Source organism: Thamnophis sirtalis, unplaced genomic scaffold (assembly GCF_051295495.1).
Source record: "Thamnophis sirtalis isolate CommonGarterSnake01/CBP01778 unplaced genomic scaffold, rThaSir2_p1.2 scaffold_5, whole genome shotgun sequence".
NCBI lineage: Eukaryota > Metazoa > Chordata > Lepidosauria > Squamata > Natricidae > Thamnophis > Thamnophis sirtalis.
In genome coordinates this window covers 38,298,892-38,370,980 of record NW_028261385.1, presented here as the reverse complement: position 1 = coordinate 38,370,980, position 72,089 = coordinate 38,298,892, and the positions used below count along the sequence as shown (strand labels likewise).

General features: G+C 37.8%; 3 protein-coding genes across 3 annotated transcripts; 1 reads left to right on the top strand and 2 right to left on the bottom strand.

The window, feature by feature from the left end:
* Positions 1-30,954: 30,954 nt before the first annotated feature.
* LOC106552797 (V-type proton ATPase subunit S1-like protein) lies at positions 30,955-57,127 on the bottom strand. The gene is given in 8 exon segments (XM_087715689.1): positions 30,955-32,150; positions 33,947-34,190; positions 35,149-35,199; positions 36,543-36,775; positions 39,367-39,428; positions 41,043-41,083; positions 56,990-57,111; positions 57,113-57,127. Coding segments are annotated over 8 exon segments (1,071 nt in total). The 3' UTR covers positions 30,955-31,847.
* Positions 57,128-64,781: 7,654 nt separating this feature from the next.
* On the bottom strand, positions 64,782-67,760 carry LOC106538770 (small ribosomal subunit protein uS12). The gene is made up of 4 exons (XM_014053384.2): positions 67,604-67,760; positions 66,372-66,531; positions 65,131-65,251; positions 64,782-64,976 (listed from the first exon to the last, which is right to left on the bottom strand). Exons 1-4 carry the CDS (start codon positions 67,605-67,607, stop codon positions 64,830-64,832), a joined length of 432 nt encoding a protein of 143 aa, XP_013908859.1. The 5' UTR covers positions 67,608-67,760; the 3' UTR covers positions 64,782-64,829.
* Positions 67,761-68,176: 416 nt separating this feature from the next.
* LOC106538769 (small ribosomal subunit protein uS12) lies at positions 68,177-71,617 on the top strand. The gene is made up of 4 exons (XM_014053383.2): positions 68,177-68,318; positions 69,661-69,820; positions 70,739-70,859; positions 71,430-71,617. The coding sequence occupies exons 1-4, from the start codon at positions 68,315-68,317 to the stop codon at positions 71,574-71,576; spliced, it is 432 nt and encodes a 143-aa protein (XP_013908858.1). The 5' UTR covers positions 68,177-68,314; the 3' UTR covers positions 71,577-71,617.
* The last annotated feature ends 472 nt before the right edge of the window (positions 71,618-72,089 follow it).

The following is a 72,089-nucleotide window of genomic DNA, read 5'->3' as shown; positions in this document are numbered from 1 at the left end:
GAACATAGCAGCATATGGAAGATAAATCTTAAAAATGGTTCTGGACACTCCCTAATGACAAATAATGAGAGCAACTTTGAAGTTGTGATTCCTAGATCAGTAGTGCTAATTGAACAAGCAATGAAATTTCTGAAGAATTTTATATTGTGCCAAATTAATTAAAATGAGATAAGAAAAATGCTTAATCATATTTAACTTATGCTTATTTCAAAAATTTCCACTACATCAGAAATTATAGGAGAAGTGTGAACTACATAGCCAAAAATCAGGAGTCATCTGGTAGGACCTTTTCAGGCTAACAAAGTTTATTAAAATACTACTAACCATCATTCTGATTTAAGAAAAAAAAATAACTATTAGGTTAGTTAAATAGACTTTTCTTTATCAGAATCTTTAGATTCATCCTTATCAATTTTTGATGATCGTCTACCAATCTGAATATAACATACCTGCAACAGATAATCAGACCAAAATGAAAATAGAGAGAAATCAGGGTGTGCATTTTTGTTCCATTTCTTGATACAAATGTTTATGTCCAGCCCTTCTGCTTCAGGACCCAAAACATCAACCTAGTTGAGGAGATTCCTATCTAGGCAGACTAAACCAAAAAAAGAAAGAAAGATAGGGAATTGATTATGAGGATGAAATTTATGCCAGTTTGATTATAATTGCACTTCCGTGGAAATAGATGCCATGACCCAAAGGGCTCTACAACAACTTGGCATGGCAACAGTGTCATAGGCAACTTGCCATGGCTATCTTGCCACAGGCAATTGCTGTGGCAACTCACTGCAGGACAAAAGTTACAATAATATTGAAGAAATAGTAAAATAGAATCATTATAGAAAGGATGCCAGAGGAGGAACAAAATGACATGTGAATGAAAAAAATTGAAATATTTTTTAATTATTTTAAATAATTAAATTGAATTGTTGAATTGGCCCATAGTGAATTGTCCCACTGCAAGTTGGCTATGTTGAGTTGCCCCACAATGAGTTGGAAGTGGTGAGTTGACCGTGGCAAGTTGGCCATGATAAGTTGGCTGTGGTGAGTTGTCCCATTCTGGAGTCAAAGAGGTGTCACATGAAAATTGCCCTTCAAAATGTGATAGGATCACATCGTGACCACTGGCTATATTCACATTCACTGTGTTGTGAGCTGTTCCTCCAGTTGCCACGATCTTAATAAGACACACTGCACAAGTTAAACATCTCCTTTGTACTAGATGCTATCCTTTGGGGCAGAGGTTTTACATAAAATTACTGAATCATTGACTTGAGAAATACATTCCAAAATACCTCCCACATCAAAGAGATGGTATAATTTGTATCTCTTAAGAAAATCTTAACTAATGGAAGAGCTCTCCAAGATTAAAATAAATTGTTTTAAAAATAAAATGTAAAATGCAGTCCATTATATCTTCAAATTTGAAGCTCCAGATATTATTGCGTACAATATTTGACCATTCATACCTGCCTCAAGCCATATCACACAATCAGCAAATGTTGCGTGCTATAAATAACTTCCTACATCAAAGAGTAACAAATTACTCTGAGGCTTTCTAAAAGTTACTTGTTTCTGCTGTCTACTTTTTTGCCTTGATCATATGATAGTAAGTCATTTTACAGTAGGGAACACCTTGTTTCCATTTCCATTTGTTATTTATATGAGAAGACATTAACCTCTGACTTTCCATATATCTGTATCAGTAGCCTTCAGATCAAGAAGGTTCCAGGCCAATTTGGGATGTCAGAAATAAGAGGCTGGTTCAACACTGCTCTCTTTATGGTTTATTCAATTGTATTTTTCACAGAGACAAGACTATCAATGAATTCTGTTTCCCTGGCAATAAACAAAACATGAAGTGTCAAAAAGAAACCAATGGACTATTAATCACACCTCCTTGATAACCCTGACCCTACTAAAGCATAACATCTGTCTTGTGTTTTATGTGGCTGAAAGCCAGAATTGGGAGAAGGGAAGCAGCAGTTTCACTGGTCAAATATTAACATTGCACAGCATGTTGATTTTGTAAGAACCCTGCAAACTCAGAAACTTTAATGGAATTGTCTTTGATTTGGCTCCTGTCCCATCCATTAATATTCCAAGAGTGAGTCACCCATGTGAACAGACAAACACTAACAAAGTCATGTCCAGACAGCCAGAATGAGCCACTCCCTTTTGAAGGGAGAAGAAAGAACCGAGATCAACAAACGTGTGTGTGTGTGTGTGTGTGTGTGTGTGTGTGTGTGTGTGTGTGTGTGTGAAAGAGAGAGAGGGAGGGAGGGAGGGAAGGAGGGAAGGAGGGAAGGAGGGAAGGAGGGAGGGAGGGAGAACATAGATATATTGACGGTATTATATAATGACTATAATTTCTATCATAATCAACCCAGAGCATAATGAGTTTCCTCAGGAATCATATTGCTAAGATATTTCTCATTCTGTATTTGACCCAGGCAGAACTAAGAATATATCCCCCTGATCATGATATTATCAAGATATTTATCCATGTTTGTGTACTTTTATAGATCATCACTATTTAAAATCGGCTTTTGAGGGGCTTTTATAGAGAGCCTCATAGCCAAATCTTGCTTTTGTCTAATATAAAGTGGTAATAATTAACCAAGCCATCTAGCTGGACAAAAAAAAAAGTTTGTTTTATGACAATGAACAGTATTTATCGATAGATAAGCAGAATGCAGTTACATTTCAGAAAAATGTCTTCCTGAATTTGGTTTTGTCCAGTTGCAGACTGATTCCTGCCGTTCTAAAACGTTTATCATCTGGAAAGGATTTCCAACGTAAGAGAATTTATGAAGAAAAAGAGACAAGAAATCAATGCCAAAGCTTTAATTAGCATGATCCAGGAAAATGGTGAAGTATTCCTTAGGCATGCATTAGTGTTCCCTTTGTTTTTCATAGCCTTTCATAGGGTATGAAAGATTAATTAAATTAATCTTAATTTCAGATTAAGTTCTGAAATGTTCGTCTTCAATTCCACCCTAAGAAAAAATAAAGCAAACATAACCAAGAAAAACAAAAAGAATTGTGTTTTATGAATACATTACAATTTTTGATAAAATGAAAGGTTCCGTCTTTTTAGATAAAGTTAAACATTTTTATGGTTAGTAATATTGTTGTATGATGAAAGTGCTTGTTTTTGTTCAATCTAGGACTTAGCTAGCCAGAAACTCCCACCAATTAAATAAATAGACCTTACCAGCCACAGCAGTCACACATACACTTCAGATCATCTACGTGATGTCAACCAAACATGATCAGGTAACTGACAAAATTATGGGTGAAGTAATAGGACTTCTGATGGGATTCAGAAGAAACTCTAGGTAGCAAAGTGATAAATAAGGTAGACACGTTTGGCATAGATTAAATAAGAATAGATAGACATTGTGCAATACATCACTGCTTGACAAGCCAGGAATCTAGAATGAAGTTATGGTATAATGAAATTCTAATAAAAAATCAGGGGAAGTAAAGGAACATTAAAAGTATTCTCAACATCTAGCAAGTCATTTTAGTCAATGGATTTATTAAGAAATAAATTAGTAGATATAAAATTTTAATTATATTTGTCATGACTTTATTATCATAAAACTGCAGGTAAAACCTGGACAGTAATAATTATTCAAATGGTTTATCAATTTAATTAATTTAAAAGTTTTTATATTGATTGATTTTTAAGTTATGTTTTACTTAAAAGTAAGGAAGTTTCATTTTCAATCTACATTTTTCAATGTAGTCATACATAACAAATTCAAGTGGCAAATATCCCCTTAGAAGAGACAGCCCTTATTTTTTATCAGCAAAATGCATCTTAGACCTGAAAACAAAATGCAAAATCATAATAACTGTGTTGGAAAATGCCACTTAAGCTCATTTATGCTCAATGCACAAGTCCAAATTGAAAGATCCCAGATCAATGAATGTCTGATCTCTATTGGAGGAGGCCCACCGCTCTCTAAGTAATTGGTCAATCAAGATAAAAAGTTAATCTGGCAAGCAAGTTAAGCACCTAAGTAAAGATCTAATGAATGCAACATATTAATCATCCACTGAAGTGAGAAAGCAAATCCAAGATTGGATTGCAGTTCTATTTTATTTACACTGGTACACACCCTTCAGAAAACTCAGTCAGCAACCATTTCAAGCAAGGTGTTACAACATACTGTAGCTATTAAATCAACATTCCATATTAAGTAATGTGAGTGGGACATATATGTTGAATTATATCTTTTCAGTCCCACCTACAAACACAAATATCTGGAGGAGTAGTTTGCCAAGGTTATTAGAATACAACACATAACCTATTTAAACATGGACACAAATGCACCAAGTCAGGAAAATATTTGGATCAAATTATTTTAAATACTTTACTGGCTTTAATGTCAGATTAAATGCATGAAAAGAAAAAAAATGTGGTCAAAAATAATTAAATTGTTCTAATATTAATGTACTACTTATTTTCACCGTGAATTAAAAATGGATTTGCCATTGTTATACAGATTACTTGGATTAATAAAGGAATGCTATTATCAAGATGCACATACCTAGAATTCTTCATAGACAACCTTATCAAATGTAGATTTAATTCTTAGGAGAAGAAAAGCGGCAATGATGGATGTATTCAGCAAACAAATTCCAACTAATGGATTTCAGGTTGTTGACAAGCCTATAAAAATTCTGAACACCAGCAAAGAAAGGATGATACTGAAACCAAATAATTTTGGATTGTAAAATCTAAACCATATTGTGAAATATTTCTCCAAATAGATTAAAGAATGCCAGAATAGCATATTAGTTATGTGAGTAAAGATAATTAAACCTTGGAGGAGGTCTTTTCTCCTGGCATATCCATTCAATTTTCTTCACAGTGGTATGGAAGTGATTTGCCATGCCTCCTTCTGGAATATTTTTCAACCTCCAGGCTCACCAACAGTTCTGGGATTTCCTGATCATCATTTCCCATCTAAATGCTAATTGTGTAAGATCCTGCGGTGCTGCAATGAAGGGTTTTTTAGGTCAACACTTTGCTGGAGGAAGGTCCTTTAGGAAACTCATAAACTAACTAACTTTAAATTAATACAATATTTTTATTTCAGATAGTGACTTTCCATGATCGTCCATATAAAGCTTCTGATCGTCCATGTAAAGGAAGTGATTTGGCAGATTTTTGTTTCACGTTTGATAGCAAAGGCCTGATTTGTTCAGAGGAATCAATACAATGACAAACAGGGCTGAGAGTGAGTGTCAGACCTGCCCCAGTCTGATTTCTTAACAAAGAAAAACCCTCGACTCCATTTAATTGAAGTGAAAAGTATTTTTTATTAAAAGATGCTGGTTGCAGTAAAGTCAGGCGGAATCTACGTTTCCCACAAAGCAACACAAAATTATTACCTTCATTCCCCCTCCCCCCCCCCCGACCAGTCTAAATCTAGACAATGCAATGCCACTGATATTTTTTGGGAACGCTGAGGTGTTGGCGCTGGTAACTTTCCACATTCAGGGTAAATGAACATGAAGATGCCTGGAATGAACCGGTTACATGTAGGTCTGCTCTTCTTCAGCTGTCATAACCCCCTCCTTAATTCCCACAATAAATGCATTCAGGTTTATTGCCCATTTGTTCCGTATCCTCCTCCCTAGCGCTTTGATGGGAGGATGCCAGCGAGCTGCCAAAGCAAGATGGTGGATCTGACAGTGAGTTTCTTTGAAATAATCCTCTCTCGAGATTAGCCTCCCCCAATCTATCACCACTGACCAGCAACTATGTCTTCTACATTGTGCCTTTCATCTTTGCACAAAGCTTCTGATATTTTGATTACTCCTGTAGTTTCTAGCCACTTGATTATTCAAATCATGTGGCAGGGAGTTGAATGTCTTCTTGTAATCAATGCAAACTACATTCAAGTAGATCTTCCTTTTCTTGCAATTTTACTAAATCATCTTGTCAATTAGAAATACCTTTCTTGTTTGGCAGTTTCCTTTCTGCTCAGGTGGAAGGAGCTTGTTTTCAACTAGATGCTATTGGACTACTACTACATCAACTACTATACCAGTTAGCAATTTTAAAATTGTAGTTTGACCTGTAGTTGCTTGGCTCTTATCTTAACCACTGGGACCACAGAGCAAGCTTGTTTCATAATCTTTCAATTTTAAATTTCAAAATCTTGATGTTTAATATCATTATGATTTGTTGCACAGTCATACATCTCGATCTTCCTGCAGAATGACAAGCCAATTGGTCTTGTTCATTTGTCAGCTATTGGGCTCTCTTATATAAATTACAAATCACTTCATGCCCTCTTTGTAGCTTTATGATTACGGTTCCCTCAAACTTAACCTTACATGCTCAAGATTAAAAAAAGAAAAATTAACTTCATCTGATTCACTCAACACTTAAAGCAGAGTCAGACTCATTCTTCCCACATAAGAAAAGCTATGATTATTTTCCATGGGGAATAGTTAGGCCTGGCTGCCTTTTCCAGTTGTGTGTTTAGTTTCCATGTAATAAAAATGTACTTGAAGAAAGCACTTAGTTTGCTTGCTAGCCACTTTTTTATATTCAAGATCTCATCCAAGTTCCTCACTTTGGTGCCTGCCTGCCTGCCTTTTTTCTTTTTCCTTTTTTCTTTGTCGGTATGTCTTTACCTTCTCCCAGGATGTTTAGCAATAGCAATAGCAATAGCAATAGCAATAGCAGTTAGACTTATATACCGCTTCATAGCTTATATACTGCTTTCAGCCCTCTCTAAGTGGTTTAGAGTCAGCATATTGCCCCCAACAACAATCCGGGTCCTCAATTTACCCACCTCGGAAGGATGGAAGGCTGACTCAACCCTGAACCAGTGAGATTTGAACAGCCGAACTGCAGAACTGCAGTCAGCTGAAGTAGCCTGCAGTGCTGCATTTAACCACTGCACCACCTCGGCTGTTTCTCCACTTCCCAGTTTAGGGTAGAACAAGACTAACTGGTCCAAACTGATTCAGTTTGATTCAGTTTTTACAACTAAGGGAGGGTAGTTGTAGGGCTATTGTCATATAATCTATTTTCAGCAACAAATGAATCTTCTGCCACTTTAAATACTATTGTAATGTATCTATGAAATGCAGTTATATAGCTTGTCCATAAAACTTTATGTAGCATTCTATAATACAGTAGCTCTAGACATGTATGATTCTTAATGGTCTCCCTGGCTATATTGACTGGAAACTCTCAATGCTGTAATCCCAAGACATCTGAAGGCATCAAACTGGGGAAAGCTGCCAGAGTGAACATGTGCTCAGACTCAGAAAAAGGCAAAAGCATTTGGAACTGTTTAGCTTAAAGAGGAAATGTGTAAAGGGAAATATGATAGAAAAGGCTGGTGTGGGAGAGCATGTGATTTTACATGACATGGAAAAGATTTTTTCTCTCACACATAAAACAGAATAAAATGAAGAAAGATTCAGGACTTAGCAAGATACATAACTAAAAAAATTCATTGCCATTAGATTGCCAACAATTTAAATAGCTTAGTGGTGGGTTCCGGATCCTGCCACAACCAGTACACTGCAATGGGGCCAGACATACACCTCGGGCATGTGCGCTGTGCATGCCACTGTTCCCTCAAAGCTGCGCGGCTGCACGGCCGCACACGTAACAAAAAAAACACCGCACAGAAGTTTCAAACTGCAGCACAGTGTTTTTTAGTGTCTTAAAATATGACAGAAAATATCCCCCCTCCCTCCCTTCTCTTTCTGCAGCCAACTCTCTCCTCCATCTCCTTTCTCCTTTCCTTTCTCTTTTCCTTTCCTTTCCTTATTTCCTTTTCCTTTCTTTGTTCTTTTCCCTTCCCTTTCCCTGCCTTCTTCATCCTTTCCTTCTTTTCTATTTCCTTTCCTTTTTCCTTTCCTTTTTCCATTCCTTTTCCTTTCCTTTTTCTTTCCTTTTTCCTCTCCTTTTTCCTTTCCTTTCTCTTTTCCTTTCCCTTTCTTCTTTCCCATTTCCTTTCCCTCCCCCTTCCTTCCCTTTCTTCCTTCCTGAGGGTCTGAAGGAGAGGGAGGGGACCCTTTTCCTCCTTGCCCCCCTCCCCAACATCTGTTCTGATGGCAATTATGGCTAAAAACAATTTCAGGTGCTCAGGCATGAAAATGTGCTGCTCAAACACTAGACTTTTCTGCACACACTGAAAAAAAATTAGAGGGAACATTGGTGCGCGCATGTGCAGGCGACTGCCCTGCAATGCCCCAACTGCTCCACGAAGTCGCACAGGTGCCATATGCTATGTGCATGTGCACAATTGGCCAGTTTCCCTCAAAAAGAGGTAAGGAACGCGGGTGGGCGGGTGGGCCCACCGAAACACCATTCCAGTACAGTGGTCTCTGCTCCCAGCTGCCACTGGTATGCCCGTACCGGGCAGTACCGCCCAGAAACCTCCACTGAAATAGTTCTAAAAGGGAGCTTAGAAAAGTACCGTATATGAAGAGAGATGTCATCAAATCACTTTATTTCAGCTATATAGAATTTAAAGGTAATAAACAATATTTCATATTTTATCCTAGAGTTTGGGGACCATATATTCTCTCCAGAATCTCAAGTAGCAGTGTTTTTTTGCATATTAGAGAAGGCTATTTCCCTTAAATCTTGTCTATAAGGGTTGCAGGTACATCTGATTGGTCACTGTAACTTGGAAGGCTGGATTAGAAACACCTTGGTCTGAGTTAGGAAGATTCTTCTTATGCTCTATGTCCCACTGTATGTTTCACTCAGAAGGGAAGAGAAAGGGATCTGCAACCTCATATGCTTTAGTGAACATGCAATGCTATATGAAAGCTAAATTCTCCAGGCTTGGAAAAGGCATATTCTCAAGCATTTATCCAATATAGTCGAAGGCCCATCCTAAATGGAGGCACATTGTAACGGCTAATCAGAAGGTGATTCCAGAAAAAATACATCTGATCTCCAACAATGAACTAGTTCTACAAAATATATATATACACATACACACTGTGGAACTCAAAATCCTTTGCAAAGCATGCAATGGCATAGTGAACACACTGTAATACTGGAGGTTTTTAAGAAGAGATTGGACAATCATTTGTCTGAAATAGTATAGGGCAGTGATGGTGTACCTTTTCGTCACCGAGACATGCCGAGTGCCAGAAACCCAAAGACCAGGTGGCTAGCATACGTACCAGCCAGTTGGTCTTTGGGTTTCTGGTGTTCCGGCACATAAAATGAGCAGCTGGCCGGCATGCATGAGTGCACTGGAAACCAAAAGAGCAGCTGGCAATGGTGCACGTGGGTTCTGCATGTCACCTTTGGCACGAGTGCCATAGGTTCGCCATCACAGATATAGGGTTTCCTGACTAAGCAAGGGGTTTGACTAGAAGACTCCAAGGTCCCTTCCAACTCTGTTATTCTATCCCTATTGCTATTCTTTTCTGTTCTATTCTATACATTATATTTTGCTTCTTGCGCCGTAAGTCTGCTACTTTTTCCTTCCCTTTCCCTACCCTAGAGCTGCTATCCACAGTTCCTGCAGAAAGTTGTCTAAATATTTGTTAGCTACCACTAGATTGTGTGAGCAAAATGTATACAACAATCCAGATAAAACTATGATTGTATTATTATTATTATTATTATTATTATTATTATTATTATTATTATTATTATTATTGCCCCACAATTGCTTCCCAAATGCCCAAATGTGAACTTTGTGATATTATTCTTTTCTGGTTGAGGGGAGGGGGCGGCAAAAAGACATTTGAAAATTTGAACACATCATAATGTTATCTCCCTAATTCATTCTCAGTTACATGGATTGGTCTGGCCATCAGCAAGCTTGATTACTTACTCCCTTTTTCTTCTCATAAGTAGTAATAGCTTCTCCAACGTTTTTATTCAGCTGTCAGTCCTAATTTTAAGTGTGTCAAAGGAAGAAGGCAACACATTCCTCTTTGTTAAACATGTATTTTCCTGTAGATTTATCTTGATATTCTATCAAAAAAATTCTTTTTAATGCATTTTTAATGTATACTGTCATACCCAAGGCAGCCCACTTCAGCACCCAGAATAGGAGGCTTTTAAAATACAACTATCTTCAAAACATAATATTGGTTAATTAAAAGAAAAAGATTAACCAGCCAATATCAGCATGTTGTTGGCAGAGATGTCCTATTTTTATATCTCTTTGGTTTATCTCAGCAGTAATTCTGAAGTTCTCTTAAGAAAAGATAGCCACCCTCCATCCTTTAAAAGTACTTCTTGCTTCAGCATTAAAGGCAACCCCAAAAGTATATATACTTAATCCTCTTATTTCAAGGAACCAGCTTAATATACTTTTCCACTGCCACAGTAAGTACATTCCAATCTTGCTATTAAAAATATATTCTTTTGTCATTAATATGTGGTCAACAGCAACAACAAATACCCTTGGCATATTTGAATTAATGAGCAACCTAACTGGCTATTATTTTTAGATGTATGGAATCCTGTTATAAAGAAATGATCACATATTAACATGTGGTCTAATTCTACCTTTTAAATGATCAGAGCAACACATACTGCAATCACATTCATGCATAACAGATGGACTTAGCATGTGCTTTGTGTATGAATCTGGAGAAGAGAATAAGAAGAGGGAAATTAGTTTTATGAACACCTCTAAATAAACAGGCTAAAGCTGAAGCTTAGTATGGTTTGTATTAAATAACCTACACTTAATTAGATTAGTTTTTTCAAGAATAGTAAGCAAAAGGATTTTAAAATAAAAAGTTGAAAGCAGGAAAGCTAAGCAATATGGTTGGGTTACATTTTTAAGTACAAAGAAATGCCATATTTGGCACTTGACTCTCAGCATCACTGTGAGTTGGGTGGCATATAAATTTAATAAATTACTATTATTATATACACAACAATGTGAAATCATAGCTGCCAGTTCTTTAGCTGGCATAAAGTTTTCCCAAGAATCTAGAATATCATAATATATTAGAAGATGATTAGGGAACTGGAGGCTAAAACACATAAAAAATGGTTGCAGAAATTGGGTATGTCTAGTCTGTGAAAAGAAGGACTAGTGGTGGCATGATAGCAGTGTTCCAATATCTCAGGGGCTGCCACAAAGAAAAGGGAATTAAAGAGAATTCTCCAAAGCACCTAAAGGCAGGGCAAGAAGCAATGGGTGGAAACTAATCAAGGAGAGAAGCAACCTAAAACTAAGGAGAAATGTCCTGACAGAACAATTTATCGGTGGAACAACTTGCCTCCAGAAGTTGTAAATGCTCCAACACTGAAAGTTTTTAAGAAGAGATTGGATAACCATTCGTTTGAAATGCTATAGGTTTTCCTGCCTAAGCAGGGGGTTGGACTAGAAGATCTCCAAGGTTCCTTCCAACTCTGTTATTCTAGAATAATATATATGTGAATACAGGCTTTATGGCCATTTATAACTGATAGAGGAATATTTTATCAGAGTTCATATTTTCTAAAAGCAATTAATTAATTTTTTTTCTATAGCAGTATGCCAATAACCATTATGGGTTTTTTTTAGTAGAGCATTATGCACAGATCACATGAGAAATACACTAGTATCTCAGATTTTTGACAGTCACAGCATTCCATGATCATGCAATAGCCATTTGCAATCTTCCAGTTAGCCTTCTGATGAGCAAAGTCAGTGCGGAAGGTGGCAAGAAATTGTAAGCTGTATTATTACTTAACAACTGCTTCACTAACCAAAGGAGTTGCTCCAATTAAAATTCTTAAGCTAGAACTATCTGTAAATGGTTCTTATCTACTCCACAATAATCCCTAAAAGGCTCCAATGAGATAATATAAGCATAGCTAAGCGTGGCACAGGATTTTAGACATTTAAGTTACTGTGAGATTTCATATTCTTGATCCATCTTTTTCAATACTAGTTGAATTTTATAGAAATAGTCATGTATATTGTTTCCAAGCTTTCGTGAGAATATTAAGAACATTGATTTAAAAAAGTACTATTTTGACCCTAATATTAGACTTGACAAGAACTTCATTCTGAGTCTTAGAATTTTGTCCGTTCTGCTCAGGGCAACTAGTAACAGCAGCTGCATAAAGCAGCTTACAACAGCAAATCCTTTCAATTTATATGATTTAGACTCCCAGCTAATCAAGAGTCTCTGTGCTGTACTTTTGGCCTGGTGTGCACACAGGGAAGTCCATGACATGAGGCTAGATGATTGCTTCAGTGCTTCTATTTCAGGAAAAAGACCATACTGTCTCACAGTTCTCACCATTATTCACATAATCTACAAATTGATTCCATTCAAATTCCCAGACATTGTTTAAAAACTGGAGAGGTCTCACACTGACCCTCTAAACTTTGATCCATGTGCTAGTTAGAAGTATTCCTGCTTCATGTTGTAAATTAAAACGAAAGGCAGGCAATGCCCTCTACTGATTCCCTGTGTTCTCTGCAGCGGTAAGCTACAGACAGACTGGCCCAAGGATCCTTTTTGCTTCTAATAAGCATATGTGCCTTGTCAACAAGCTACTGTAAATAGCCCAGAAGAAGGGATGTGTCATAAACATGTAAGGAACAGGGGAAATTGCTCCTTAGTGATAATCTTTCCTAACTTAAATGACAGTCTCTTTGTCTTTTTATGGATGTTTTCACTGCCCCACGCTCTGCAGGTTTACATAACATCATCCTAAGAAGACAGCAGGAAATTGCAATAAAAGTGATATATAGATACATGATCCCTTCACCCCATCACAGTTTACATAAACTTTATACATGTATACTATGTATATATAGGCAGGATGGTTTGTGTAAATAAACATGCATTTGACAGAAGAAATTATTGAAAACTGACAGCTGTTAATATCTAGCTCTCAATTCAAGTCAGGTTTCCATTTTAATTAAATCAATGGGGATTATCATAGAACAACCAATTTGTCCCATTGAGTGAAATGGGTTTAGACAGACATATTCTATATAACAACTACCACATGTCGCAGAGAGCTCTGTTCTTTTTGCGTTGCTTGCTTGCTTGGTTTGGTTTACTTATTGTGGCGGTGGTATTTCTGTTGTTGTTTTACTTCACTCAGATGTTGTGACAAGATAAATCTTTGCAGCCTACAGCACAAATTCTGCAAACAATTGCAGAACTCATCTTTGGGTGGTCCATCAACATAGTATCTACAATTAAGAGCAAGTAGTATTATGCTCTTTTAGTTAGATGCATTCAGGCTGGATAAACAGTGAAAGATTAATTAGTATATATTATACATTGGCAATAGAACCCAAAATATATAATTACCTTGATGGTGGAAATTGCATACATTGTCTGCTTGATTAATTTCACGGCCATATTATGCTTTCATTATTCAGAATTATTAGGGAAACTTATATTTAATTTAATTATACTATAGGGCCACTTCATCTACAAAAATCTTAGCTGTAAATAGAATCATGGAATCAATTGAAATACATTGTAAATTCAATTTATGCCACAATTCACAATTCAAGTATATTAAAAACTGTGGCTTAGTAAATCCTAAAAAAAAAAACATTTTATTTAAGCATGTGAGCTACAGAAGGGTTTGTTTGAATGCAATATTCACTCTCAGCCTAATACACTACAATTATTACATCTGAATGACACCTTATAATCTGCCTCATATATTAAATGCTTCTTTGAGTGCAACCAATTTCATAAAAGAATTGTATTTTTATAATACATAGCAAAGCAGATTTTCTGTACAACTTTACTTATCTAACTTATTTGCCTTTACCTTTTTCTAGGTATAGATGGAAAAGTTTATGAGCAACTTAAAAGCCAATTCTAATGCTGTTAAGTATGTAAGGATTTACTCATAAAAGCATACAGTTGAAATGCCAATGTTACATTTCTAAAACAGTCTATCAGCCTCAAATTATTTATTGATAGCTCAACAAAAGTCAATAGGAGCAATTCAGCATTACATGGGAACATATTTATAGACAAAAACGGTAATGGAGTCTCTTAAGAAGATTTTCCCATCATAGTTGAGCTATTAAAAGAGATGATGGATACAGCTTATCTAAGGTGAAAATAACCCTGAGAATATAAATGAAAGAAGGGAGTTTTACCATAGCATGACAAGAACTAAAATGTGAAGAGTATACTCTTACTCTAAGTGGCAACCACTTGAGAAAGGGACAAGCAGGCTTCCCTCGAGATTAAATGTCACGAAAGAAGGAATTCAGGAGCTATAGTCTTACCATTTTAGAAAAAGGACACGATAAGCAAAAGGAAATATTATCAGTGTAAATAAAACCTTTTGATCTGGACAACTCCAACATGTGTCAGCTGAGGAAAAAATTGTATTAGTTAGCTGCCAGATTTTGGAGGAGATGGTCAAGGTCTTATCTATCGATGTAGAAAAGATGTGGAGACTCTAGAAAGAGTGTAGAGAAGAGCAACAAAGCTGATTAGGGGACTGGAAGCTAAAACATATGAAGACTAGTTACTGGAATTGCGTATGTCTAGTTTAATGAAAAGAAGGACTAGGGGAGACATGATAGTAGTGCTCCAATATCTCAGGAACTGCCACAAAGAGGAGGAAGTCAAACTATTTGCCAAAGCACCTGAGGGCAGAACAAGAAGCAATGAGTGAAAACTAATCAAGGAGAGAAGCAACTTAGAATTGAGGAGAAATTTCCTGACAGAACAATTAATCAGTGGAACAACTTGCCTCCAGAAGTTGTGAATACTCCAACACTGTGGAGTATTTTATCACTGAGTTGTGATAAAAGGGAAATGTTTTTTACAGATATGGGGTATAGTTGATTTGTGTGTAATTTACTAAACTTATAGGCAATTATATTTGCATTTCAGCTAAGATGAAACTCAATGTTTTGTCTAATCCTATCCACTTTGAAAGGTAGGCTATTAAAAAGTCCATATCTTTCCTGATTCCCTGTATGGTGCCTCTAGCTAGTCTATTGGAAGACAGATGAAGAAAAATATACCAGGCAAACCACTTTTAGTATGATATTAACCCTTTCATCTGTTACACATCTATTCTAAGGAAATGCCCATTCCTATAAGCTTCATGTTACACTATTTTCCTAACTGAAAAGACTTTCTATGATTGATCAGCCTAAAATTATTTTTGTAGAGAAAAGAGCAGGAACGGATGGCTACTTCCTAACAATCAAGATTGCAATAGCTAGATGCCACCAATCAAAGTAACACATAGTAATACTTCAGAATAGTTTAACTGGTATTTCTTAGACAAATAAAGTATGCATTAAATAGGCAGTAGTTGAAAAAAAATGTAGGTTTGCAGGCAGGGGGAATGGACGGATTCCAAATTCTTCAGCCAAGAAAGTTAAAATATTCCATTTTAAGCGGAAGCATGCCTGTGAAAGGAAACAGGTTCAGGCAAAAGATGATGCCTCAGGTATTGGATCTGACATAGACTTCCTGAAAAGCAAGCCTGGACCTTCTCTGCGTAAGCTCTGCCTTTTAGCTTTTGATAGTGAATAAATGGAATGATATAGATTTCAAGGAGTGCAAGGTTTTCTGATGAGGCTTTGGATATAATCAAATTATCTTCTCATGGAACTATTCTTTTTTTTTTTTTTTTGCATCATAAGTCAACATTTTTCAGTTGTGTCTTGAGTTATGTCCCTTTGGTTTTCTTATTCTACTAAAAACAAAATCTATGTTCATAATGTTAGATGTGACATAAAGGACCAAGGCCTTGTGCTGTTAACATTCCCACTACATTTTTAACTACTAAAAAGTGTAAAGCTAGGCACTGGGAATAAAATTTAACTTTTTGAATTAAAATGATTCTTACTACATCCCTTTCTTTAAAAATAGGTATTTTTTTGTATGTGATAGGAGATGCAAAGCGGGGGGGGGGGAGGACTGAAACAAGTAAGAAGTGCAACTAAAATCAAAAGTGGATGAAGGGATACATTTTTCTTTTTCTGATATCCTCTATTTGCTTTCTCTCAAATAACAGGATTCACTGAAAGGATACTCACTAGAGGACCATCATGAGATGTTGAGAGGATGACTTTGTATCAGAGTTTGTGTTACATCATCAAAAAGCGTGGGCTATCATTTCTTTCTTCTTATTTCTCCCCAGATTGCTCATGAGTTAATGTAGCTTGGTGATTCTCCCCACTCTGGGAAAGGGTCAGTTTGGTCATAGTGACTCCCCCAACATTAACCTCAAAGTTAGATTATTGCAATTCATTCTTCATAAGATTGCCTTTGACACAAGTGGACATTTGAAAGGATAAACCACTACCCCTATTTTGAATGCATGGCACTGGCTACCAGATGGAATTCAAGACAGAGGTGGTATTCAGCCAGTTCTGACAGATTCTGGAGAACCAGTAGTGGAAACTTTGAGTAGTTCGGAGAACCGGCAAATAGGCTGACCCCGCCCCACTGCCTCTCTGACTCCCAGGTGATCTTTTGTTGCCTTGAACAGGAGAACGGAGCCGGAAAGCAGGTTAGTGGGGTGGGGAGGGAATGGGGATTTTGAAGTATCCTTCCTCTGCCACGCCCACAAAGCCACACCCACAGAACTGGTAGTAAAAATTTTTGAGTCCCACCACTGATTCAAGGTATTTATAATACTATAGAAAGTTCTGGTTTATTTCACTGCCTGTTAGATCATTTTACCCCTCATATACCTGCTCAGCAATTAACATCAAGCCAGTTGCCTGTTCGGTTTAATCCACTTGCTAGAAATTCACTATGGAACAACCCAAAACAAGACATTCCCAATACAAGCGCCTTCTCGGTTCAATGTTAGTCTTATTAACTTTTAATATCGATTAAAGAACTTACTTTAATTACTTAAGATGCTGTCATTTAATCTGTTGTTTTTATATTCTGTCTTATGGTTTCAATAGTTGTTAAATGAACATGGGTATAATGATTCACACAACATCCGTGTGAACTGGGACAATATAGCTTCATTTTACAATATTCGTATTTCATTACTGGCTTGCTTTTTTCCAATTCAGAAGCCCAGAAGAATTCCACAGACATTTGTCTTGTAAAATTTTACAAGGTTTTTCTTGTTATTTGGCCCTTCTAACTGCTGGGTTCAGTTTAACATGCAGCATTTTCTCTAATGCACTTACAGCAGAAACAGAAATTAAAACCCTAATTATAGTTAGGATTCAGCATTTAACTCCTTTCCACCTCCTGATGTCCCAGAAAAATACAGGAAGAATCTAAATGCAGCTGAATTGCTTAGTGGAAGTAGGTTTTTATTCATTCTGTCTGCCTTAAATAATTATGGTAATACTTCAGTTACAAAAAACAGATGCATATATGTGCTTGGAAAAATGTAACATGGCCTTCAGCCAAGGAAACTATTATTTTTACCTGAAGTGGTACACTGTCTTTGTGTTTGTAGATTTCTGTGAGGAGTCACATCCTCCTGACCTCAAAAGCATGTGTGTGGGCAGATCATTTAAGCACCTGCAGGAACAGAAAATAGCTATCTATTGTTAGCTGGCTCTATCTCCAGGCTGATCAGTTATTCCTCGAAAGTCTTGTCTGTGGTGAACAGGAATGCACAAGCACGAGGCCTATGCTGCACAGATAAAGGCATACTGCTTTCAGATCGCATCTGGTTTTTGATCAGAATATCTGCGGATTTTCTTCATTCATGCAGGTGGCAACATATTCAGGCAGTGCATCTTAACATGCATTGGCATGACATTACCTATTGTTCTGCAAAGTTTCACAGGATTTTAGATTGGAGGAAATGAAGCCAATGCAGTTTACAAAGATCAACAAACCAAAAATTTAAATACAAAACAATTTAGATGACAGTTAAAATTATGAACTGAAAATTCATGAAATAAGCCCTCAGAAATATCTTTAAACAAGGAAATGCGAAACATTACTTTTTCTTCTTTTTTTTAACACCTCCCTCCCCCAAAATAAGCTTGCTTTCAAAATCCTTGAAGATTTCTTTCTAATTTCTCGTAATTTGTCTGAGCTTAGTTTCTTACTGAAGGTACCATCACAGATTGCATTTGATTATTCTCTAAAGAGTCTTTTTCAAACTTGACAATTTTAAGATGTGTGGACTCCCAGAATACTGGCGTCTGGACTGACTACATGTTCCAATCTTGAAGACCCCTATGGGAGAGATTCCCTCATGATATTTTCTTTGGAGATTTAATGGAAGAAATGGGACTACAAACTGCTGAAGAGATGATTCTACAGTGAAAGGACAACATTCATAAAGATTTCTTTTTCATCTTACACCTAAATAAATGGAACAACACTATTTATGAAATTTTGCTGACTTGAAATAATTTTAAAGCCATTTTCCTTCATATACCAAATCTGGCATCTCCAGGAACAGCGATATCAATAAACTGTACACTTAGGCCCTCTACAACTGTGATATCTGGTGTGTTGTGCTCCAAATGACGATCTGTTTGTATTCAAAAGTCCCACAAGATCTTCACCTTTTCATTTTTGATAACTTTTTCCACTTTATGTTTCCATGACTCTCTGGATATATTTTTTACATAATGACCAGTGGATTAATTTAGCAACTCGGTCATGTCTAGCTTTGTAATCTGTGCAATTTTGTTGCATTCACATATTAAATGTAAAACAGTTTCGACTTTGTTATTTCAAAGTCGGCAGTTTGGGTTGTCAGTGGAGTTTTGTATCTTCGCTTTCATGGCATTAGTTTGTAGTGCTTGTTATAGAGCAGTCAGTATTAAACCTTCCATTTCTTTCTTGATAGTTCTCATCTTAAGCCATGTCCATGTCAAGTTGTCATCACATTTTCATTCAGAATTATTATTATTATTATTAACAACAACAATAGAGAATGAGAATGAAATAATAGAGAATGAAAAAGTCAAGATCTTGTGGGATTCAGAATTCAGGCTGACATGCACTGGAATTACATTTAAAACAGTTAAAAATTGACAAAATCACCATCAGTCAAATGCAAAAAGCTGCACTGCTTGGATCGGCACGCATATTACGAAAATACGTTACGACGTCCTAAGCCCCTGGGTGGGGCCCGACTAGTAACCAATGCCAAATCCAGCGAAACAACTGGCCACTGTGATACAATTGTATAATAATAATAATAGTAATAATAATGATAATGATAAAAAGACCTGCAAATAAAAGTAGAACAACTGTGGCAATAGTAAGCAAGAAAAAAATGAGAAAGTGCTGTTGCTTCTTGAAAAAGCATCTTTGGCATAACTATGACCTGGATGACTGAGAATCATAAGACATCTGGAACACCAGTTGAATACCATCAGCATTGACAAAATCACCACCAGTCAATTACAAAAGGTAGCTTTACTTGGAACGGCTTACATCATGCAACAATACCTTTAACACCATCAAATACCATCTCCCTATCCCAGGTCCTTAGGAAGAAGTGGATGGATGGATAATAATGCCAAATCCAATGTAAATGTTTGATTGGCTGTGCAGCAAACCATAATAATGGTATGCATGTAGTGAACAGTGGCATCCATACTTTATTTTAGAAGACAGCCCTTTATTTCAGAAAGCTGTCCTTTAAATTTATTTAATTACTTATTTTCTTGGTTTTGGTCTTGACTTTTCCTTCCTGCAGTAAAGTTCTAAACATAACTAAACTTTTTTTATCCAATTATTTTTTTGCAGAATTGCCCCCTTTTCAGATTTGTCCTTTATTAATTCCCTCCCCCCCCCCAAGATAATATCTATGTAGTGACACAGATAACATTGGACCTCAGCACTGAATTCAAGCGCTCCAGAGACAGAATCATCAAATGACCACCAGAATCATGCTGGGCATGCATTTCATTTTCTAACAGTTCTCATTCAGTCTGAAGAAATAGATCCTTTAAAAAATATTTAAAAGGAGAATTTTGTAGAGAGTCTCATGAATGGAGTGTTAAATCTTATGCACTTATTGCACCTATTTATCCTACTTACAAAATTCCTTTTATTGTGCAATAAAATAATTTTTGCTGCTCTGTAGTGGTAAAAACTGCTTTTTGTCTAACCCTTTCTCAGGTTTCTCCATTCTAGTTATCTGGGTGAATTCTTTGCAGACTATATTGGAAGAAAATTCTAATTTGTGTCTTGGGCACATAATACCAGACTTACCTAATTAGAAGATATATTTTGTTAAATAAAGCATCTGTATCAACGTGCTTCTTTTAGATGAAATTAAGGTACTTTGATGCATCCATGATCTGACTTCCTTTTGAAGATGGATGCCTGAGGTTTGTGATAACTGTTCTGCCTTATTGGTTGGTTGGTTGGTTGGTTGGTTGGTTGGTTGGTTGGTTGGTTGGTTATTTATTTATTTATTTATTTATTTAGTCAAACATGTATAATATAACAGGTATAAGTATAAACAGAGATATGAACAAAGGAAATGAGTACAAATAAATGGGGACAGTAGGACAGGAATGGTAGGCACGCTGGTGCGCTTATGCTCATCCCTTTTACAGACATCTTAGAAATGGGGTGATGTCCATTGTAGACAGTTTAAGGTTGAAGCTGTGGAGGTTTGAGGATGTAACAACGGAGTCAAGTAGAGCATTCCAGGTGTTGACCACTCTTTGCTGAAGTATTTTCTGTAATTGAATTTGGAGCGATTTACTTTGAGTTTGTATCTATTGTTTGCCCGTGTATTATTGAGGTTAAAGCTGAAGTAGTCGTTGACAGGTAGGACTTTGTAGCAGACAATTTTGTGTACTATACTTAGGTCAGAGCGTAGGCGGCGTAGTTCCAGGTTGTCCAAACCCAAAATTTCAAGCCTAGTGGCATAAGGGATTCTATTGTGAGCAGAGGAGTGGAGTACTCTTCTCATTGTATCTCCTGAAAGAATATATCCCCTGAAAGAATAGCAAATTACAACAGTGCAGGAAGAAAAGGAGAAAAGTTGACCTAGTCAAAAGAAACTATAAGAAAAGAATTACCAGCAGTGTCATACTTCCTAATATAAGATCCTTTTGTTTAAAAGAAGAGAAAAAATGAAGCTTACAAACCCAAGTGCCCTGTTTTCAATAGATCAAAGGATGAAGCAAATCTTTCATGCTGCTCAAAGATCATTGCCAAAGGGCATGAAATGGCACCTTAGAATTCCATGGGAGAAATCAATACACGGAAAATTCTCACATTGGAGTATCACAGAGAGAGAGAGAAAGAGAGAAAGACAAAGAAACAGTAGAGAGAAAGAAGCTATGAATCTACAAGGAGCTAATTAAAGAGGTTGTGCTAGACAGGAGCAGCAGATAAATTATCTTTTTCTAAACCTGAGGCACAGCAAGACCAGTAAAGTTTTGGCTGATAAACAAAGGTTAGAGAGAAGGAATGAATGATGAATCTAGCAAATAAAGCTACTATAGAAATTATGGGTCCTTCCCTTCTGGTTAGTTCACTGGATTTGTCCCAGATATAACTAGTGCCAGCTTGCTTTTCTACCCCCTTCCTTTCAGTTCTTTCCATTCCTATCTTCTGTATCTGGCCTTTGCAGAAGAAATGTGTATCCAGCTTGGCTATATTATATTCCACTTCTAATGCATGCTTACAATCTTAATCTTAATTGACTTGAACAAAATTATCTGCTTTAGCCTCCAGAGCTTGGCTAAGATAGTGGAAGGCAGCAAGACAGCATTGCCTGAAGTATTTAAACTGTGATACAGTAATACAGGGCCTTCTCCATGATGACTCCCTCCCTCTCCAAAAATTAGACTGGCCGCTCTAATACTCTTTCAGAAGGCCCTGAAGTTGTCGTTCTGACAGTGAATCTAGGTAGCCCAGAGTGGGACAGAGACCATTAAATGGCTGGTATGAACGTCTGTTGTTGCAGGAGATGGAGGGGGGTATTATTATTTTATTATTTTCATTTTTATCATTTTTATTTCTTTTATATTGTGTTTTTAAGTACTCTAAGTACTTTTATCATTTTTATTTCTTTTATATTGTGTTTTTAAGTACTCTAAGCTGACTTGAGTTGCTATATGCGAGTAGACAGCAATATAAATTTTCTAAATAAATAACTAAATATAATTTATGATCAAAGGAACAGATTTCAAAAATATATATCGTATTTTTCAGAGTATAAGACACACCTTCCCCCAAAAAAGGGTGAAAATCTGGGTGCAACTTATACACTGAATATAGCATTTTTGGCCTCCTGAAACCCCGCCCCCTTCATAAAAATGGACATGCAGAAGATTTGGGAGGCCCACAAAGTGTTCCTGGGGATAGTGAGGGCAAAACTGAGTGGAAAGGGGACATTTTTTGCTCATTTTCCCACTCCCAGTCCCCAGGAGGACTCTACAAGCTGCCAAAAGCCTATGCATGCCCTGTTTTGTTGCAAAAAATGGGCCATGTTTTGCTCGTTTCCCTACCTCCCCCCCCCCCCGAGCACTTTGCAGGCCTCTTAAACTATCTGCATGCTCCGTTTTTCACAAAAAAAAAAATGAGGCGTACAGAGGGTTTGGGAGGCCTGCAGAGTGCAAAAACTTTTTTTTTTAAATTACCTCTTCAAAATCATGGTGCGTCTTATACTCTGGTGCATCTTATACTCTGAAAAATACGGCTAGTTGTTTTTAACAATAAACTCCATCATACAGGAAATATGGGTCACCAATTCCTTTTTAGTCTTATTCAAAACACTTAGATTCAGTCTTTTTTCCATAATGAAAGTCATGTAACATTCCCGGATGATATTCCAGTCAGACACTACAGTACCTACAGTAGTTTCATGTTTATTTAGCTAAGCAAGCTATGAATACCAATCTTCTCTTGTAATATAACAAAGAGCCAAATTACAATGTGTTGCCATATTTTAGAATACATAACAAGTCAGTACAGGAACACAGCAGCAAAAAAAATATTATTATACATGTCACTGCTTGCCTTTATCAAGCCATATCTTTAGGATCAATATTTGAACCAGATAATTATATTTGATCTTATATGTATTAAATGCAGCCAGAATTGTATTTGCACAGCAATGGAAAAGTGAAGAGATCACTATAGATGAAAATGTGATTAAAAAAAATATTAGAAAGTGCAGAAATGAATAGATTAACACTTGCAATTAAGGAAAATGAACAAACTGAATATTTTATGATATGGGATTTTAACAGTGGTTAGATAACAAAAACAGAAACATGGAAATATAAGAAAAAGATTAATGAAATAAGGGAGATTTGTTAAAACAGAGAAGTAAATATTATGATTACTATTTTTTATTATTATAGAATTAATATCAATATAACAGATATTGTTGTAAACATTATGATTACTATCTTTCAAACTATTTATATCCAGACAACACATTGTTTAATTGAAAATGAAACTTTGACATGTTAAAAAAATAAAAAAACCTTATGAAAAAAAATTGTTTGTAAAGTCCACAGATCGATAGATCCGCAAGGCAAGCAGATCTTTTGTAAAGAATCCTCCTTGTCTCTGCTGCTGCTGTTCTTTTGCCTGACTTTGCTTTTTTTCTATCCTGGAAAAAGCCAATCAAGCAATGAGGACAATTTATTTTTTACCAGGTGAACACATCAGAAGGAGAAGGGACAAAACCTGGTTGACTGAGAAACCCGATCACTATTAAATACAGAGTGTAATTTCTTTCCTTGAAGGCTCCTCCTCAAAATAAGAGTTAAGTTGTCAATCTATCAGCAAAAATGGCTGCTCGATATAACCAGGGCAACTATCACACTTGTCACTAGACAAGGAATGGCAGCAGACTGAGTGAAATACATTCAGAGCCACTAGGTATAATCCAGACAAATTGCTTTTTTTTTCTTTCTGTAAATCCTTTGATTTTCACTACAGAGGATTGAATGCACACATAATTTTTTTTCCTTTAAAGGGGAAAATATCATGTGTTGTGTATGTGTGTGAGTATGTATGTACACACATACACTTGTATGCGCACACATATGCGCAACTTTGGTTAGATTGTGCCCAGCTACTTTTATTTTAGAGCCGCTGTGGTGCACTGGTTAGAGTGCACTACTGCAGGCTAATTCTGCTGAACACCAGCTGTCGGCAGTTTGGCAGATCAAATCTCGCCAGGCTCAAGGTTGACTCAGCCTTCCATCCTTCTGAGTTTGGTAAAATGAGGACCCTGATTGTTGGGGCCAATATGGTGATTCTATAAACCGCTTAGAGAGGGCTGTAAAGAACTGTGAAGTGGTATCTATCCTGTTTCCCTGAAAATAAGACCTCCCCAGATAATAAGCCCAATCGGGCTTTTGAAAGCATGTGCTAAAATAAGCCCTCCCCCAAAAATAAGCCCTCCCTGAAAATATTACAACACAGCAGCAGCCATGAGGTGACCATACTCGCTGCCTCCTGCACCTCAAAAATAATAAAACCTCCCTGAAAATAAGGCCAAGCGCTTATTTGGGGGGTCAAAAGAAAATAAAACCCTGTCTTATTTGGGGGGAAACATGATAAGTCTAAGTTGCTATTGCTATTTTCAACATTTTTTCCAAATTCAAATTTAAATAAATTCAGACAATATCATATGCATATGTTTTCATATAATGATGTTTACCTAATAATTAGTCTTAACTACTGCAATAATTCAGACTGGGCTTATTGTAGATTTTTTAGATTTTAGATTTTATTTGTGATTTATAGGCCGCCCTTTTCCCTGAGGGGACTCAGGGCGGCTTACAATTCATGGGAGGGGGAGTGCAAGACAAAACATAAGACAGTACGTGAATGAGAAAAAAAATAAAGCAATAAAACACAACTTTCATTCAACATTCGGGTGGGGGCGAATTAGAATCTTATCCCCAGGCCTGACGGGATAGCCAGATCTTAAGGGCTGTGCGGAAGGTCTGGACGGTGGTGAGGGTGCGAATCTCCACGGGGAGATCGTTCCAAAGGGTCGGAGCTGCTACCGAGAAGGCTCTCCTCCGCGTAGTCACCAGTCGGCACTGACTGGCGGATGGAACTCGGAGGAGGCCTAATCTGTGCGATCTAATAGGTCGAAGGGAGGTAATCGGCAGGAGGCGGTCTCTCAAGTACTCAGATCCACTACCATGGAGGGCTTTATGGATGGTAAGTAGCACCTTGAAGCGCACCCAGAGATGAACAGGTAGCCAGCACAGCTCGTGGAGGATAGGTGTTATGTGGGCGAACCGCGGTGCGCCCACGATCACTCGCGCGGCCGCATTCTGGACTAGCTGAAATCGCCGGATGCTCTTCCAGGGCAGCCCCATGTAGAGCACATTGCAGTATTCCAGCCTAGAGATCACAAGGGCTCGAGTGACTGTTGTGAGGGCCTCCCGGTTCAGGTAGGGTCGCAACTGGCGCACCAGGCGAACCTGGGCAAATGCCCCCCTGGTCACAGCCGATAAATGATGGTCAAAAGTCAGATGTGGGTCCAGGAGGACTCCCAAGTTGCGAACCCTATCTGAGGGGTGTAAAATTTGACCCCCCAGCCTGAGCGATGGAACACTGGCCAAATTATTGGGAGGGAAGCACAACAGCCACTCGGTCTTGTCCGGGTTGAGTACCAGTTTGTTAGCTCTCATCCAGTTCTTAACGGCCTCAAGACCCTGGTTCATCACGTCCACCGCTTCATTGAGTTGGCACGGGGCGGACAAGTACAACTGAGTGTCGTCCGCGTATTGGTGGTATTTTATCCCGTGCCTCCGAATGATCTCGCCCAGCGGTTTCATGTAGATGTTAAATAGTAGGGGGGATAAGACCGAACCCTGCGGCACCCCATATGTTAGGGGCCTCGGGGACGATCTCTGCCCCCCAACCAACACCGACTGCGACCTGTCCGAGAGGTAGGAGGAGAACCACTGCAAAACAGTGCCTCCCACCCCCACCTCCCGCATTCGTCGCAGAAGGATACCATGGTCGATGGTATCGAAAGCCGCCGAGAGGTCAAGGAGAACCAGGATGGACGCATGACCTCCATCCCTGGCTCTCCAGAGATCATCGGTCAATGCGACCAAAGCGGTTTCTGTGCTGTAACCAGGTCTGAAGCCGGACTGGAAGGGGTCAAGGTAACTAGCTTCCTCCAAGGACCGTTGAAGCTGGAAGGCCACCACCTTCTCAACAACCTTCCCAACAAAGGGGAGGTTGGAGACTGGACGGTAATTGTTGAAAACGGCTGGATCCAAGGATGGTTTCTTCAGGAGGGGTCTCACCACCGCCGCTTTAAGTGCGGCGGGGAAGTGCCCCTCCCGAAGGGAGGCGGTAACGACCGCCTGGATCCAGCCTCGTGTCACCTCACTGCTGTTGGCAACCAGCCAGGAGGGGCACGGGTCCAGTATACAGGTGGAGGCACTCACAGCTCGTATGGCTTTGTCCACATCCCCAGAGGCAACATCCTGGAACTCAACCCAGAGATGGTCTGCCAAGTTATCCCCTTGTGTTTCGGCTGGATCTGCAAAGGTGGAGTCCAAGTCCGACCGAAACCGAGCAACTTTGTCTGCTAAGAACTGGACATAATCCTCAGCCTTACCCTGCAGGGGGTCCCCCGTATCCCTCCTATTTAGGAGGGAGCGGGTTATCCTAAACAGGGCGGCTGGGCGGGACTCAGCGGACGCAACCAAGGTGGCAATATATGTTCTTTTTGTTGTCCTCAATGCCCTGATATATTCCTTGGTGCATGTTGTCAAAAGTGCTCGGTTCGATTCGGACTTATCGGACCTCCACAGGTGCTCTAGGCGTCTCCTCCGGCGCTTCTTCTCCCGGAGCTCCTCGGTGAACCAAGGAGGCCTCCGGGATCCACCGACCCAGAGGGGCCGTAGTGGCGCAATCCGGTCGAGGGACTCCGATGCCGCCGAGTGCCAGGCAGCAACCAGAGTCTCCGCCGAACTGTGGGCGAGAGTATCAGGAATAACCCCAAGCTCCGTCTGGAACCTTAGAGGGTCCATAAGTCGCCTGGGGCGGAACCACCTGGTCGGTTCCTCCTCCCTACAGTGGGGGTTTGGCCTCCGGAAGTCAAGCCTCAGTAGGCAGTGGTCTGACCACGACAGGGGTATGATCTCATTACGCCTCAGACCATTGTATTGTCACACTTGATTAAACCAGAGAACACAGCTGACACACCTTAAATAGGCTAAAGCAATGTGTGTTAGGGTTTGTACAAAACACTAATGAAAGCATTCTCTGCAAAATATGTAAGAATGAACAAAGACCCTCCTCTCCAAAGCAGAGGACAACATGCTGTCCAGATGACTCAATGCAGCTGCTGTGAACATTTGCCCAGCTGCTAACCCAGGAGCGTTGCTCCACAAGTGTTTTTCCTTATCAGTTGTCCTAGCAGAAGTATTGTTCATGCATGTACATGCAGAGGCAATATAGTCGAAAAAGAGATAGACAGGGACACTTGGCTCTAAGATTTTCTAGTGATCTTCTAAGCTAGTATTAACCAGGCTCAGTCTTGCTGGGGTTTTTTTTTAATCAACATAGGCAGCCTTAGCATAGTAATATGCTGCATTTTAATGTCCACTTTTTATTGATTATGAAAACTCTAATTAAAAGACCAAAAGTAATGCACTCTTTTACTTCAAAGAATCAAAAGAATCATACATATGCCATGTTTGCTGGAAGAGTTCCATCATCCTTCCCGTGGAAATACTCTTATTAAATTGAGTTAACAATATTTCTACCTTGTTTCCATTTCTGCTATTATTATAAAGTGTTGATTTCTAAAGCCGGTCATAGGTTTATTCTCATACTGCATTCTTTATTTAAAAAAAAACCTAAATTAAAGGATAAAGAGACCTTATCTTTATAATAGCGAATATTAACAAACAGGCACTAGAGGGCTCTCTTGCATTGTGAAAATAACATTTTGTGCCAAAGTCCAAGAAGCAAGATTTTTGTTATTGTCTGCCTGCCTGTATTTGGGTTTATGCTTTCAGGAAGAATGGCCAGTTTTTTGCCTTGACCTTGTCCCTCCAGAAGCTCACCAACAATGCAAAAAAAAAAAAACCCATCTGCTGTACCATTTAGATAATTCAAACATGGCATTCTAATATAAGCATTCTATTATATAAAGCCCTGTGCAGATTTAAAGCTTGCAATATTTGCTTCTCAAACACCCAGTTTTATGACAAATGAAAAATCCCTTCAAGGATGTTCTACCATTTCCATGAGTGAGATACCAAATTAGGTGTCCAGTGCCAAACCAATCTTACTTTTTAATTTTTAGTTGCTAAGCTGCAGAACATTTGTGGAGGTTGACCAGATGGTGAAAAGCCTGTCTGGTTTTCAATACTCTTCTTTGCAAATCAAGAAGCAGAAAGCATTTTCTCCTCTCTGAACATGCAGCATTCAGTTACACCGATTTTTACACCGCTTATTTGGTTTAAATATCTCGTGCTGAATTAGAGTTTATTTTAACAATGGTTTATTGAAGACATTGCAATTTATCCTAAACTAAAAGCCATGGGATTCATTTGGAAAACAATTTATTGTTTATTATTTGGTTATAAAATATAGTCTTTTATTTGAAAAGCCCAGATCATTGAGAATTGTACATTTTTATTTCATTTTTCCTCATGCACATGGTCAGATAAGCATTGTTTGTCATTTGGTGTTTGTCATTTGGTGTTTGTCATTTGGTATCATTATTGGGTACTTACAAGTTGATGAAGATTACTGGATCACTCTTATCTCTATAAGGTGAGTTATGTCTCATGCTGAATTAGAGTTTATTTTAACCATGGTTTACTGTAGAAATTGTGATTTATCCTAAACTAAAAGCCATGATTTACATGCCATAATAATTGGGTCCACTCAATAACAACCTAAATCCAAAAGGCTGTATTATGGTTAACATGGATGCTTGACCCTGTGACTCAGTTCATACTCATTAAGAAAAACTATGTTTTGCTTTTCTGACGGTTAACATTTGTTTTTTTATAACAGTGGTTAATGCTAAGCAATAATTAAAATGATGGGACTGAGTTTGAAGAGGATATAGAGTCCAGAGAAAGAGCTATTCTTACCCTAATAATATTCCCTTCCAGTAAATGAATGAGACCTTTTAGTAAACTCTCAGCATGTTGCAGATACTCAGCTGTAGATCTACTGATTCCTTATATGGAAAATAAATCATGGGCCACCTGGAATCTCTGGAATGTCCTGTTGTTCAGTCATAGGATGCATTCGGAAAACAATTTATTGATATAAATAAAGGTCCCTTCCAACTCTGTTAATGCATTAAGAACTGGTCTTGTTGGCATCTATTAAACAGGGGTCAACGTCCAGAGCCCTTGAACTTATCCAGTAATTTCTGTTGCCGCTGTTCACTTCTTCTGTTAAAGCGAAGGAGCAGTGACCTGAGCAGGACTGGAAAAGCAACAGGAGCCCTATTCTACCCCTTTACACAGGGGCAAACTCCTGAATGCAGTGGGGAAAATTTCCCACTAGTTTCTCTCAGGTAACCCAATAAAAAAGGGGGGAAATGGAAAACCTAATAAAGCATGCACTGTAGTGGTGGGTTCCGGATTCCGTTCCAACTGGTACGGTTGGAACAGCCCAGCGTCACCCACATGGATGTGTGCAGCGCGCATATGCATGCGTACTTGCCTGCGATGCCTCCACAACCCTCCGTGACACTCCAGCTGCTTGGTGGAACGTCGCATAGGCGCGATATGCGCCATGCACGTACATGGAAACGCCAAAGGCTTAAAGCACAGGGTTGGCCATATGGAGCACCGGAACGGAACGGTATCTGGTGCTCCAGGCAGGCTCCGGTACACCCGTACCGGGGCATACCGCCTGCAACCCACGACTGATGCACTGTCAACTTGGCTGTCACTTTTCCTAGGAAAGATTGAGAGGATCAGAAGCAAAAGAATAACTGCATGCATGGACCAGAGAGGCTGCATTGCTGCTATCTTATCCTGGTATTTCCAAACTTATCAAATATATTTATAATAGCATATTGCTTGGTGGCCATTTTATTACTTTGGGTATACTGTGGTTTTAATTATTTTTTTATCTGTGGCTTTCTTCCTATTTTTGTTTCATTTACTCTATTTATATGAAAAGTGAACTTTAGGATGCTTTTATGTAATTTTAATATGTAATCTGCTCTGTGAGATCAATACTATTTATTTTCTAAATATAAAACAACATATGAGATTAGAATTGTGCAATATTCTTTCTTTCTCCCTTTATATACAGAAGAGAACTATGATTTTAGGACCTGAAACTTGGTAAGAATGTTCATTGCTATGTAGATGACAAGAAAATGCTGGGAAACAGAATGCAGCCTAATGGCTGAATACTTTCCACAATCCCCTTCCCAAGACATGGATGATAACAAAAATGTTATCACCAGCTCTGCTTTCTATGATAGTATCCAAATTCTGGACACAAAATGCTACAAGACAATTAAGAGCACTTCATTGCTTCATGTTGGCTTGTTTAAGTTCTTGGCTTATCCTGATTCTAGATCATGTTTCTTAACATTTAACATTTATGTGATTTAAAAATTTGCATCTACACTAGAATACAACTTTCAGTTTTGTAAGAGTATTGGCCACCTATGCAGTGGTTACAATGGTATATGGCTTCAAAACAACTTCTTCATCCACGGGCTAAAACATTCTAATTGCTGTCCTAGATACGTTATGTTGGAGATGTATTTATAGAATACTGGTATATCTAGGGTAGAATTCAAAAGGTTTTACAACAATAGATTCTTTTTATATGGTTACAAGAGACCAGAGGCTTTCTGCCTTTGAACAATTGTTTGGTTTTCTTCAAAAATGTCATTATTAAATGTGACTCTCAAGGCTTTGGAAATTAAAACTGAAGACAACACTCATACTTTTGCAGTATCAGAGGCAATGTTTGCTACACTAAAATCTTCCTTCCCACTGAGGATCCTTTTCTTTTATCTTATACTGAATGACATGTTTTGAAATTAATGCCAACAGTCTGGTATTCTTTGATCATTTATCAGAGAAATCATGTCATAAAAAATTAGCTCAATATTAGAAGACTGGAACATCAAAAACTGTTTATAATTTCAGTGAAATACAGCAAAAGTGAACAATGTTCAGTGCCAAGGACACCTCTTGGCACAAAAGCATCACAAGATAAGCTATCCGCAGCAAATCTGTATAACACTGAGGTGTAACTGACAAAATTCATATAATATCTTCACAAGCCATACATGGTTGCTGTTTGGCTGGCATTTGCATTTCACACTGCAACCAGACACAATGATTTAGATGCACATAGTCACTTTTCAGCTCATTAGCAATTAAAATGTTCTTTGCTACACCAATATAGAAGACATTTGTATATTGCAGAAATGGAAACGCTTGTTTAAGAATCTTGAGGGTTATGGCAGAAGGAACATGATGTTGCTAGACCATGTCCGAAGAACTGATCTTTAGTTTTGCTATGCATCTTTGGCTGTGACATTTTATTTTCATTGGGAAGAAAATTTGGCAGCTTTAGAACAGCAGCATATTCCACCTTGTTAGATAGTTCCAGGCAATTAATTAATCACACAGTCAATATTATAATTCTAAAAACATTCCTGACCATGAAACATCTCCTCTCATCTCCAAGTTGCTTTTGTATTAGATATTGACAAATGGAGCAATTATCATTCATGTGATCTGTTTTTGGATTTTATGAGTAATGAAGCACTCCACTGCAGCACTTCTACTTTTATCTCCACAAAATCATGAGAACTTGAAATTGTTTCATTGAAATTAAAGTTACGACATTCTGTTTCAGGAGTGTTGTGAGGTCATAGCTGCAAAGGTTTCTTGAAGCACTTTGCTGTCTAGCCATGGGATGGGAACAGCAACCCAGGACAATGGTTAGATATAGATTTTAGAATATTGTTGGCTTCTAAGCTCATAGGTTTCATGCCCATCGATTCTCAGGGGCTCTTTTTCATCTGCTGTATCAATATCTTTCATCTGTGGATAATAAGCAGAAGATGCTTTGCATTCATAATGTCTGTCAATGGATTTTAAGTGCATCAACATGTGAAGAGCATAAGCTAAAACAAGAAGCAGTATCAGAGACATCACTAGACCCATTAGAATGGCTGGTGGGAAGAGGGAAGCACAATCTTTTGCATAAGCAAACTGTCCATCTTCAATGTTAAATCCTTGAATCTGTGAAGAAAATCAAATAGTCTAAATTAAGACAACTTCCCCTTTTAATCCAAAGGCATGCTATTCTTTGATCAGCATTGGTGATCAAAATTATTTTCCCCACTATCAGTTGCTGAAATAGAAATCAGAATCTATTTCTGTTGAGATTCTTGTGTGTCATCAAGGAATTTTAAAATAAACTAGGTTAGAAATCTGGTATATATATATGTGTGTGTGTGAGATTGCAGAAGTTAAGCCTGGACTGATTTCCCAAATAAGCTGGGATACAGTACTACTAACACATCTGAAGGGAATTTGTCTAAATAAGGCTAGTCAAGAAACTACCAAAGATTGTAAGATTCAAAGTTCAGGTTCAGGTTTAGGAAGATAAACCCAATAGTTTATTAAAACAGAGACAACTATTCTGTGCAATGCACATAAAAAACTGTCTGAGCTTCAATCACACTGTCATGGATTGACTCTTTTAATCACAGCCTGCAGACATCCCTACTGTGGAAACAGTTAAGCTGTTTTTCTCCTTGACAGGCTTGTTTACTTCTCTTTGCAAATTTCAGCAACTTCTTCAAGTGTCACCTTGACACAAATTGAACCATCCCCAAACTATATAAACCAAATCAGTGAGATGAAACCTGAAACTAGATATCCTGGTAAGTGCCTTTGCCATTTCATCTTATCACAACATCTAGTTGGGACAACAATAAACAACCAGTAATGTTCAGTTCATGTAATTCATTAATATAGTCTATCAACTTAGTACAATAAGAAAAAGATAACTTCAATATGGCGGTACCAGAATTTTCAGGAGGAAGCATATTTATAACCCTGTATACTCTAAGACTAATATGCATTTCTGTTGTGGCCCAGCAGGAGCCATTGGAGCTGCCACCAGACTCCGACAGTGAGGGGCCCTATGAGTCGGCTCTGGAGGATGTGGAGGACCCTGGACAGGGTTCTGACTCCAAGCAGGGCGCAGAGAGGCTGGTTGGCCACCAAGAGGCACCTGAGCCTTGGACCAGTGGGGAGGAGACAAGGGAGAGTGAGCCCGACGCCAGCAGTGAGTTGTTCCTGGATGCCCAGCACCGAAGTGCTAGTAGGCGTAAGGAACAGTTGCGCAGTTACAGGAGGTAATTGCACTCAGCTGGTGGTCATTAGGCTCCTCTCCAGACTATAAAAAGACTGCTAGTGCACATGGCCCTCTTGCAGAAGTCAACGCAGGAATTAATGTCGGAGAACATTATTGTGAGCCTGGCAGGCTGGATTGCTGCCAAGCCTTATCTGTGCTGGATTGCTGCCCAGCTTGTCTGTGCCGGTTTGCTGCCAAGGACCTGTCTGTCTGTTAATAAATTGCATAAAGTATCTTCGGCTCAGAGTGTGTGTTGGTGTGGGACGAGGGGGGTCAGAACACATTTCTATGAATACTTAAATACAGAGTAAGTACAGTTACTTTTAATGAAATGTTTTTATATTATGATTCAAACTTCATTATGGCTTAAATCATCTCATGTTCTTTCTCCCCAATTTATATTTATGATACAAGCTATCATTCTTTTGGAAAGTTTATTGATATTTTTATAAATTGTCTCATATATAAAATCTCAAAAGTTCACACGTCCAAGTCTTGAAAGAGGACAATAGTTAGGCCCCCATCAGTGTGGCAGCTAATACCTAATAATTGAAGACATTTATTGCACACAGTGAGAGAGACTTCTGAATAATTCTTAGACTCCCATTGCAAGTCTATAAGAACAAGACGAGTGCTTTTTTCTTATTCAAAGTTTGGTTTTTCCATACATTACCTGAAAGTCAATAAAAGTAACTTCCCAGTGCTTGGCTGCATCGTTTGCAGAGCTGGGTGTTAATAGTGCATCATATCTCTGCAAGTTGCTAACATGTTCACAGTGATAAGAATAGATTGCTGGTGCATGTATTCGTGTTGCATTGAATGTTGCTTGTACAGATTGATTGTAAATAAGCTGGATTCTGTGTAAGGTAAACCAATTTTGAATGGAGAGCTTGTAGTAACTGTTTGTCAGAATGAATCTGCCAGGGGAAATTAGAAAAATAATTGCAGTAGATCTTGCCATCTTTTGTTTATATTTGTAAATAAAGCTCATAAAGACATACCAACTTCATATTATTATTGTATGAGATTTCATAGTTGATCCAGAATGTATGCCTTTCAATTCTTCGTTTACAATGTTAAACACTAAAAATACACTAAACTGCCAGAAAATCAATATAATGGAAAAGAAGGCAGGAGTAGGTTGTTGCTGTTTGCAAATATTCCTTTTAAAACTTATCATAAATATATTTCTAGATAAATAATATAACAGCCTTGACATTTTATGTGTCTGGTACCTTAAAAGCACTGCCTAAATTAAAGGCTAGAAAAACAAGAGGATAAATTTTACTGGGTGTTCATGTAGTGCACTTATTTACATATATTAATATGTAAAACACATATATCACCTTTTTAGCAAAATTTCGTAGAGCAATTTGGAATTTTGAAAACTCTTATGTACATATTTTAAACTGAAAACCCAGCATAGCATACGTAATATTGCAAAATAAGGAAACATAACTACCAAACATCATAAAAATACATTTTCATTAAAAATTAAGACAGCAGAAATAAATAAAAGCATAGTGCAGGATAATAAACTATTTGCTCCAAATACGTGATCTTTACAATGCACAAAAGTGAGATACGCTAACTATATTTGCAATTAGAGTCTTAAATTTTGATAACATCCAACTGTGCCTATGGATATTGCCTTCCAAAGTTAAGCACTATTAAGTCATGATAATTTCAATTGAGGAATAAATATTTTTACTGAAATGAATGGGTCTTTAACTCCTGCAGATTCTTGCCTCAAAAGAAATTATATTTATTGCAACAGTGGCATGTTTTCACATTTTCACCTTATCATAATGGAGATAGGCTTAACAGTATAGTTTTAATGTAATAATGCTGTGGAGATAATATTTGAAAACATACCTGATAACAAATCCTTTCAAATTGTCAATGTCACCAAAATTAAGTGAAAGCCTAGATGGAAAAAGACAATTAAATCAAGAACTATTCAGAGGTGGAAGAGAAAAAAGAGAAGAAGAGAATATAGTTAAATTAAAATTTATCAGTTATTTAAGATGGTTTCATGGTACCATCGCAACATCCAAAAGGGGCAGTGGTTGGTAATGACACAACATGCACTCTTGATACCTCTTGCAGATATCGCTCATCCAAATCATAACTTGGTGCAAAAAATGGGGCCCTATAATATACTTTGCCTGTGCCGTGGTCCTATAGTACAATAAATGCTTGAATAAAAGCCAGCAACTGTATCCAACGGTGCTTAGAGGTGCTGTATCCGAGGGGTTCCCAGAACCTCATAACCTCAGGATAACATTAGTGAAGGTACCTAGTAATAACTATACTCCATTCATCGTGAAATTGAATTACAGCTATATTTCATGGTTACAATTCATGAACAGACAACAATTAGGCTTAAAATAAACTGTATTTGTCACAGACACAGGATATTATGATACCTTGAAGATTATCAAATTAATTTTAGCATAGGTTTCTATAAATATATCTTGCTACATGGTCTAGTGTATAGCTTCTATACATCACAAAACCTTTTCTTCTCAATCTCCCTCACAATCTATTTCTTTCTTTCTTAGGTTATATGAAAGTTAAGATACAGACAACCTGGCATATTTACCTCTCTGACAAACATAGGATGGAAAGCATTCATCAATTTTATTGCCCCAGCAAGTAGAATATTTGGGAACATTCAAAGTCATTGAATTAGTTCAGTGCTCGACATTTCACTTCCACAAGGACACTTCATTGTTGATTTAAAAGAAAACATTTAATTTTATTTCAGACCTAGGAAATCTCCACAGTAGGGTACAATTTTACATCGCACCAAAGGTTTTTGTTTTTTTTCAAAAGGCAACTGGACTTTCTTGTTTTTTTGTTTGAAAACATGTCACTTCTCATCCAAGAAGCTTCTTCGGTTCTTCGGTTGGAGCTGAAGAAGCTTCTTGGATGGGAAATGACACATTTTCAAAGATAAAAAAATCAAGAAAGTTGTTAGATATTAGCAACTGTCATAATGGTTTCCAACAAGGTCCTCTGTTCCGGTAGGAACAGAGGTTCAATCTCATTGGTCGAAGGGTCTGACAGCTCCCTATAAAAGGGCTGCTGTCAGACTCAAGTTTCGCTGGATTGTACATACTTGTTCAGTTAAAATAAAGAGATGTTGTTGCCTTTAGCTCGAGTGTGCCTTTCCATTACCCAATCTAACAAAAGTCCAGTCACCTTTTGGAAAAAAAAGACCTACAAGCACAACCTGGATGTTTGACAATCTCCATAAATCTTACATTGCATTTTCTTCACTGCAATTTGAATCAGCAACATCCACCGATGCGTGAACACCAAATGTTTTGTCTGTTAGATCCAGCTGAGTGTGGTTCTGAAACTTAATCATGATCCTTCTGGCCCAGAATAGAATGCAGGGGCTTCCATTAACAGTGACATTCAGTGGACTGTAGTGACTGTGAAACAAAGATTCTTTCTCCAAATTCTCTTTAGTGCTTACATTGTAATTGCCAATCTGCATGCAATCAAGTAAGAAATAACAATTAGTGTTCTCCCTTTAACATGCTACTAATGCTTAATTTTGAATTACTAGATTAACAGAACAACATAAATTCAATTCTATAAATGACTTGCCGTCAAGGCTAGTCAAAAATGCTTTGCTTTGAGATGGAGCCCATCCAAAATCAGAACTAGAATGTTATACTAAAATCTCAATTCTGACTATAATAATAAGAAAGTAAAAAAACTAGCAATGTCCTGCTTCAGGGTGGCTATCATAATTCTGTCTAACAGAAAGATGAGCCCTGCTTATAAAACACCATAAGAAAATATAATTACTGTTTATTCCCCAATACATAAGTAAAAAGCAGAGTTTCTAAAAATATGGATAGCTTTTGTAATAAATGTCTAATCATTATTGGAGACAAACCTCATTGAACAGTTTTTTTTAAAAAATATGTCATTTAAATTACTATTGTTAGAGTGAAATGGCATAAGTGCTATTAGTGAATCATTGCATTAGTGAAACACTATACAATTATTGTGCTAAAATATAAATCTCCATATAAAATGCTTGAGATATGAACTCTTATTTTTATCCATCTAGACACAAGAAGATATATTGATTTATGTTAATAATAGTGGAAAAAATTATATAGCTGTTTATCAACAGGAATTTTATTACATAGTCAGCTAATTCAGACATTGAATTTGTGGATATTTTTCATCCAAATACAAAAAAAAAATTCATCTTTGTAACATTACATAGGAGACCAATTTTAAAAATGAGATTCTGGAAATTTCAGGAGATAGCAGAAATGTAAAAGAGAAATCCCATCTCAAGGGGCTCAGACATGAAAGAGATGAAGGGAAACACAAATGTGGTCCATCAATGAAACCTAAATTCTGTCAATCTAGAAAATTAACAGAGACTATCAAAGTCCTGTAAAATCAAATTTGAAGTATCAGTCAGGAGCCAAGAAACTCAACTCTTTCAAGTTGATTTTTAAAGACAGTAGAAAGATTCTTTTTTGTTGCATCTTCATAGGAAAAGCAGAAAAAATTATCTGAGCTATTAGAAATTTGTTTGCTTTTGTTATTTTGTTATACTATGTCCTATATATATTTGAATTTGTTTCTGAGTCAGTCCACCTATTCTAAGAGGGCTTAAATTTTAGCCCAGCATATTTGAATAAGGTACTGAGGAAAGTCAGAGGATGTACCACATTATCGTTGTTGAGTTCACAGATTAAACCAGCACAGGAAGAGAATTTCTCTCGAATAAATTGGATTGTGGAAGCACACTAAGGAATATAGGAGGTTTCAGAACAGTGGTTCTCAACCTGTGGGTCGGGACCCCTTTGGGGGTCTAACGACCCTTCCACAGGGGTCACCTAAGACCATCGGAAAAAACATATTTTCAATGGTCTTAGGAACAGAGACACCAATATTATAGTTGGGAGTCACCACAACATGAGGAACTGTATTAAAGGGTCGCAGCATTGGGAAGGTTGAGAACCAAAGTTTTAGAAGGAGAGTTGGTAAATAGAAGATCTAGAACCACCCTGTTGGCACAACTGTATCAAAGAGTCCTGTGCACACTTGTGCCAGCAGACAACAGATGTCATTGCAACATAGCAGAAAATAGCACAGAGACATGGGGGAGGGGCAATTATTTGCTACATACAGGCATTCCTCAACTTAAAACAGGTTATTAAGGGATCATTTGAAGTTACAACAGCATTGAAAAAAATGACCTATGACCATTTTTCACACTTACAACCATTGTAGCATCCCCATAGTCATGTGATAAAAATTAAGAAACTTGGCAATTGACTCGTGTTTATGACAATTGCAATGCCCTGGGGTTATGTGATCCTCTTTTGCAGACTTCTGACAAGTGAAGTCAGTGGAGAAGCCAGATTCATTTACTAACTTAACAACTGCAGTGATTCACTTAACAACTATAGCAAGAAAGATCATAAAGTGGGACAAAATCCATTTAATAAATGTCTCGCTTAGCAACAGAAATTTTGGGCTCAGTTATGGCCCTAAGACGAAGACAACCTGTAGCTACGAAGAGAAACAAAAAAATTGTAATAGAATTCTAGAATACTTTCTGGGGAAAATTGAGAACTACTGATATTCAGAATAGAACAACATTTACAAATATATAAACTATATACCAGATATTCCTAAGTACCAATAATGTGTCATCCAAAGTTTCAAGTGAATATTTCTCAGTTATACTTTCAACATGGAAAGTTGAGTCTCTTTTTCTTTTCCTTTTCCTTTCCTTTCCCTTTTTATTTTAATTTTTGATACGTGCCACTACTTTTGCAATCAATGCAGTTGTACCAGGGTAAAAATTGTTGCTAGACAGACAAATCTTGCAAGACCAACTCATACCATGAATTTATCTGGTACCATCAATATATTTTTTTAAAAAAGATATATGTAGTAAATCATACAGATTTACAACCCAGGTGCAATATATTGTATAACACTGAAAATAATTTGGTCAAGGAATATACATATGCTACATGACTTGGAAAGAAAATATTGTCATGTAAGAACTTACTATCCAGTTTTCTGGTGTCTCCATACCTGTGTTATTGCTACTTGTTGTAAATTAATTTTGGGCTTCACACTGCCATCATACCGTCGACCTACAAAAGAAACAACAGGCAATTCATTCCAATTAAAACGAATCCTAGCAATAAACAATTTTAATAACTTTTTTTAAAGTTTGAGCTGTGGGTTATCAAAGAAAAGACTGATACAAAAAGATTTTAAAAAAGAAAGTGTGTGTGTGTGTGTGTGTGTGTGTGTGTGTATTGAGGCAGTCAACTTATCAATCAGATGTGGTTTAACACAAAACCAACATGGTGAAGAATTTGAGCCAATCTTTTTTAAAAGACTATATATGGGTATTTAAAAGTTTATCTGTATGTCATTGATACTGTAGACCCGCAGAAGACAAAGTGGTATAGTCTTTGACTGCCTTTCATTAGTATGAACAATTCTTAATACTCAGTTATCTTGTTTAGGAACCTGGTGAATCATCTGTATTATGGACTGTTATAAAGACAAAGCATCTTCTCCCCTCATCTATTTGTTTACTACATCAATCAATCATCAATACAAGGACCTATTGTTACTTTTTAAAGGGCTGTTGTAACTTCAAATGGTTGATAAATGAATGGTTGCAAGTCAAGGACAATCTGCATTTCAAGGAAATAGCATTTCATGCCCTTTAGGTATGCATTTTCCATTCAGCATTCCAGCCAAGGAAAAGAGAAAGGGAAGAAATATTAGGGGATTAGGGGATCTCACTGTGGCTACATCTCCTATTTTTCATTCATAACTCCCTTACAAACTAATTACCATATTTTTTGGCGTATAAGACACACCGGAATATAAGACGCACCAAGATTCTGAAGAGGTAATTTTTTTTAAAAAAAAAGGTTTTGCACTCTGCAGATCTCCCAAACCCTCTGCATGCCTCATTTTTTGTGAAAAAGTGGCATGCAGAGAGTTTGAGAGGCCTGCAAAGTGCTCCTAGGGGTGGGGGAGATGAGCAAAAAACTCCCCAATTTTCACAACAGCGGGTCCATTTTTTCAAAAAAACAGGGCATGATAGGCTTTGGGAAGCTTGTAGAGTGCTCCTGGGAGCCGGGAGGGGGGGCAAAACGAACAAAAAAAATGAGTATTTTTTGCTGTCCTCAACTCCCAGGAGCACTCTACAAGCCTCCCAAAACCTCTACACATCCATTTTTGCGAAGTGGGTGGGGTTTCAGGAGGCCAAAAATGCTGCATTCAGTGTATAAGATGCACCCAGATTTTCACCTTTTGGGGGGGGGGGAAGGTGTGTCATATACTCCAAAAAATATGGTAGATGCAACCACTGTAGCAGAAGAAAAGTAAAAAGCAGACTCATTCCATTAAATCTACTGAAACATAAGATCTAATGGGATCCAGTTCTTTGAACTGCTTTCAATTGATGAACTATTCTAAGAACTATTGCTTGGTTTGTTATGGCTTCCCTGCCCATCCATATTTTCCTTTGGTGTTGTATTTAGCTTGTATCCCTGAATATCTTTGCTATTAATTGCTCCTAAGCTACTAAAGGAATATTTCTGACAGAACAGAAAGGTTAAAAATGTTTGAATTAATTAAACTATCTGTTGGTGACCTATAGTCACCTGAAACTCCTCTGTAAATTTTTTGAACCTTTATTTTTTCAGGAAGTGACAATTTGCAGGAGACAATTAAAGCCTTACCATTTCTCTGGAGTGGATCTTGATCAGAGAATACAAACAACCTGCAAAGAAGCAGACACAAAAGTAGTATTTGAGCAACAGTTTTTTTTAAAAAAGTACCTTACTTAAACTGCAGGAAAGCAATATTTGCTACTTTCAAACTACAATATAATTGGTGAAATGATGTAACTATTTAAAAGTTTAAACATCCTTTTAGTGGAAAAAGTTCCCCATACTGAATTTAGACTGAAGCTTCATGTGATAAAACTACTGGTAAATCAACAGGTTTTGTTAAGTGGATTCATTTTATGTATTTGATATTTATCCACTCTGGTAAGCATCCTGGTAAGTATGGATAAAATTTTAGAAACAAAACCAGAAAACAAAACATTAAATACATGAATAAAAATCAAGATGAAAATACTCATTTAAGAGATGTTTCTGAATGCTGCTCATGAACAAATGCATTTCATGGTGTCAGGCTAAAAGGATGAAACTCTGCCAGTGGAGAAATATGCAGGTCACTGGCAGGAGGTTAAAATAGACTTTTGCTGGAGTCTGATAAATACCTGAGAGACTAGCGGGTAGTTATTGCATTTAAATAAAACTGTTGCAAAACTCTTCCCAGTTCCCTAGAGTTGGACACAACTGCACAGGGAAATGTTTACCCTTACTTCACACTTTTATGATACAGGTAGTCCTCGACTTACGACCATAATTGAGTCCCAAATTTCTGTTGCTAAGTGAAACATTTGTTCTGAATTTTGCCCCATTTTACCACTTTTCTTGCCACATTTGTTAAGTGAATCACTGCAGTTAGTTAGTAACATGGTTGCTAAGTCAATCTGGTTTCCCCATTGATTTTGCTTGTCAGAAGGTTGCAGAAGCTGATCACATGTCACCAAGGCACTGCAAATGTCACAAATATGAGTCAGTTGAGAAGCATCTGAAGTTTGCTCACGTGGCCACGGGGATGCCGCAACAGTCGTTAAGTATGTAAAATGGTCATAAGTCACTTTTTCCAATGCCGTTGTAACTTTGGTCACTAAGTGAACAGTTGCAAGTTGAGGATTATCTGTATATTGCATCACAAGCCATCCAATCACCTTCTAGGTGAATCTTTTGTGTGAGCCCAGTCTGAATAAGGTTCATTTTGCCATATAAACCCAGAAAATTGAGTTAAGCAAACTGATAGGTCTCTTATGCAAGCCTCACATAGATAGCTAGAGCAAAAGCTGTTAAATGGACAGCTGGCAGATGCTATATTCCCACCCAGCCTGGGTCAAAGGAGGCAACCAGTTTGGGCTGATGACCAACTGTCATTTTGACTGTTGCGCCAGTCACTGCACTCAACATTAAATCTGCTGTATGCTAATCTTTTTAGTCAGTATTTAGCATTTAATCAGCTTATCAATTAAAGGTCACATTAGAGATCTTAAGAAAAGCCACAAGCTTTCTAGGAAATGCATATTACACCATCCAAAGTCCACTGGAATTGGATGGCCAATAAATTTAAGTGAACAAAATGTTTGCATTTTACTAGAGTATCAATAATATACCCATAGTTATCACTGTGGGTTTGAAAATTTATTAAAATATCTCAAAGCAAACCAATGGTGGGTTTCACTTAGCTCCACTACCGGTTCACTAATCACATGCATGCGTGTTCCGTTTGCATGGGTACCTGACTTGCACTGCACGCATGCACAATCCACCACCCCTGTGACAACGAGCTAATTATTTGGGCTTGCGCAAGTGTCGTGTTCGTGCATGCATGCGTAATTTGCTTTTTGCTAAAACAGGTATAGAGCACTGATGGGTGGGCCAAAAGAGCCACCGTACCAATTCGCTCTCAGCTGCTCCAGGCCACTACCAAACCACGCCAAACCAACAGCAACCCACCTTTGAAGCAAACTCATAGATACCGCTGAGGATTTTGAAATTCAGAAGAGCATTGTGCTTCTCTTGTCCACACATTGTTTTTGCTAGGCAATAAGTAACTATTTATTAGTGCAAACCCTAACTTGCATATAAATCCAAGAGTTGGTGAGTAAATATACCGACCATCCTGAAATTCCTGTTACTACTTTTCAATTCAATTCCTTATATGTAGTAGTGATTCTGGTCATAGCAATAACAATAGGAACAGCAGTTAGACTTATATACTGCTTCATAGGGCTTTCAGCCCTCTCTAAGCGGTTTACAGAGTCGTCATATTGCCCCCACAATCTGGGTCCTCATTTTACCCACCTCGGAAGGATGGAAGGCTGAATCAACCCTGAGCCGGTGAGATTTGAACCGCCGAGCTGCAGAACTAGCAGTCAGCTGAAGTGGCTGTAGTACTGCACCCTAACCACTGCGCCACCTCAGTCATATAGGACTATAGGTCTTTCCTGAAACTTAAGAGCCTATAAAGTTGTTTTTAATAAGTACATATTCATGCTTTACATATGTAATTCTATATAGAACAAGACAACTGAAAATCCACAATGTGCAGCAGAAACTAATATGATTAACTAAGTTGGCTCAAGTCGTCAAAGAAGACATATCGATAGCAACTGAGTGAGCATAATGGTTTATTCCCAATGGCATATTGGGAGACTTGGGACACTGGGAAAAGAGTCTCTGCCAAGGCAATGTTGAGATTAGACACAGCATAGCCCGCATCTGGATAGTGGGCAGGGCAAGAGACTCAGAAGACAACCTAATTTCTCAGGCTGTAAAGGAGACAACAGAAATTTCTTGCAAAATTCTGTCAATGTACAATAAAGTAGAAGTAAGTTCATCTTGTTTGAATCATAACTGGCTTACCCCACAAGGCCAATATTGGGTACACTACTGGAAAAGCTGCAGCTTAATAGAGGTTAATATTTAAGTCCTTCATAAACTCTCTGGAACTATGCTGAGTTTTACAGGATTGGGCTTCAAAGATTTTAGCAAGGGGTTCTCTGCCCTGTTGCTGGGTGGGCATGGCCATGGTGGGCATAGCCTAGTTGGCCTCTTGCACCACTGGGGGGCGTTTTCGCCCTCCCCATGCTCTGGAGGCTTTCCTTGAGCCTCCGGGAGGGTGAAAACAACCTCCCCAGGCTCCAGAGGCCTAGGGAGGCTCTTCCAGAACTTCTGATAGGCCCATTTTTTGCCCTCCCCGACCCTCCACATCCACCCTGCACTTACCTGCATCCAAAACGGGCTACATGGGGAATCCTGGGAGGGGTGGGATTGGATGGGTGGATCCAGCCAGGAGTGGGATTTGGGGGTTCTCTGAACTGCACAACATCTCAGCTAGAGGTTTTCCCAAATCCCTGCGAATCCCCAGCAGCCCACCCCTGGTTTTATACCATATTTATAACCTTATCTTAGATGACACCAGCTTAGAAAAAAATTCTGGTTTATTCCTAACTGAATTAAATAGCACAGGACAACTGCTTGAAGAAGTGGTAGTATTTATCTGATAGTGAAACGGCTGGTACACACCACTACAGGCATACCGGGGATAGAAATGTGCTGTACTTTTGCATACCTGTTCCACGGCGGCGTGACCACACACCCGTACCAGTACACTCCCCTGGCCTGCCCCTGTTTGCAAGGTGCTTCTCAAAGAGAAGGAAGTGAGGGAGGGGCTTCTTCAGAGGACCCGAGGCAAGAGCAGCATTGAAGCCCTCTTTAAAGCAGCTGAAAAGGTGTGCGTAGGTCGGAGGGGGAGAAATTCAAACTTCATCCTCCTGGTGCGGTGTGGGGCTTTGGGCAAAGGCTGGAGGGAAGGGCCCAGACTCACTCACACTCTTTACCTTGCTTGTGAAGTTTGATGCAGCCTGCGGTCAGTGAAGCTGAACGTGCACACACAGAAGTTGGATTGGATATCTCAATGGCTTGAAAGGAGCTCCTCTGCCATCCCCCCCATTCCCCTGCTGCCTTCCCCAAACACCTCCCCCATTGAAAATGCAGTATGCTGTCTGGGTGCAAAATGCCTGGAATGCAATAAAGGTCACCCACTCACCTCCTGCTGGTAGGCTGGGGTGAGAGGAGAGGCAGAGAAGCCGGAGGGGAGCCGATCAGGGTCTTCTGGAAGAACAGGGCTGGGGGAAAGTGTGTGTGCTACAGCATGCCCCTTTGCCTGGCTTCCTGCCTCCTCAGTGCTTGCTTGTGCTCTCCCCCCCACCAGTCTAGTTTGATTGCAGGCGGAGCCACATTGCCTTTTAAAACCTGTAGTGAGTGAAGCTGCACTGGCTTTTTGCATAGCTTTATCCAGCTGTGTGTGTGTGAGAGAGAGAGAGAGAGAAATGGATGGGGACCTGGGGAGGAAATCATTTCCCCTCTCCCCAAAGCCACTCCCACCCCGGTCACATGACTGCCGAGCCACTCCCACAAAACAGGCCATATCTACAGAATAGGTTCTAAAAATTTTTGAAACCTGCACTGGTGACTACATATTGAAAGGCAGGCTTGGAAATATTTATAGGAAAGTTTGGTCTTTGTATTGGAAAGCAAGCAAATATGGTTTTCCTCTGGGGATCGTGCTGAGTCCAGTTAAGGAGGAAAGGCAGTTTTCTCAAACTGCGGGGTGATATAATTTTCACCTTTTTGTGTGTCCAGATGTTGGTCTTGGGTGATGGATATGGAGACTCTTATTCTGTATGTAAATGATTTCCATATATTGAGGATATTTCTTATAGTTTTGATATTTGCTAATATCTTAAGCAAGAGATATGCTTAGTCAGCTTCAGCCCAGGTATCAATATGAGTGGAAAAGCTGAAGCAGTTTTTTGCTTTATTGCTTGAGGCTCACTGACTAGTTAGGGTTGGTGAGTGATCTGAGTGACAAGGGTAATCTGAGGGTCTTGCCTTCTCACATTGTGAAATTACTAAACACTCACAAATTATATGAACATATTTGTTTATACAGTATTGCCCCCAACAAAGTATAGTGCACCCCTAAATAACTGTTTAATAATTGTCGATTATAATTTTGATGCTTTCTAGAAAACCACCAGAAAATGAAACCAAGTTTTATGCCAAATTAACAATATTCTTCTCTCCACAGGAAAATACATCCAGCACTAAATATACTTCCAAGTGAAATATTCATAACTCTGCTAGAAACCTAATGGCAAGAGTAATTTTCAAGCCTATTCCACACAGAAATAATTAGCAGTCTTTCTACTTCGAAAGCAGGTAATAAATGGGCCACAAAGAAACTTTAATTTGCTCATTGAAGCATTCAAACCTTATGGAAATAAGATTAGCACATTCACCATTGAAGCAGAGATTATGGTCACATTGAAAAGCTCCTCCTAATATTGTACATGCAAAATAACACCTTCTCCATCCTTCCACAGCATCTACAGATATAGCATCAATGACTATCAGAATTTCATGTGTCCAGCTCAGGGGTGGGTTCCTGCCAGTTCTAACCTCTTCTATAGAAGAGGTTCCACAAATCTACAGTGCCGTTTAGAATCGGTTCCAGCTCCTCCCCCCGCCCGTCGGCACATCACCAAGATGAAGAGCGAGAGGAGGAATTCTGGGAGTTGAAGTCCACAAGTCTTAAAGCTGTCAGGTTTGAACACCCCTGGGTTTTTTTTCCTAAAGAGTTAGGGGTGCAAGGGCCATGTAACTTGACAGCTTTAAGACTTGCACACTTCAAGAGTTCCTGAGCCAACATGACTGGAGGAGGAATTCTGGGAGTTGAAGTCCACAAGTCTTAAAGCTGTCAAGTTTGAACACCCCTGGTTTTTTTTTTCCTAAGGGGTTAGGAGTGTAAGGGTCTTGAAACTTGACAGCTTTAAGACTTGCGTGCTTCAAATGCCAGAGTTTCTGAGACAACATTTTGGTTGCTTAGCAAGAGCGTTGTTAAGTGAATTTCACCACATTTTACAAGTTAGCCACACCCACCAAGTCACATAGCCAGCAAGCCACTCCCACCCAGTCACATTGCCAGCAAGCCACTCCCACAAAGCAGGCCACACCTACAGAAGAGGTTCTAAAAAAATTGAAACCCACCACTGGTCCAGATGTACACATGAAAGCCCTTACCAACATCATAGACTGATAGAACACTATGGATGGAGCACTTCAATGTGGCTTTGTTCTCTATTCATACATAAACAGCCAAATCATTTGATATAGGAACATCTAATGTTCCTATATCTTTACATGCTTGTGTGGATTTTAGTGGACATTGTATTCAGTATCCAAATATATTTGCCAGAAATATTAAATCAAGCAACAAATCACTGTAATTCAAAACATTTACAGGATCATTATAGACTGCAGAAAGAGCCAGACATAATATTTTCACGAGTTCTTTCTCTTTTATATTTTGGTTCACAGAAATATACAGAACATATCCAGAGTTTCATAGAACTTTGTCAAAAAATGAAAAACAGACACATGAGCCTTCAGGAGCAACAGCCATTGGAAAAAGCCACCTCATCCTTTCTCTAGCAGTTTGGGGAAGGGGGCTATTTCAGATCTTCCAAACAGTTTTCTTACCTGAGTGAAAAAGGTGTAACTCCCCAGATATTTTTGCGTTCATAGAGGAAAAACAGTGAAGAGGCAATTTGGAAGAAAAACCATTGGTAAAATAAAGGTTAAGTACTTCTTGCTCACCAGTGGATAGTTTCAGTCTCTAAAAGCAATATCCCGAAATATGAAAACACCATAACACTGAGTAATCAATGTATCATTGGCCATTCAGTCATTCAGCAAAAGATCATATAATGGCACCCATCAATGGTGGGTTATGACCGGTATGCCCCGGTACAAGCGTACGGGTGCCTGCCGGGAGCACCAGGTACCATTCCAGTACAGTGCTCTGGAGGGCCAGCCTGCCCAAGCTCCTTACCGGTATTTGAGGTTTTTGGGGCTTACGCATACACACATGGAGCATATGGCACTTGGGCGACACTCCGCCGAGCAGCTGGAGCATTGCGGAGGCATCACGGAGCATTGTGGGCAGTAAGTACAAATGCACGCACTGCGCATGTGTGCACATGCACTGTGTGCTTACAAGTGGTGGATGCCCGGCCTCCTTGCAACATACTGGTTGCATCGGGATCCGGAACCCACCACTGGCACCCATCTATCCACAATGACACGTTGCTGTCAGGAATGATGAATGGATACAGAAAATTGAAAGACCTTTGAGCAATGGCATAGCACTGACTTTGGCATGATAAAGGCATGTTGTTTTATTATAAAGAAGCAATATATATGCATCCATTTAATTCATAGAAATGCCTCTTCTTCCTGAATAGGTCCAGGATTCTGACAGGAACCACAATGATATTTTTAAATTGAAGTGTCAAAGTCTAATTGTGTTTATTTACACATATCTGACCTCTTTCCACTTTTTTTATAATACAGAAAAGACATTTGAAGCCCCAAATCCCATAAATCCATCTAATACAATGAAGAATTTGATGGTACAAACACATAAGCCCCCAACTGCCTGTTGTGACAAAGAACGATCTGTTTTCTAAAAACACATTTACCAATTCAGATGTCAGTAAATGAAGAGGGATGAAAGAGTGCTACTGAAACTTCATAGGAAGTAAATGTTAAGGTAAAAATACTGGGAAAGCTTTCTGGCTTGGAGACATTGGTGTGTTGTTTAAGTGGGCTCTCTATAATATTTCTTAATTTAAAATGTTGTTTACCACTTTGCCCATGCAAAATGGCTCACAGTAATAAGAACTTAAAGTTGAACCACCAAAAAACATAGTGCATGAAATAGTATCCCAAAAGCAGCAAGAAGGTGGATGACAAACTGAAGGCCTCTGAACTTCCAGAAAGTTGTTAGTGAGGAAGTGAAGTTCTAGAATTGCAATACGGAATTGCCAAATATTTTCCAGTCCTATGTCGCCACATAGTCTTTTTTAACAAAAAGAACAATTTCATGTTGTGAGATTGATCAGCCTTCCCTAGAAGTCTATATTAGCCCCAAGGCTTTTTAAAAATTTAAATTTATGATTTTTTTAAAAAAAACCTGCCTCACTAACAGAAAAAGATAAGTAGTGTGAAGTGTGAAGAAAGAAAATCTAGATATATTGCAGTGATTAAAATAAACTTAGCATGACCAGAAAAAAAACATTAAAATATTTATTAATAATAAGAGATAATAATTTTCATTTAATTTTATCCTTAAACTTATTAAATCTAAATCATACAGCAATTTAGTACATCTTCTCATTTTTAGAACACAACAGCTTCCCCCACGCCCCAAAAAAGAAGTAACAATTCATATGCTGCATCCATTCCTTAAAAGCAGGAGAGCATGTTTTTTTTTCAATTATGAAAAATCATCTTCTTTCCTGTGCCCCAGACTCAGTAAAGAGAAAGATTTTGATAGGATAACAAATTCCATGTTTATGTGGAAAACATTTATATGGTCCAACTTCACATTAAATTCCTTAATGTAATATTTGTTCCAGAGGTGGGTTGCTATTTTTTTACTATCAGTTTGGGCGCACTCCCCCGCACGCTCCCACGTGCATGCGATGCTTTTGCACATGCGCAGAAGCATTCGGGTAGGTGGGTGGAGCCTCCCACTGCTGCTACTACAGTTCGGCCCATCTGGGCCAAACCAGCAGCAACCCACCTGATCTGTTCCCAAAATTGTACTGACAATTGTACTTACACATTTGAAACTAATCAAGGCTTTAGCACAAATCATAGGAGTAGCTGTCCAAAGAGCTGTCCTACAGTAAATATCATCAGGTTAGAGAAGGTTGGGTTAAGCTAAAATCTTTTGTCAGCCTTATTTTTATTGTTATCACCAGAATCATAGGTGCAGTGGAATAGCTCTGTTATCCTTTTTGATTTCTGCTGTCTACTGGAAATGAATGTTCATGTCTTTCTTTCTTCATGCAAGGTCCTTTATATGTGTGTTTTATATGTACAGTATTTACATGTATGAAAAAGGTGAGAACAGTCATGTTAAGTCTTAATTCCTTTTAAACTCAGAAATCAATTGAGGTAAGAAAATCCCTTTATTTTTATATTTATGTGCAAAAGAGAGAGAGAAATGTAATTTTTAAATAATGTTAAACATCACAATATTATTATTTTTGTCTCCACCTATTTTATATTTTTTAAAATATTCCCCCACCCCAGAGGTGGTATTTAGCAGGTTCTGGAGAACCGGTAGCGGAAATTTTGAGTAGTTCCAAGAACCAGTAAACACCACCTCTGATTGGCCCCACCCCCATCTATTTTCTGCCTCCCAAGTCCCAGATGATCAGGAGGGAATGGGGATTTTGCAATATCCTTTCCCTGGAGTGGGGATGGAATGGAGATTTTACAGTATCCTTTAACTGCCATGGCCACCAAACCACGGCCACCAAGCCACACCCACAGAACTGGTAGTAAAAAAAATTGAACCCCACCCCCACATATATGATTCAAAAGCTAGTGCAGTCCTCAGACAAATGAAATTATGCATCTTTGTTACACAGAAGGTCCTTGAGTTATGATAGTAGTTGGGATCAGAATTTCCATTGCTAAGCAAGGCAGTCACAAAGACAAACTCATGTGACCACAATGCTTAGCAATGGCAATCCCTGAAATACTTGTTGTCATTAAGTGAGAATCTGAAGTCACTAAGCCAGCACCACCACACAACTTTCTGCTGGCTTCCAATAATCAAAGTCAGTGGGGAAGCTGGCAGGAAATTGCAAAACTGAAGCAGCTTGCAAGCAGGTAAGTGGCTGCTGCTGGGGAAGGGAGAGGGTGTGCAGAGTGCCAAGGAGGCCCGGTAGGCACATGGCATGGCTTGGGGTGGTTGCTATTGGGTGGGAAAGCCATAGTGCAGGTGTAGTAAGGTTTGGAGATGGTGAACAAGGGGGTGTGGGTGGCAAGGGAGGTTTTGTGACTGTGGTGGGAATTGAAATGGCTGATAGGAGAGGGTTTGCATCAGAGGTGGGTTCCTACTAGTTCGCACCAGTTCGATGGAACCAGTAGTGGAAATGGCGACTGGGTCTCCAAACCGGTAGGGATGGCATGCTTGCCAGGCCGCGAACCTGTTCCCCGATCATTGCAATGTTTTGCGTTCATGCAGACCTATTTATAGACAACTGTGCATGCAAAATCACACACACACCAAACCGGCAGTAATGCCGGCAGAAACCCACCCCTGGTGTGCATGAAGATACAAGTGAGCAGGAAGGGTGTCTAAGTAGCCATGAAAGCTTGGCACAAGTGTAGTAAGACTCTGGGAGATTGCATAAGAATACACGATGGTGGAGAGGTGTGCCAAAAGTGCTCAGGGTGGCTGCTGCTGGATTGAGGGGGAGTATATATGAGGATGTGCACATGGCCAGGGAGAGCGCACAAGTGCTGGGAAGGCACAGCATGAGCACATCTAGGCTCAGAGAAGCTGCACAAGAGTGTGCAGGTGACCAGCAAGGCACAGCACAAGTCCTCCAGAACTGGGGAGAGTGCACAGGTGGGAGAGACTTACATGAGCAACTTGTGGCATTCCCTACCAGCTCACCTATTGACTTTGCTTGTGGGAAGCCAGCAGGGAAAGTCACAAATCATGAATCATGTGACCACAGGATACGGCACATCATAAGTGTGAGCTGGTTGCCAAATGTTCAAATTATGATCATGTGAGCTCAGGAGTGCTTGGATGGCCAGAATTTCAAGGATCATCCAAAGCTTTCCAAACTTTGAATGATCGCTGAATGAATGCTCATGAAATGAATGCTTATTAATCAAGGATTACCTGTCCAGAGTTTCTATCTTCCTTGTCCCTTTCATTGCAAATCCTGAATAATGCTCAATTTTGCCATAATAGGAAAAATCAATTAAATATGTAAATAGCCCTGGTTCATATATTATGAACTTCAAGAAAAATGTAACACTAATTCTAACTCTAAATGTGAATATGATTTACCATATTTCATAATCTTGGTATAAGATACGTATCAATCCCATTCTAATTCTGCCAACAGCCGAACTAAAATTGGCTTAGTTCTATGAACATCTATGGAATATATTTATTTAAAACATTTATATAGCTGGCCATCATATAGGTATGGTAAAAGATGACTTCCAGATCTGACAACGAGCTCCCTAAGCTTCCCTATGTTTACATTCTGGGCAATATAAAAAAATATTGTACATGCTTAGTTACTAGATGAGTATCTGTTAATAAGATAAAACATCTAGGTTGATTGTTTGGATATTTCCAGATTTTTCTGTTCTTGTTTCCACTGTGCTCATTCACTTCTTTCTACTTAGCCTTTTCTTGTTTAAACTTCTGGCATTCACATTTTGAGAATTTCATCAAATCCTGCCAAAAATGACTTGCTTGGACTTTTTCTTCCTCTCAACCTATGTCATTCTTCTATCAAATATTAATTTTGTAATTCAGTTGTTGATGATTCTGTATATCTTATTTAACCATCAAAACTTCTTTCATACTGATTGCTCATTTTTGTACCTTCTATTTTTTATCACCCATTCATTCTTAATTCTATCTCTTCTTATCACATCCATTTCTTTACACCATTTCCATTGAATTCAACTTAGTTTTCTGTTTCTTACAACATGCCCAACTCTCTTCCATATTACAAAAGGAGCAGAAGCATCTGTAAAATCACTTCTTTTTGTCAACACATATTCATTCATTGTTAAGAGACAAAATCCTATCCACTATCTTTCTATATACAATTCACATGTATTGAATTTTTTTATCCGTTTCTCCATTTTTAGTAAACATTCTATCACCTAGAATTCATTTGCTTATTGTATTTTTCTATTTTTTGTATAACTCATAATTTGTCACTCCATTTTTTCTGTCAACTACAATTACCTGCTCTGTGATACATTAATTTTCAGATCCACACTCCACATGCATCATACAGCCTATCTAATATTCACTGCAAATCATTCATATGCTCAGCCAACAACAGAGAATCATCTGCATATAATAGTATAAACGTATTAATGTCTAACACCTTATGGTCTTATGTCACCACATGCATTTCTTATACATTCTCACACATTTATGCATAAATGCAATAAACATCTAAGGAAGGAACGCAGACTTTTCTCTTATTCCCTTATCAGTTTATTAAGGAATTCCATTTATTTTAATATATGCTTTATTTGCATCATGTACTACTTGCCGACTCTGAAGCTGACGGACACTATTTTTATCTCTTTAATCAATGAATTTTCAACTTTGTATATGTGCAAAATATTACACTGTTCAAACCCAGTCAACTTACTATATGTTTTCTCTAAATCCTCATATAGCAAACTTTTTCACATTCATGTTTCACAATATCTGCTAAATGGGGAGGGAGTATAATCTATCTGCACGTGCTTTACCTAGAGTAAAGCCACACCTTCCTTCACAACTTGTGCTCCTTGTTACTTCTCATACTTTGTGAATCCAAATTTTGAAAGCCACCTTCATAATTCCACATAACAAACTAGGTTTGTTTATATTCGTGCTAGCTTTCCCTTTATTTATAAAAGCAACATTCTTGTTGGGGACTGGAGGCTAAAACATATGAAGAACGGTTGCAGGAACTGGGTATGTCTAGTTTAATGAAAAGAAGTACTAGGGGAGACATGATAGCAGTGTTCCAATATCTCAGGGGTGCTACAAAGAAGAGGGAGTCAAGCTAGTCTCCAAAGCACCTGAGGGTAGAACAAGAAGCAATGGGTGGAAGCTAATCAAGGAGAGAAGCAACTTAGAAATGAGAAGAAATTTCCTGACAGTTAGAACAATTAATCAATGCAACAACTTGCCTCCAGAAGTATTGAGTGTTTCAACACTGGAAGTTTTGGATAAATGGAAGGTTATCCAAGAAGATGTTGGATAACCATTTGTCTGACGTGGTGTAAGGCCTAGGCAGGGGGTTGGACTAGAAGACCTCCAAGGCCCCTTCCAACTCTTGTTATTCTATTATATTTAATCAGCAAAGAGATCCACTCCCCACATTAATTGATAGCCACTCCATAAACAAGCCACATTTATATTTAGTTTCCAATTATATCGTCTACACTTACAGCCTTAGCATTTTAAACTTCCTCACAATATTTATGACTTCATTTTCTTGGACATTTACATTTATATCATTTGTTTCAAATCTTTAATCCGTTACTATAATTCTCATGCAAATTGATAAAGTACTATTTCCAGTATTACACCATTTCATACTAAATAATTTCAATACTTTATTTTTAAAATTCCATTTATTCCATAGAAGATTCCTGGTTCAGCTCTAACCAAAAACAGTGTATGACTTCTGTTTAAAATTCATTGATTGATTATATGCCATCAAGTCATTGTAAGCTCTTAGCAACCACACAGAAAAAAAAATCTCCATTATTCTATTAAAATTACATTATATTTTCTCTGCTTCTATTCCTTAACCATGCCTGGAACTATTTGACTATATTGTTTGCAGCTATCTTTTTCTTTCTTTATGTATTAAATACATAATGTAAAAAATAGACTTATTTTTATTGAAGACACCTTTTGATTCTAATGGGGTTTGTGGTGGAAAAAAGAATAGTATGCTAACGAAATTACTAAGTACTTCACTAAATTTAAATTAATCACGACTGGGAGTCCATATAAAACCATACCTAGAGAAATCAAGCCTGGGTGTCTTCTGGCCTCTTCCTTGTATTAATGACATTTTGTGCACTTTTTAAAATCTATGTTGGTGACAGAAAGCTTGCACTGTTAATATGTCCAAATGATATAATTCTTCTATAGTATAATTCTTCTATATTATATACAAAAGCTTTTGGAAATTTTGGGCACTGAAAGTATTATCTTATGATAAGTCAGTCACGAGAACTGATGGAGGAGGAGACTAAGGTGGCAAATTGCACAAATGCTATTGAATAGGATGAGCTATCAGTTCCTGGGAATATTGTATTCTGGCTAAGGCTCAGGGTGGTGCTATATAAGGCACCAAATTAAAGGTTGAGCAGGTTAATGGAATGGATATACATCTGGTGGAAAGCAAGTGGCCCCTGTGATCAAGTGCCTAAACTGAATGTCTATACAAAATATTGATCACATTACAGATACAGGAGTTCAGCATCACAACTATATTTTATAATATTAACAATTATATTGTGGGAGAACCTAGAATCTAAGTGTTCACTTTTGAGCCTGGAAATCAGGACTTATTTGGAAACCTTTACCAACTAGCATCTTTCAATACTGATTTTTAAAAAATCCCAAACTTTGCTTTCCTGAAATATGGCTACAAGTGTAACTACCTATATTTTCAGTAAAGGTCATTCATGGCGTTAATATTTGATACTGCCGCTGAAGAAAATTAAGTTTTGTGACACTTGGGTTTGGCCAAATATAGTTCAACTCATATCCATGATATTTTAATGTAAACTGACTTCATGTAGCTTAGGACAACAAAAACATCATTAATTACAAAGTATTTTCCCCAAATAAAATCATTCAGATTTGTTCAAATATTGGAGACCACAACAGCAGTAAATACCAAAGTATAGAAAGGACACCAATAATCACCTTCAGTGCCCACTTATGATTTGGATACTGTGCATAGGGAAAACATAGTCAGAAGAATTTAGAATCAACAGATTTTTTCATTTTTCACCCATAACCATTTTTCTGAGAAAAAAACAATAGACTGAATCAGTCTGTTTGCCATATCTACAGGATAGTGCTGTTAATCTTTATGTCAATGGTGCTTTATTACACACAGGCAGAATTACCAACTAACAAGATCCACACAGGGGAGCACAAAAACTACCAACTCTCTTCTACAGACAGGAGAATTTCTTCCCAAAAATATCACTTTCCCAACCACTTTTGCAATAAATCAGTTACCACCTTTAAGACTGCCTGTACCATATCCTAAGCTAAGTATTATTAAATTACAAGAAAGAGGAAAAGCTATCTTACATCTCATTCTGATTCTAATTACATTTTAATTGGGCTCATTAAATCATCATGAACCCAGAACTAAAGAAATCCTGCATTCCAGAGATTTAAACATATTTCTAGAAATACTTTCCTAAAAGTGGAGAGATTTTTTAAAAACAAATTTAATGCAGTAAGTTATTACAAAACATTCATGTGGCTTTTCCCCATGCTTGCATTTATGAGCTAATAATATAATTAAACTAAATATCTAATATTCTTTAATTCATCTCTTAGCCAAACTACAGATCTATACAATTTAAACACAGATTAATACAAACACCTGTCCATTACCCCCCCCTCTCCAGGGCACAGCTATGAGCCTCCCCATCTTAATGTGACCTGCATTTTAATGATGAAACAAAGCACATCCCTCTGTGTAACTACTTTTTCTTCCATAATTGTAACTTTCTTCAACTTAAGCCCCTGGGGAAATACGTATTTGAGGTTGCTTTATGTTGCACAAATAAAATTGTGTACAGGGAACAAGAATGAGATTGCATATTTTCTGGTAAACCTGAATTTTCATCAAAATTCGTATTATAAGCTTCATTTTGTCTTTTTTTTAAAAAAAATCTTTTTTCAGTGTCATCAGCACTGTTTCTGGCTGTGTGTTTTACACCTACACTATTTTATTTATATCTCTGTTATTAACAGTGCGGAAGGAAAGAAAATCAAACCATCATGGCAAAAGAGAAATGCAACAGAGACTAATCTCTTTCATAGCTTTTGGGTTTTAAGTATAAGACTATACAACAGGACTGTTTATTTTCCCATATATAATACAATTTCATCAAGAGAACTTCTATTGATGTTGACAGCTCTGCTTTTAAGTAAATAAGCTCAGCATCTTGAATGTTGAAACTATTTGCCTCTCTGTGATTAGTACATCTAAAAAAACCCAACCCTCCCTAATCAACACCTGAATGAACAATCTACTAATATTGTTACTACCCTCTCCAAAGCACAAACATAAACCTTTCATTCAGCTGCCCCCACACTTTTTGCATACACCCATAAAATCACTGACCTCCTTTCCATTCTTCCAGAGATTTGATTCATTGATGATGAAAATCTTACACAGAAAAGGAGAAATAAAAATCTAAAAATTGCACTGCTTTCCATTGAGAAATAAATCAGACCCTCCAGACCCAGCACATCTGTTCATGTGTAGCAAAGAAACAAGAGCCAGTATTTTCAGCAGCCAAAGATAGACAGATGAGCCAACCAATAGGACGCAGTGTTCAGTACCATCTGAGCTGTCATGTAGTCTCTATGCAAAATAAGAGGCTGTCTTGGACATTTTCTACTGAACGTAGAGTCACCTTCCTTTTGTGCTTTAAAATTCACATCACAGAAGGATTAGATACAGTTGAATACTTGAAGAACAACCACTAAGGCAAAAGATAGCTTTTAACAGAAATCTATTTTAATACTAAAATAGCTGTCTAAATTAAGGCTACATGACAGCAGCATTATGCTCTTTCTTCCATATGCATGGAATTAAAATATAAGTTGTGGGATCACTGTTTCTTTATCTACATTTTTTTTACACCTTGGAGATTATTAGTAGGATTTTTTTTGTAAAAGTGGGTTTTAAAAAATGAATACAAACTATTGGGCATCTTTCCTGCACAAAACAACTGAATAGCAAGGTGTTCAGAAAGGGCCAATGCAAATATTATTTCTATTTTCTGTTCATGGAACAGGGCAGCTGGCACCTGAATAGCTTCACTTTCCATGATCCATACGCATCCCTGTCTAGCAAACAAAAGCTCTCTACGTCCTCCTGTTAAAATCTGTCCATTCACCTTGCTTATGAGCAAAATGAAATAGGGCAATCTGAGCTTGCCAAGATGATAAAATCAACAAGTCTCTGTCTGTCTGTCTGTCTGTCTGTCTGTCTGTCTGTCTGTCTGTCTCTCTCTCTCTCTCTCTCTCTCTCTCTCTCTCTCTCTCTCTCTCTCTCTCCTTGGCCCTCCCTCACCCTCTTTTCTCTGATATGACCCTCTAACAATTTATATTATTAATCAATAAATATTTGGATGAGATTCAGAAAATACCATACAAAAAATGGTACTTATTTGCTTCAGAGTTAATGTTTCTGCCTGCCAGTGTGAATGGCTATGGAATCAAATTTAACCTGAAAAAACAATTATTTGATAAGTCTTACAATAATATCCCAGACGAGAAAAACTGATAGTATATTAGCAGTGGCGGATTAAGGCTCACTGGTGCCCTAAGCACTGACAAATGTTGGTACACACACACACCCTTTATAGTACTGTACAAATCTTCATTGGTTTTTTTTTCTCTTTCTCAACTTTGTGGTACACTTGGGCCTGGTGCCCTAAGAATGTACTTAGTCTGCTTAATGGTTAATACACCACTGTATATTAGCACCTGATGACAAACCACCTTAAAAAGAAAATACACTTTTTAAAATATATATGTAGTAAAACTATTATTAATCTTGTGTTTCCAGACATTTGTGGGAATAAACCTGCCTTGTTCACAGAAATTTGAGGAGGCTTTGTCAGATGTTGGCTTTCATTTGTTTTGTCGTGCATCTACATTATGAAGAAGCACTCAAAACATATTTTGCCTTTGTAACACAATAGGATAAAACATTATCAAGTCTTAATTTTATCTGCCATAGCTCCAATTCACAGGTCTGCAAAAAAAAATTTTAAGAGCTGTTTTAGTTATTCCACGTAATCTTTATGTTTTTTGGTGCGCTGAATCCGAAAATGACCTCCATTTTGTCATAGGACATCATGTTTCCTGACAATTTAGGTAACTATGTTAAATAAGGCAATACCTTAAAATAAATGGAAATAGATTTATAAAATTAAAGTTTTATTACAATATTTTCATGAAAATCCTTTTTTGAATGAAATGAGCTCACCTACACACACTAAACTCGATTCTTCTTCCTTGTGAGGCTCCTCTTGGTGCATTTACGCTTGTGAGTAGCATCTGGAATGTCTCTCTGAAGCATCCAACAGTAGTCTGCCATATTTGCAATGCTCCATTTTCCCTGGTATCTCCTTTCCATCTCTTTAATGTCTTGGTGGAATCGTTCACCTGTTCCTCACTCACAGCTCCCAAATTTTCAGGAAAGTAGTCAAGGTGGGACTGGAGGAAATGCACTTTCAAACTCATCAGGCAACCTAAAGCTTGAAATGCTTTCAGCATTCTTCCGACAGTCTTTTTGTAGTGAGGATCTTTGTTATTGCCTAAAAATTTCTGTACTACTTCTTTAAATGCAATCCATCCTTCTTTTTAAGGATCCGTCATGGTATTGACAAACTCTTGATCAACTATAAGCCTATTAATGTCTGGTCCGACAAACACATCTTACTTCAATTTGCCTCTGACAGGCATGGAAACCTGGTGACCAAGTATTTGAAGCATTCTCCATCTCTTGGAAGTGATTTTACGAATTGCTTCATCAATCCCAATTTTATGTGGAGAGGTGGTAGAAGAACTTTATGGGAAGGTACCAAAGTTTCTGAGAGGACATTTTTTTCACCGACTGCTAGCACCCTCGGCTGCCAACTCTTCTTGGTCCAGTAATTTTGTCGGTCTCGACTGTCCCATAGACACAGAAAACAAGGGTATTTGGTATACCCAGCTTGTTTCCTGAGCAGCATGCACAAGACCTTCAAGTCCCCACACACTTGCCAACCATGGTCTTCATATTTAAGTTTACGAAGAACCAATTCCAAGTTCTCATAGGTTTCCTTCAAGTATACGGAATGGCCTACAGGTATGGAAGTGTAAAAACCGTTGTGGGAGTAAAACTGCTTTGAGACTTCTTTTTGAAGAATCTATAAAAAGATGCCATTGCTCTGAATCATATTGGATTTTAAATTGACCCATCAGACCTTTGACACTGATGCAATAGACCAACTTGTCTTCCTGGGCAAAGTAAGGAACGAACTTCTTTTCACGATGTCTGAACCATGAAGATGACACTCCTGGCAAATAAATGCATTTATGTGAATTAATTCATAGTAATTTGGACTTTAAATTTGGTTAAAAACCCATAATATAAAAAAATACCAAAAATTAAAACAATTTGATAAATTTGAAGACAATTTTGCATGTTGTGGCAAATCATGACATCTAGGAGTTTTTTCAATATTTTATTTGTTTTCAGCACACCAAAACACATAGAAATTAGATGAAAATAATCAAACAGCTTTTTAGTCGCAGACCTGTGTTATTTCCATAACACTGTCATCACCCCTCTGCTGATTTATACTGCTTTCGTAGATCACCAATAAACTCCAAATTATTAAAAAGGCTGCCTTTATTACTAACATATTTTTAATGAGAATTTTGAAAAACAAACTTTTACAAATATTTACTTCCCTCCCCCCACCCTCCCCCACCCACCCCAACCTTCCCCCCCCCCGACTTCCCAGAACCAATACAGAGTATAAATCTTTAACAAAAACAATCTAAAATATACTTAAAAAGAAAAGGATATTAATAACATCTTTTAATTGAGCTTTAGCTCCTCCTTGCTAGACTAGCTCTAGACAATTTATATCATTCCTGGTCTTTAATCATAAGCTATCTGAAATTTCTTAGTCCCATATTTATTTTGAGTATAATCAATCCATCTTTTCCACTCCAGTTTATATCTCTCGTTTGAATGGTCTTTAAGATATGCAGATATTTTAGCCATCTCAGCTAGGTTTGTTACTTTCAATGTCCATTCTTGAATAGTAGACAAATCTTCCTTCTTCCAGTATTGCGCCACCAACAATCTAGCTGCAGTTATTAAATGCAAAATCAAGTTAATCTCTACAACTGTACAATCAGTAATTATACCTAACAAAAATAACTGAATCTTATTACTAACATTTTGATACAATGATGAGTGGATGATTCTACAATACTTCTAAATGATTATTGGGGAAATAATTGATGTCATCAGACATCAAATAAATTGCATTTTACATTTTAAAAAATTGACAAACTTTTGGAAGGCTTTACAGGTTGGACTCAAGACTTTGGAAGGCACAAAAAAGTGGTTTTATGCAAAATGAGGATAATTTACTAAAACAAATTAGGGATCAAAGTCAAATGCATATAAAAAGGTTATATAATGTATTAATAGAAATGGATTCGGAAACAGAACTAGTCAAAGACTGTATGATAAAGTGGGCACAAAATTTTGAAGAACCAATAATGTTGGATACATGGGAAAAGATATGGGTAAGAAATGTAAAATTCACGCAAGCCAAAATCTGAGAGAGAACTTTTATAAGATGTGTTATCGATGGCATTTAGATCCTAAAAAACTGGCTTGCATGTATCCGAATTTACAACCTAAATGCTGGAGATGTGATTGTGTTGATGCTACATATTACCATATATGGTGGACTTGTAAAAAGGTTAAAGCATTTTGGATAAAAATATGGTGGATTATGCAAAATATTTTTAAAAAGAGGATAAAGTTCACCCCTCAGTTATTCCTGTTAGGTATAACTGCTGATTGTACTGTTATAGAGACTAACTTGATTTTGTACTTAATAACGACAGCAAGACTGTTGGTGGCGCAATACTGGAAGAAGGAAGATTTGCCTACTATTCAAGAATGGACATTAAAAGTAACAAACTTAGCAGAGATGGCTAAAATATCAGCATATCTTAAGGATCACTCAGATGAGAAATATAAACTGGAATGGAGAAGATGCATTGACTATATTCAAAATAAATATGGGACTAAGAAATTCCAGATAGTTTATGACTGAAAAAGCGAGGAATGATATAATCTGTTTAGTTAGCCTAACAAAAGAGGAGTTAAAGCTCAAATGAAAGATGATACTAACTTTCTTTAAGTTTATTTTAGAATATGTTTGTTAAAGATTTATATCCTGTATTTGTTCTGGGAAGTCAGGGGGGTGGGAGGTTGCGGGGGTTGGGTTTGGAGGTAAATATTTGTAAAAGCTTTTTTTTAAAAAAATTCAATAAAAAAAACAAAATAAAAATAAACAAAATTGAAAATAAAATTAAAAAAAGACTTTGGAAGGCACATATGACCCCAGGACAATTGGTTGAGGTTTAATAATTTAATCTGAGTTGAGATAGGCAATTACCATGCTAATTAAATAAATAACCCTTCAGGTGAAAAGATCCTAAACCATTTAGGCAGCCAAAGCCAATGGTTTGAACTAATGCTAGAAAATACCTGGCAAGTTGTTTGAAAAACAGGAATGCTTGTGACCAAAAATGCAAACATTTATAAGTTTTATTCTTCGGAGCACCTGTTATCATATTTTCCTTTTAAACTTTTACTGCCAACTGAATATAAAGAAAATGCCATATAATGTTCCGAGTCACAGCAAATATGGAGAGAGGAAGGGAGGGGGGAGGAGAGGAGAGGGGAAATGACATATTGGCTCAATTTCTCCTGCTAAAACACTATAGATTTGAGAAATAAAGCAGAACATTTTCAGTTGTAATAGGAAGATGTGGCCTGGTGACTGGAGCAGATCATAAACTGTTCTTATGCAAAATCCAAATTAAGTTAGAATGGAAATAAAAAGCCAAATACTTTATATAAGACACTTATCATGAGCATACAAGATGAATGTGAAAACAGATTGTGAAAGACCAAGAAATAAAAGAAAGAACTTTGGATGTCAGAACAGATGGTGGAAATTTTACAAAAGGGAAGAGAAGCCAAAGCTCAAAAAACGAAAGTTAACATGACAAAAAATTCAGATTGTTAGAATAAACAAGAAACAACATATATCACTGAGGATAGAAACAGACTTGAAAAAACCAGGAAATCTTCCAAAAGACTTAGATCAGCCATGTTGTCATCCCCACATTAGAAAACTACAGGAATGGAATATCTACAAAAATGGGGCAAGAAACAAAAAAGAATTAGCAAAGCTTCTAGCTCTTTCCATCTATTAGGCACTGTGTCATTCTCCATTCTGTTGCAATAGTCTAGCTCAGTGATGGCTAACCTTTTCATTGCTGCGGCCAAAAGCGGATGTGCACCCATAATGCAATGCATTATGCAACATGATCCCTTGCACGCCCTGCACATATGCGTATGACCTCCCAGCTCCCTCACCCCTGCGCACTCAACTTCCCTCTGCACTCCCGCCTCCCATGCATGTGCACCTGACCCACCGCATGCCCCCTGCCCCTGCGTGCAGGACCCCCCATGCTCCCCTGCACTTGTGTAGCAGAGACCCAAAAACTAGCTGGCCGGCAGGAGATGCAAGCACATGCGTGTTGGAGCTGAGCTGGGGCAACAGCTCATGTGTCCGCAGAGAGGCATCTGTGTGCCACTGGTGGCACGTGTGCCATAGGTTTGCCATCATGGGTCTAGCTAGAAAAGATTCTAGCTAGACTATGGCAACAGAATAGAGAATGATACAGTGACTGATACATCAGTTGGTCAATAGGAAGGAGGGAGGGAGGAAGGAATTACCTGTGGTGAAATGTAATCTGGATTCCCATAACCTGCATTCCAGAGGACCAAGAAACAGCTACATTTATATAGTTTATTTGGGGGAGTCAAGATAACTCCTCCATAGAAGTTCTCACAGTATATCTTTAATTATGCAAGTAGTTACTTTAGTTTGGCAAGATTTCTGTCTATAGGTGAGGAAGAATAAAGGAAACTACTTAGATGTAACTCTGCATGCCTTTCTTGGTTTTTGGAGTCTGACATTATCATACAATATCCTTAATTTCACATACTAGCAAAATAATACTCGGGATCTTCCAACATAGACTGGATCCTACAGTAGTGATACCAGATATTTAAGTGCTTTTAGAAAAGGCCAAGGAACAAGACACATTTTTTTCTGATGCAAGTTGAATAAGTGAGAAAGTGAAAGAATACTTAAAGGAAGTCAATATATGCTTTATTGATTATAGAAAGGCCTTTAATTGCGTTGAGTCAAGCTGTGGAATGTCCTTAGGAAAATAGGAATCCCAAAAATCTTGCACAAAACCCATCTACAAGATAGGAAGCCACAGTGTAGATAAATGACGAAGTATCCTGGCCAGTCACTCTCTTACCTAACATGTCACAAGGTTGTTGTATGGAGAAAATAGGAGGAAGGAGTATCAGATACATTTGCCACCTTGCAATATACAAATAATAGACATGGGATAAAAAAAAAATCTAAAATAACAAAAAAATGGGTACAAGGCAGTTTTCCAGTTATGACCATTTTAGTGATCGTTTGAAATTAGTATGGCACTTGTGGTGTCAAAGGCTACCAATTTAAATTCTAATTTTGAACAATTAATTCAAATTAGTCTAATATATATTAGATTAAAAATTATTCTTTTGGCTATTTTAAATTCTTGGTTTATTGGTTCACATGCAAACAGGGCTCACAAGCCCCTGGAATCTGCTATGGAAAGTTTAAAATAGAGATTTTATTTACTTAAATAAATGGTTTAGTTTAAAATAGAGATTTTATTTACTTAAATAAATGGTTTACTCTGTTTACCCTTGCTTGTCCCTTATTACATTATTATATCAATGAAAATATAGTTTACTTGGCAATCATTAGGATTATAAAATAAACTTTAAAATTTTCATTTTTTTGATTCAAAATGAACTGCTTTATAATGGAAGGCGTACTCAGATTGAGGCAAACTAATGAAAATCTCCTAAACTCAGCAGGATCTTCTTACAAGCAAAGCAACTCTGGGATATTACATAAGAATCAAGTTATGATATTATGTAAGAATCAAGTAAAATGCATCATGAAAAATGTATAGAAACACATTCTGGGCCATTTTATGAAAGACTCAACAGGGAAACCTTATTAAAGTAAAAATGTTTATTAGAGCCATTCACAGCATCACAAGAATTATGATCTGGGTCTCTCTTTCTTGCCTTTGTACAAGGCTAGTAGAGAAACATTGGCTACTTTAACAACTTTGAAGCGAACTCCAGGAATGTCACCAACAGCATGACCCTTCCGACCAAAGCCAGCAACCAGGACTTCATCATTCTCCTAGTTTAAAAATGAGACAACAATTAATATTTGATGACAAAAGCATGATTGTACTTTTACAATTTTTGGTTCCAAGAAAAAATGATTTAGTTTTATTCAATTAATAATTTCCCCCTTCAATTAGGTGCCATATTATATTCATCAATGTATTTACCTCAATAAAATTCAAACAGCCATCATTGGGAACAAAAGCTGTAATCTTCTTGCCATTCTTGATAAGTTGAACTCGAACACACTTCCTGATGGCAGAATTCGGCTGTTTAGCCTCTACACCACTGAAACATGAATTGAACAATAAAGATGCTGTTATAATACATTTCTAAAGTACAATAATAATGTTTAGCAACTAATTATACAATCTTCATGTTCTAAATTCATAATTTTAAGAACATAAAGCCATATGATACTGGGGGTTGTCTTCCCATGTGCAAATGACAATCAAAACTAAAGCACAATTTACAGCTTGTCCTGTTTAAGTAAGATCACAGCAAAATCCAGGCATCACTCTATTTCTTTTTTGGAGTATATTACTCCAAATAAGTGTGCATAAAGCTGAAATGTTAATTTCACCTATTGTAAGAAAAAAATACAATTATGTAAGTAATACCACAGATAAGGCCATAGTTATATGCCAATTCCTTGAAAACAAAACCAATGGAACTCAACAAGACAAACTGAAGTCTCTGACTTCCATGGGGCTTGTTTCTAAGTATCCTTAGGTAAATTAACTGGCTCTTATTTACTTTAGAAAGAAAAACAAAAGAAATCTAACACTTAAAAAGATGAAAAAGACAGATTAAAGTTGGTTCTAAGTAGACCAGTGGTTCTTAAAGAGTGGCATGGGAACCCTGAGAGCTCTGTGAGACCCTTTCAGAAGGTCAACAAAGTAAAATATGTTTAAATTATTCCATTTTAATATCTAATACAGTAGATGTAGAAATAACTGACATAAACCAACATTCTTGGGAGTTCTGAATCATTTTTAAGAACGTAAAGGGTCCTGAGACAAAAATGTAAATTACCTATATCGAACAGTAATTTCTAATTTTAATAACTGGAACAGAGAAGTAAATCACTTAGAAGAAATGTGGTAAGACCGCAACCTTGGAGGTCTTATTCTACAATGACATGTAAGATTTATTGTGGACTGTTTTTTTAAGTTACAGGTACAAAAACATTCACTTCCAACAACCAACACAAATCGTCTCTCTAAGGCTGCAATTCATAGGGAGAATCGGGGGTACGTAAGCACCTCTATCACCACAGTTCAATTAATTCCACACTGTTTTTCTGTAGCCCCTGCGTCCCATAGTTTTATTCCTAGCTAATAATGAGTGAATGAGATCATCCCATAATTTTTTCTAGTTAATAATGAGTGAATGAGATCTCACTTACACTTTTTCCAGGACAATTCCTTTAGCATGAGAAGCTCCCCCAAATGGGTTGGCTTTCAGAGCAGTACCCAGATGGGCCTTCTTATATTGCTTGTCATGCCACTTCTGTTCTCGGCGGTGACTGCGAAGCTTCCTGGCTGTACGAAGTCCACGGCACTTGCCTAGAAAAGAAAATATAGATATCAAAACAGGAAATTTCCCTGAATGTAATCCGAAGGACCTCGTTTCAATAGGCCTTTAACACTGATTTTTATGGATTGTTGCTTTTTTTCACGTTTTTTCTTCGGGGGGCCAACAATGACCCTTGATCTTTTGACAACCCTTACCCTGGTGACAAACAAAACCTCCTTGCAGTCAAACTTACTTGATAGATAGGATTTCTTGAGGGGAAACCGAGGTACAAACTGAATTTTAAAAGTTTTAAAAAACAGCCAAAAGCCACAGAAAACTCCCTCCAAGGCCTGCTAGGAAACTGAAAAGGCACATGCAGGGAAATCAAGCTGGACTCAAGGAAACCTCAGCAAACTATTGACGCTTTTAAAAAGATCTGACCAAACAGAACAGCATCTATAGTAGGTAGACAATAAAGCTGAGAGTTTCAAACGTGTGTGTGCGGACACGTAGATATATAAATAAAACACATAAAACACATATACACACACATGTGTTTATGTGTATGTATGTATATGTGTGTGTGTGTGTATGTATGTGTATATGTATATATATACACATACATACACATAATGTATGTATGTACATACATACATATACATATGTGTGTATGTATGTATGTATGTATATATATATATACACACACATACATACATACACACACATACATACATATATACATATATTTAAAGTCACAACCCCTGGTATGCCCAAATATATCACACACACACACACACACACACACACACACACATATACACGTTTGTTTGTGTGTGTGTGTGTGTGTAATATATATGTATGATGTATGATGTATGTATGTACGCACGCACAGCTTTATAGAAACACAAACTCTCAACTTTATTGTCTCCCTAGATGCCGTTCTCTTCGGTCAGATTTTTCTCAAGCGTCAATTCGGATTATATAGGTATAGTTATGCTTGGGACACCAACCAATTGGAATATTATTTTTTCCCTAAAGAGTCCAGGCTCTCCCCCATCCAGGACACTCGGACATAGAAGGACCGCTTATATCGGGCGCCACAAAAGTTACGGTTCCGCTTACCCATCGCGCTGCCGCCCCGGGAGCCGAAAGACGGCAAAAAAGACCCACCATCCTTTGCGGCAGCTCTACGTCGCGGTGGCAAAGACCTCACGTAAATGTAGTTCCCCGCGCCTGACTCGCCGGATTTTATACTATCTTCTACTACAGGGGTCTCCAACCTTGGCAACTTTAAGACTTGTGGACTTCGACTTCCAGAATTCCTCAGCCACCAAAGCTGGCTAAAGGAATTCTGGGAGTTGAAGTCCACAAGTTACCAAGGTTGGAGACCCCTGGTCTACTAAGAAAAAAAAGGGCCAACGACACCATGGGCGCGGAAGTTCGAGCGGAGGGAGAAAAATGATCACCCCGCTGACATGTGGTTCTAATAAATTAGAGACGCCTCAAAGACACACAGGAACATTCCCACAGAATCTGGATTTCTACCTTCGCAAAGAAAGCCGGCCTAAACGGCTAATAATCTCGCAAAGGGGCGGGGGGGGCGTTGGAAGTCTACTAACGCTTGAGGGCGTGACACTTCTGTCAGAAAAGGAACGGCTGCCAACCGAATTTCCCACAATGCACCACGCCTCGTCCACCATCTTTCTTTCCTGCAGCTTTGGAACAGGCTCTCGGTTAGACAGCCTTCTCCCCCCCCCCCCCAGACCGAAGGGGTCCTCGAAGCCGGTGCATTCTGGGCCTTTCTTTTTCCTCCTCCGGATCGAGGACGACACGATGGGTGAGGTGCTCCTGCTCTGGGCATCGCATTGTGGCCGAACAGGGGTGATGAAAAGGACCAGAGGGATGGCTGAGGGCTCTTGACGGGCGGAAAAAAAATCTCCCCTCCCCATCGTCCTCTCAGAGCAACCGTCGCTCAATCTTTTTTGAGGGCCACGAGGCCCTCCATGTGGGTTCCTAACATTAGTCCCTCCTCGTGGTGTTCATCCATAGAGTTCCCTGATACGAGATGACAGCGACGGTATATTTTTTAAAAATCGACCAGCAGGGATTGCTTTGCTCTCCGAAACTTTTGGGAGTCCATTTCCTAATCTGAGTTTCTAAGGATGCCTTGAAGTCGAAATAACAACTTTCCTAACAAGCCTAGCCAGAGTTTGTTGCTCGTTGGGGGAAATATGGGAGTTCAAACTTAACAGGCTTTTAGAGCATGACATTAAAAATAAATTTGAGGACAATGAAGGTCGGCGGTTCGAGTCCCTAGCATAGGTCTCCTGAGTGAGCAGAGGGTTTGACTAGATGACCTCCAAGATCCCTTCCAACTTTTGTTACTGTTAAACTCTTTCCCATCTGTGGTAACTTCGGGATGAAGATAAGGAGCCTGTAGCCACATGACTATTCCTCAGAATTCTGGGATTAAAAGTCCATAGTATAACAGACTTTTAGTGTACATTTTTTTAAAAAGTAAAAAGTGTAAATATCTAAAATTAGAGTTATGAACTGATTACATAAAGGATCTAGTTTTGGATTATGGATTTTGGAATTCCACGTTTTGCTTTGGAGTGTGGTCAAAATAAAGGATTAAATGAATTTTACATCGTATTTCCTTATATATTGAGATTTGCTTACAAAACTCAGACATCTATTTTTAATGTTTACATTTCCATTTGTGCTTACGTTTCCATTTCTGCAATGAATAATGATATAAATTCCCATTTGTTGCTACCGGTAGATGTATTATAAATAAAAGAAAATTAAAATAAATTGAGAATGTGTTACAAAGAAAGGAACCAGATTGGAACTTCAAAAGTCCTAAGATACATTATGTGCATTTGTGTGCATACACAAAAGAGGAGAACATGAGAAGCACAGGATCTTCCAAATTTTGTTTATAAGGCTTTAGCATAAAGTACCTCATTTTTGGTATAGCAGGTTGCTTAAATTTGCAAAAAAATAATAATCCCTGGATGTAGTATTGGAAAATACTGTGCAAAATTTTAGTGCAGTTTTGAGAAGGCTAAAACGATGAATCTTATAAATCACACTTAAATATGGAAAGTTGATGAAGGTCCAGTTCTACAGACTTAATTGTAATTCCTAATAATTTTTATCACACCATTTTCTAGGCAAGTGTCGTGGACTTCGTACAGCCAGGAAGCTGCGCAGTCACCGTCGTGAACAGAAGTGGCATGACAAGCAATATAAGAAGGCCCATTTGGGTACTGCTTTGAAAGCCAATCCTTTTGGGGGAGCTTCTCATGCCAAGGGAATTGTTCTGGAAAAAGTGTGAGTTTCACTAGGAATTCATTGAATCTTGATTTTGACTGAAGAGATTTACATTGTTTCTTTTAAAGTGTATTGTACTGTTTAACAGAACTGATAAATGGATTAAATGCAGTTGTGTGGCTAAATAACATTTCTAATACATTCCTGTTACTAGCACTTAGGCAAATATTGGGAATATTTACTCTTAGTTTTGTAATCAAGGCAGAATTTTAGGAAATATATTTTTGAAAATATTAATATATTTTGTTAAGAATACAAATAGTGTCAAGTACTGGGAATTTTTCTTTAATATCAGATCTTCTGACTAAAGTGAAGTTTGATATTAGTTTTTCTGTTGAAGACTTAAATTACATTAGGCATTACTTGCTCCGTGGACATACTTCTTGTGTCAGGTTTGCAATTCACTGTGTCATAAGTGAGACTGGGTTTACATGATTATCTTTATTTGAAAATATGGAATTGGCTTTTGATTATTTAGCTTAGTGAATTTCAATTGAACTAATAAACTCAGTTTTACAAAGACAGAAATCTTTATTCAGTTAGGGAATACTTTTGATCTGTCAGAAAATTTCATGGAAGGAATGGAAAATAGTTTCTGCTGCAGTTTTGTGTGTTCTCCTTCCTTAAAAATTTGCTCCAGAAATTTGAAGAACTGTCTGAAACATTGGAAAATACAAAGAAAAGAAATCTGCAAAGATATTCTCCCCTTTATGCTAGCTGGAATGTTCTGAACTCTTAAGAAATGTTCCCACCAATGGAGGAGCTGAATCTGACCCAAATGGTTTGGCTTAGTGCAAAGTCCTGGGGATTGCAAAATATGCTTTTATTACATAAAATGTTTTTCTGTTCTAGCCAAGAATATTTGTAGCTTGTGATGATAAAAAAAATTTAAACATATATTCATTATTTTCATTTTAGTGGTGTGGAGGCTAAGCAGCCAAATTCTGCTATTAGAAAGTGTGTCCGAGTCCAGCTCATCAAGAATGGGAAGAAGATTACAGCTTTTGTTCCCAATGATGGCTGTTTGAACTTCATTGAGGTGAATAATTAATAATTTCTATATAACAGTAGGAATTATCAGTGTGTTTTCACAATAATTGGGACTCAAATTCTTTATAACATTTGTACAGAAGATTCTCAAAAGTTTCAGAGAGAAACTTAAAATTAAAAAATGTCCTACCTAGAAAATACACGGATCAACTAATCTCTTTTCCTTACTTTTACACACGCAAATCTACAATACAACCGGCATATATACCTAAAAAGAGGATAAAATCAAACCAAAGAAAATTACTAGCTGACTGTATATGAAGGGGAATGATGCACCCTGAAATAAAACATTTTCCTGGGGCTTAGTGTTGTGGACAATTATTGAGAGATATATTTGGACCATGAACTTGGTTTCTAGTATTCAGATTTTTCTCAAGAAAAAAACACTGCAGGAAATTAAGATTTTCATTTTCCTGTACTTTTATTTCTCAACTTTTAAAAGTAAGTAATGGATTTTGTTTATGTGGCAAAATTAGCTTTCATAAGACTCAAGATTGTGTAGATGTTTAGTAAATTTTGATTGAATGACATTAACTCTTATTTGTTCATTGAATTCTAGGAGAACGATGAGGTTCTAGTTGCTGGCTTTGGTCGAAAAGGACATGCTGTTGGTGACATTCCTGGAGTTCGTTTCAAGGTTGTCAAAGTGGCAAACGTTTCCTTGTTAGCCTTGTACAAAGGCAAAAAGGAAAGACCCAGATCATAAATTTTATTTTGCTGTTAAGATAATAAACAAACATGGTCCTGTGTTGTGGCTGTGGTGGTTGGCTTTGGTTTTTATTTCCTATAGTCATTCAGTGATTGGAGCAAAAGCCAAAAAAGTTTTTGATAGCAGGAGAAATAGTTAAAATATCTTCAACTATAAAAATATGAACAACCACAAGATGGCACAAAGACAAACTTCTTATTCCTCTTTGTGGTTAGCTCACAGTGGAAGAAATGATTAAATGTAATTAAAAACAGGAAATAGAAAAAGAAATCTAGTTTACACAAAGTAGTTTTCACCTTCTATTCATTTCTGGAATAATGAAACCATGTCCAATGAGTTGGCGAGACCAACAGAGGGAAATAAGATTTTATTCAATAATAACCTTTGGATTTTCACATAGGAGCAGATAATATTGGGGTGGTTACAATACTTAGAACTAGCGTAATGTCTCCATTTCTTAACAGTTTGCTTTTACTTACATAAAACTACATAGTCTTAAAATAGAGACTG

What these genes read in the sequence shown, in the direction of transcription:
- LOC106538770 (XM_014053384.2), bottom strand. An exon ending in GGAATTGTCCTGGAAAAAGT is followed by an intron (nt 65,252 to 66,371) that starts GTAAGTGAGATC and finishes TTCATGTTTCAG; the next exon opens with TGGTGTAGAGGCTAAACAGC. An exon ending in GCTGTTTGAATTTTATTGAG is followed by an intron (nt 64,977 to 65,130) that starts GTAAATACATTG and finishes TTTTTAAACTAG; the next exon opens with GAGAATGATGAAGTCCTGGT.
- LOC106538769 (XM_014053383.2), top strand. An exon ending in GGAATTGTTCTGGAAAAAGT is followed by an intron (nt 69,821 to 70,738) that starts GTGAGTTTCACT and finishes TTTTCATTTTAG; the next exon opens with TGGTGTGGAGGCTAAGCAGC. An exon ending in GCTGTTTGAACTTCATTGAG is followed by an intron (nt 70,860 to 71,429) that starts GTGAATAATTAA and finishes ATTGAATTCTAG; the next exon opens with GAGAACGATGAGGTTCTAGT.